We start from the raw sequence: 71111 nt of genomic DNA, 5'->3' as shown, positions 1-71111 counted from the left end.
ATTAAAAAGGTATGTTTAAGTCATTATCTCTTCTTGCCTTTCTGTAAAAGTCACTGATGTAAAGAAACATTCAATTTTTCTGTCAAACTTGTGAAAAAGGCGTTAAAATAAACAGCCTAACATTCAATGAGTTGTTTTTTTCCCTTAAATGTTAGCCTATTAACTAAAACAATTAAGCTGGTGAGCTTAGCCTAACAAAAACACTAGAATCTATAAAATGGGGAAACAGCTAACCTTGCTCTGTCCACAGCCCAGTGGTAAAAATGTACCTACAAGTACATTTCAAACTAGCTACTTAGCATGTTTACGTAGCAAATTGTTCATGTGGTCACTTACTCTCATTGTTTGGCCATGCAAGCATGACTGACATGTAGATGTACACTATAAAGACTCATATACAGCATTTTCATGTAACTTGGAGCTGATTAAAACAATTCGATTGGTTGCTAAAATTATTGTGCATTAACTGTTGATAACACAAAAAGGTAATTACACCAGGGCAATATTCTCTCTTCAGATTCTGCCAAATATGGCAAAACGGATTAAACAGCGCTTCACAGTCCAAACGGATACCGCGAAAGCAACCCGAGTGTTTCTGAAGGCAAGTCAGTCACCTGATACCAAACAGAGCAGCTTTTCAGTTATTAAATACAAAACGGAAGGCAGAGAGCTCCACAAACAACAAATACTCTGACAGAGCATCTCATGGGAGGAAACACAGTTTGTTGTGACGACCATGAGTTCTAGCGTTTAGGCATTCATTGGCTGCAAAGGATCCATGTATTAAAAATATGGAAACTCAATAGATTTATACTTAAAATGATTAAAGTCTGCATTTCTGTCACATCTTTGATTTTTGGTAAAAATCCTTGATTATAAAAAGTGTGTGTGTACTTGCAGGATGTACTTAAAGGATATGATGAAATTATAGCTGCAGGTGGCAACTGGCACATTTTTGCATGCAATGTCTACACCATGTAACTTCGTTATTGTCATTTCATTGAAGTAAAAGAAACACAAAAACGGTTGGGATCAGTAATTTGTTTGTGATGCAGAAATTCACATAAACAAAGAGGAAAAAATATATATATTAAAAGAATATTTTGAGATAAACACAGAAAATTAATGATGAAAATTGGTGTGGCATTTACATGCATTTTCATGACCCTGCAAACTAATTATTTTAGTTTTCACTGTGGCGTAAAAAAAAATGGATTAGAGGGATTCTGATTTCATTCTGGGACCTTCAGCACCAACCACTGAGAGCTAAAACCAAGTCGAAGGCTCAAAAGCATCTACATGTTAAACAGCGATTAAAATTGCATAGATTTCATACTTTAAGGTGGAAAATGTTCAAATGGGACGCGCTGTGATTGAAAGAAGTTGTGATTGTAGTTGTTTGGCCCTCCACTGCAAACACTTTGTGCTGTACTTAGCCCTCCTCCTCTCACATTAACATGCTTCTATCATTAACCCCCACGCCCCACCTACTGCATAATAGCTAGAGCTGCATGCAGGAGGGAGGAAATAAGAATGTTTCCTTTCTTTTTTTTTCCTGCGGAGCATCTTGAATGAATGATTGATGTGAGGGGAACGAGATCAGAAAGATATAATCACGGTCTAACGAACGCAGAGCCTTAAGAAATGTATACCACAGGAATGCCATGAATTTATAAACAGACCATATATTAATATATAAGTAGGTGTTTGAAATAACAGAATCTGTTGTGTCTATCTATCTATGTGCAGTTCATGCTTTATAATCATTATTTGTGGAATACTCTGGTACAGAGCTTTGAAAGTTTAATTCAGGCTCTGCAGAGTCTCTTCATTCAAATAAACGTACAAGTTATTTCCTCGTGTACCATCCCAAACAAACATTAAACACACCCGTGTTCATTGTCAGCGGATAAACAAATTGCCATTTTCCTTGAGTGACGTATGTTTTGTGTGAAGACGTGCAACGCCAGAGCAGGGAGATAACTTCATTTCCGAGCTTTGAGCATAGATGAGGGCGAGACAGTTAGTCCGTGTTCAGTATATGAGCACCTTTCATGGGACAAATGGAATGTCAATCAAGAGCCGGTACACAGATGCTTTCTCCCTTGTGGGGACTGAGATGCTTTCTGGTGATGCAGCTCTGTTGTTCCAGCCTTACTCTGGGTGCACTGGGAATATTTTGTCCTTTTACCCCTCCACATCCCCTCACTCCATTTCAGATCCCCTGACTATTAACGATTTCTTTAGCTCTCCAAGTTTGCCTCCTCTGGCTTTTCCTCTTCTCCACATCCATTTTTTCAAGTTGGATTTTTGCACGGAAAGTTTTTGTTTTTTTAAAACCTCTCCTTTCTCCCAGTGTTAGAGACTGTGGGAAAAGAAACAAAAAAGGTGAAAAACCTGAGATCGGCACTGAAGATCTTGACATTCAGAAAATATGTTCATATACAACCAATATGCACAACAAATATGTTTTAAAGGGAATCCAATTTCTTCTTCTTCTTAGATTTAGGCTGACATTTCTTGCAATCTGTATCTGAATCTGTGACCCTCATGATGCAACATTTTTCACCCTGATTTGCTAAGATATAATTTTCAGCATGCATAGAACAAATCTTCAAAGTAGCTCCAAGCAAACCATAAAGCTGCATGTGTACGTCCACAAGGAAGTAAAAATGAGACATAACTTTGTATGAAAAGCTACTTCTGTTATTGTTGCTATGAACTCTAGACCCAGTTTAAGCAAGGTGATATTCTGAATCATTTTTTTTTTAGAGAATGTCAATCTCCTAGCTTGAAAATGTCGCTATAAATTTTCAGTCTGGCTAAAAGCAATTAATGTGGGTAGAAGTAAAAATCTGTATTCAAAAAGTGGACATAAGTTCTGTGTCTGAAAACCAATGCAGTTGCTTTTACGTTGTACTCTTTCTGATGGCCAGAAGGGGGCGACACCTGTCACCACAAAATTCATCTATGTGAAAGCGACACCTAGCTATCTTGTTATGTAGCCTTCACAAACACTTTCCTGACCAGTTTGTGGACTCGTTCAATGCTAATTTGTACATTACAGTGAAAATCTTGAGCGTTCATGTGATGATAAATGGATTAGCACAGTTGTCTAACACAGCGGTCTCCAACCTTTTTTGCGCCACGGACCGGTTTATGCCCGACAATATTTTCACGGACCGGCCTTTAAGGTGTCGCGGATAAATACAACAAAATAAAACTAGTACCGGTACCGAAAAAAAGAAGATTTATTCATAACACACGTGAAAAGACCCAGGAAAACTGAGTTAACGATAAAAACGATAACAAAATAACACTGAAAACCCTGAAAACCATACATTTCACACCTGAGCCTCAACTCGCGCGGCCCGGTACCAAACGACTCACGGACCGGTACTGGTCCGAGGCCCGGGGGTTGGGGACCACTGGTCTAACACACCAGAGATCACTGGTTCAAGAATGGGAGGGGACACAAATCCCTGGAAAGGTTGTGTAAAGATTATCCTCTTATATAGGACTATGTGAGGAGGGTAGAGTGATATTTTTTCAGGCTGGTACTGATACTATTATTTGGTGATTTTAAAATTGAGTGTTCCGATATGTCAGCAAATATATTTATATTTTGTTGATGATGTTGCTGATGATCCTATATAAGCACCATTATATTTTTCTTTTCTTTCAGACACACAAAACATAAACCTAATAAACCCTAATATTTGTTATGTGTAGTTATCCATTTACTCACTCACCAGGTCAGATGGTTGTTGTGATTAAGGCGTTCCAAATACGTGTTGCTAACAGGGAAGATGAAGAGGTCATCTGGTGGCTGGAATATTCAACATCATCATTCCTAACACGGCTGAAGGGTGTTTCTTCCATCTCTTCTTTATGTTTTTAATTTTAATTTATCGGCTGACACAAATGCAGATACCAGTCGATTGGCAAATGTCCAATAATATCTGCTTGCCTATAAATTAGTCAGGTTCTGCAATTTTTAAAATAAAAATGTATTTATCAATTACATAAGAAGATATTATATGTGTGATGTCTGTAAAGTCCTAAAGTTGCAGAGATGGTTATACTGGTTGCATTTATTAAAGGTAGATTCAACATCAAATGTAAACCTGTCTCATATCACTGCATGATCATTTGCAACATTTTTTTTTAGAGAAACAAAAGAAGAAAACAGAAAACAAAGTCACCACTCTTTCTGCCCCTTCTCCTATCCTAATAATTTGCATACAGTCCCTAATATCTGTCCTCCTTTTCTTTCTTGTACATCAAAAACTTCTGTTCTGCCGGTGTGCCACAAATGTGTACCCAAATATTTTGGTACAATAAGCCTCTCTGTTATCCTCACAGCCCTTTCACACCTGCCCTTTTCCTCCTCCTCTATGATGAAAACCTTAAAGTGGGTTGAGAGAAAGAGAGAGGAAGGGGAAAAAACGTTTCCACTTCGTCGGGGCAGCTTAAGAGTTTGTTATTAAAAACATGACAACCCATTCAGCCACTAAAGGTGCTTACTCAAGGGAATGCATGGAATGTTTATTCTTTGATTAATTTGCTTGGAGGAGACCTGAAATTCCCCCACTCATGAATATATGGGTGACAGCGAGATTTCTCCGTGGTGACAAGTTATCTAAACAACAGGGCAAAACGATTATGCTAATATCAGGTTGTAGTCATCAATCATCGCGTGTCAATGTGGTGTCAACGCATCACGTTCCCGATCCCACCCCCTCTGGCCATGTGTGCCAGTGTAAATGCGTGCGTGGACGTGTGCAGCTGTGCGCCTGTGTTTATTGAGAGAGAGGAGAATTGATCACAACTCTCTTTACGCCTGGGGACTCTCGGGAGCATCGCTGCGCAGAGCTGTTCTCTTGGATAAGAGGCGAAAGGAAACTGGGAGGGAATTAATTAGGAGTGAGTTTCTTCATCTTGATATGAACACACACACACACACACACACACACACACACACACACACACACACACACACACACACTCGCGCGGAGTCCAGGCTGACGTCAGACAGACGCGCCTTAAAAACCAAAGAGCGCATCACGGAGAGATGCGTGGTTTGATCACACACACAAACTGGCGTTGGATTGTAAGAGAGCAGGGACACTTTAAAGAGCAGGAGCAGTCTGGTGGATGAGGTGGAAACTGCGGGTGAAGCCGAGAAGTTACTTCGAAAGTCCGTCAGCGCTTGTGCGTAAAATGAAAGCGCTGCGTAAATGTCCGCGTGTCCACTTTTGGACGAGATGGTAGATGAAATTCTAATTAAAAACAAAAAAAGCTGCAAAGTTGACCGGAAAGTATCTCTGAACTAGTGTCAGGGCAAAATAATTTAAAATAATTTTTAAAAATCTGCGTTTGGTACGGATGCTGCTGGAAGTCGCTCCACATCTGCACTCCACTTATTTCCTCTTTGGTCACATTTGAACCATGGCTTACTCTCAGCTGGGATACTCCTACTCCACCACGCCACAGGTACGGGTAGTATATTGTTTTGTCTTTGATGTTATTGATGAGGGCCTGAGCTAAATAAGGAGGATAAATAGATTTTAACTGGTCAAAAAATAGTCCATCAACAAGTCCACAATGGAGAAAATGTGACAAAATCAGCACATCGGTGCTGTTTTATTCCAGCTTTTGTTTTGCTTTTGAGAAAATAACTGAGATTAAACATTTGCTCCTTTGTGAAAGTTAGGAGACATTTAAAGCGCCAGTGTACGTAAGAGAGTTTCTATACACACCAGATTCCCTTTCCTTTATGGATATCAGTGAGTTCGTTTCATACATTTTTCCTTAGTTTCTGATGACTTCAGGCTCCCTGGCCGGTTGCTTGGAGCCGGGAACCCCCCCGTCCCACCCGGTGCTGCGCTCACCGGGCCACCAGCTCACCCCAGGAGCAGGCATCGGAGTCTACAGCGGCCCTTATCCCAAGAGCCAGAGCTATTACAACACCTGCGCTACGGACGCCGCTCTCTATTCCAGAGTGAGTGTCACACTTCACTTCTAACTCTTTAATTCTCGGATTTCAAAGTGTTCACTTCCGGATTTTTTTTCTTATTCGTTTTGCCCTTACAGTAAAAACGTGTAAAGATTGTCTCTTGTGCAGGAACATTTCTGAAAACACATAAATAAATAAAAGTTTGTTTAACCTTGATTAGGCATTAATTTCTTCAATATTTTCAGGGGCCACTAGATCACAAAGAAGGAGCTGCATCTGTGCATGTGGGGACATCTCAGACTCCTGCCTATTATCCTTATGAATACACATTTGGACAATATCCTTATGACAGATATGGGTAAGTGAACAAGAATGTTTTCACTGCTCTTAAATTAAAACATATTTTTAACATGATAACTGTAAAATATCTGTGTCAGCATTATCATTTACTTCAGAATGATGGGAAAAACCTGTCTGTAGCAGGTTTATGGAGTCAGTGTTATACTATAATAAGATTTATTATATTTATAGTGTTTTATTGTAATTTACTCAAATTTAATTGTAATTTATAATACCACATTCTTACGAATATCGAGTTTTCTTTCCCTCTGTTTTTCACTTACTTTTGGTATGAGCTAACTGTTTATTTGATTCTCATCATCTGGCTCAGTTATTCCTGCTCAGACGGCGCTTCGCGTCGTAAAAACGCCACCCGAGAGACCACCAGCACCCTTAAGGCTTGGCTGCAGGAGCACCAGAAGAACCCCTACCCCACTAAGGGGGAGAAAATAATGCTTGCCATCATCACCAGAATGACGCTTACGCAAGTGGGTTCTTGTAAAATATTTGATGTTTATCGGGAAATTTTTGGGTTCTGTTGCATGATAATGTGTCTGATTTTCACCTTTTCCTAATTCCATACAAATAGTACATTTTCCCACATTTCGACTTTCCTTCTCCTCCTTTTCTAACTTTAAGTTCGCTTCTGATTTCTCCTTCCTTCCCTCAGGTGTCTACGTGGTTTGCAAATGCACGCAGGAGATTGAAAAAGGAGAACAAGGTGACGTGGTCACCGCGGGCTTGTAAAAGCTCAGATGACCGAGGCTGTGAAGATGACAGTGATGAAGCTGAGAAGCCACTTAAAAGTGACAAGGAGCTTCCTGGTATGCAAGTCCTAAATCAGTCTGCCAGCAAAGTTTGCTTTGTTTCATGGTTTTCCGAGCTTTGACTGTTATGCACAGACTCTTTACTGTCGGTGTCGTTTGTTTTTTTCTCAGAGCAACAGTGCGCAGACCTGCAGAGTGATCTTGAGGACTTCGATCTGCTGGAGTCTGATGCTTCTGATTGTGATCCAAAGCCACAGTTTCTACCTGAGGACAATGAAGTGAACCCAAACACAGAGCTACCCCACGTGCATCTCGCACACAACCCAGATACACTGCACAGAAAAGAGAGACTGTCCCCTGACTGCCCCAAACTCACACCGGTCCAGCACCAAAGCAGCTCCTTCTATCTTAATGCAGACCTTCGAAGCACAGATGCCAAACCCAAAATCTGGTCCATCGCTCACACTGCTGTGTCTTTGGATGCCAGCTTGCAGTCTGAGTACCCGCCATGTATGCTGTCATCAACCGGTACTTCCTCGTCACCCGGGTATCCGACCAACATGGCACTCACCAAGACAGAAAGGCAACAGGAATCTCCAGTCGCCACACTCAGAGAATGGGTGGATGGCGTTTTCCACGGCCCTCCTTTCCAACAGCCCAAACCGGCTGAGGTATGGAAAGGCCTAAACGAAGCTACGATAGAGAGCAGAACACCTGGACAGTCCTTTGAAATTGGGCGGTCTGCTTCAGCTTTGTAGTTCATCAACAAGCCATCGTTGGGAGAGACTGACTTAAACTCGACTTAATGTGAAAGTCGATATTTTGACTGTGTGACTTGATCAGCTGACCGTTCACTAAGAGCCACTCCCTGTTTGCCTGTTGAAGTTTCCATTTTGTTTTAAGGCAGGACCGCCAGTTCTAGTTCAACAACTGTTTTTGCGGGCTTGAAGACAGTGGGTAAAAATGTCATGCTTAGAGTAAAATCTTAGTATCTTTACCAGCTCACAATCCAGACTGAGCCATGCTAACAAGCTTAAGTGAAGGCAGTGTCATCCCCCGTTGCACTGTTTTTCCTCGTTCAGAGAATGGTTTAAAAAAGACATTCCTTTTACTAAAGGCCCATGCACACTGCTTCAGGAAATCCAAAGCCCGGCAGACCCGCTCTGCATAGTCACAGTTGCTAAGCTATGATTGGAAAATAGTTTATTTTATTGAAGGAATTTAGTGAACGGTCAGTTATTGGTGTATGATCCTAATGTGGCAATTTGATATCCCCAATGCTCTCTTACAAGTTACAGACTGTTGCAAACTACATCAACGATCAACTGTCACGGCACACTTCTCTGCTCCAAGGCTGTATGATGCACACACATGAAAAAATACAGTGTTGTACACTTGCACGATAGCCTGCACATGCACTGAGTCACAGAAATAAAAGGCGTGTTACTTAGCATGGCAAAGTTCTCCGACTGTGCCCTTACATTAGCTGCCCACTGTCTGGAACCAATAGTAGAATCACGTTAGCTGATATAAATCCAGTTCAGGGGAAAGGGAATATACCTCGGCAGTTTTGGATGCGTGTGTGAGTGTGCCACAGACAGGGTATTTGTGTGTGTTTTGAAGGAAAGAAAGGGGGAATGTGAGTGGTATTCAGCCGTGACTAATGGAAACACACAGAGGAGGGTGCTGCTAAATTGTTAAATCGATGCCACTTCCACCTCGGCTCCAGATATAGCTGCAATCAGCGATGCGTCCCTTTTCATTAGACGGCTTTTGACTTTGTCAACCTGGGACTGCAAGAAAATCCACCACAAGCAAAATGCTTCATAAAAGCTCTTAAGTAATTTTAACTAAGTGTCACGTCTTTATCCCCTCTGGTGATTTCTTTTTCATGCAGGCAATAAATAGAAAAGATTGCTATAATAAACAGAAATCAGGCAGTTATCATTAGCCTAAATAACTTTTTTTTTAAGAAAAAATGCGTTTTCATCAACTTTAATTATTAAAGGAACCTCCACAAATTTCACAAATAAAGCACAACAAGAAACAGTGAAGAGCTGTTGTCTTTTTCCTTCACCCCCCCAACAATATTTCTGCTCATCCTGTTTTCGATTTAGTAGCAGTGATAAAGTATTTATCAGAACAGAGGAGGGATCTGCCTGGGCTTTGTATGGAATTAACCATTTCAAATTAAATAATTCAGGATGAATTCAACCGAGAATTTCATTCTGTTTCTGCTTCATAAATAAGTAAGATCTAAGATGATAAATAATGACATCTGACGTTTTATTTCTGGAAAGTTTTCTTTCTCCTGCTTGCTGGCGACTGGGATCTTATTTTGGTAGGCTGCAGATATATCTTTCATATTTTCGCTCAAATTTTTACATTTTTCAGTCCAAATTTAATGAACCAGAACAGGTACAATTTTGTTTCTGGTTTAAAAACAATCTTGAGGCAGATTTGACTTCAAAAGAAGAAGTACTAGTGTTGTGAAGGACGCTGAATGACAGCCAGATAAGAGGTTGGCTTTGTGCTAAGTGGGGAAAGAGATATAAGGGTATACTTGCTCTCACCCTTAGCCGTTTGAGAAAAAACGTTTTTCCTCTGGTAGAGAGAACAGGGAGTACGGGGAGAGGAATATGCATTTTATCAAGTTGTGTCAATGTGACTTAGCTTTGGTTAGGAAAAGGTCCAGCTTCCCTTTATATGTTAATTGGCAATTGTTTTCAATACAGTGTTTGTGCCTGTGTTTTCATTATATAATTTCATGAATAATATGCAAACTTATTGTAAAATTCAGACAAGCAACAACACATTTATTGTCAACTAAGGGTCAGCAGCATGAAGCTGTGACCACAGTACTGACATGTACACTTAAAACTGACATGGCTAAAGGTTGCTTACTTACACATTCAATCACTGTGCAACATTAGCACTCAGTGGAAATTTACGGCCACCAGAAACTGAGCGCATTACTCATTTCCTATTGTGGTCTAAAATAACTGCTAAGAAAATGATTCATATTTTGCTGATAAACACTCCACTGTACTCGCTAGCTGGTTGCAAGTCTGCCTCACTAAAATTGGCTCATTTTTTTTCTTTGTTACTCAAAGTAGAACCAAAATAGTAGGTTAGAGCTATAATCTTAAAAACCAAAATCAAAGAGCTGGAAAACATTTCAAATAGTCCAGCTCTTGGAAAGTGAACAATCTATTGATTACATTAGCATAGCCTTAGTACAAAAAAAAAAGACTTGAAGCCATCATACTTTGGTTTCTGGACTGCCTTTTTTAAGCCTTTGGTAATTTTGGTGTTACAATCCAGATTATTTCTTTTTCTAATTGTTTGGGGGGGGGGGGGGGGGGGGGGGGGTCTTTTAATTTAAATACATTTTAACCCACATTTGGATGATAGAGTAGCTCTGGAGAGCTATTAGCTAACATTAGCTTGGTTAGCAAGGTACTACGGTAATTCAGTGCTAGCATATTGGATGGCAGTCTGATTTTGGCTAGCAGAAAACAGCTTTCAAACTGAATGAGGAACTGGAGAGACTGAACAACAAACCTAGTGTGTCTTACGATGACTAAATGCTGAAGAAAAAACAACTGTCACTCAGATGCAGTTACAACTGATAAGATATAACTTTAAGCATAAAACAGGTTAGAGCAGGGGTGTCATACTCCAGTTCTCAAGGGCCAACATCCTGCTTGTTTTTGAGATATCCCTGCCCTACCAGCTGCTGAATATGTAGATCAGGTGTGCTTTGCCAATAAGAAGCTACAAGGGCAGTACAGTGGACCTCAAGGCCTGGAGTTCGACACCTGTGGGTTAGAGGACTGAACTGTGTAAATTCATCCCCCATACAATGGCCAGAAAGAACAAATTAGCTATTAGAAAAAGAATTAGCTATAGAGAACAAACTGTTTTTTGTACATGTAAGAAAAGTTTTAATGCGGTATATCTGAACATTTTAAAAAAGGAGTCTATGAGGACTGACTACAGACACCATAAAACACTGATGTATCTTCCAAGTTAGGAAAACGAAGCCAATGCAGAAGTACCTTAAACTGCATTCTCTCTTATAGCAATGGTCCTACAGAATCTATGGGGGAAAAAGCTTTCAGCCTTGACCTCGGTAAACACTTTCCTGCTGAGCTTATGGGCTCACTCTTTTTTGGTCAGATTTAATAATAGTAAAAATTAAAAATTAACATTCTGCAAATGGTAAATGGAATGGTACTTACCACCATATAGCACTCACCACTTATAGCACCTTTCTACTCAGTAGAACAGTCAGGCTTTCTAGGGCAACTCTCATTCACACAGTGACAAACATACTCATACTGTGCTTTTATATATTCCAAAGCACTTTCTAACATTTACTCCCGAAAAATGCATCAGGATCCAAACTAGAGGATTCGGGGATTCAGCCAACGACCTTCTGATTAGCAGACAAACAGCTCTGTTGATGTGTTCCAGATTGAGTTCCATGTGCCAAGTAAAAATTTTCATCTGGAACATTCAATGATATGGGATTTCCAGTTTGGAAAGGTGGAGCAGCCCCACCAACCTAAAGTTTACATTCCTAAACGGAGGCAGCGGATGCAAACAGTAGTAAAACTGTTGAACCTTTAATCTGTTGTGGATCTGTGACTTGTGCCACAGGCAGAGCATTGACTTGGCTCTATCCATGGATGTGCTGCAGCAGTCTTTTTAACCCCCACCCTCAAAAACATATTATTGTCTTTGCTAGTGATGCTTGAATTGGTCTACCTTGCTAAGAAGTAAAAAAGGTTTTTGTGCCTGCTCTGACACACTAACTCAGGAATGATGTCACTCCCGAGTCACCCGAGTAACAATCAGACAACATCTTACTCATACTATGTTTAAAAAAAATGGAGGATTATTTGTGATATGAAACTGAAACTTCTTTGGCTAACAACTTGTCAATGAGGGGGCTTCAGTCAGAAAAAGAGAAAAAAGAAAAAAACGCACTTTTTGAGGTTCCAAAAGGAAAGCAAGGTAGCTACATCAATCTTTTATGCTGTCTATTGGACTAATTTAATTTTTTAAGCCAGCCTCAAGTGGCTTTCCAAGGAACTGCAGTTATTTACACTTCCATGTTAGCTTCATTTAAATAAAAAAGAGGAAAAAAACTTCACTTATAGAATATGAACAAACAATACATGTCAATGAAATTTGGGCAAAACATTTGTATTGTTGTTAGCTAAAGCTACACTCAAAAAAATCAACTAGGGCATGTGTTTGATTAACAAAGTAGTAATATGTTTACATCACATGAAGAAATCATTTTTATGCTCATTAAATGATTCATTCTTTTTTGTTGAATATAAATCAAAGAAAACTTTGATGAGTTAAATTCGTTCATGGCAATCCAATGAGAATGAGGTCCATCAAACCAAAGGCTCTGATAGCGTCATGTATTGCGCATGCTCCACGCCCACCGGATGCGGAAAGGTCCGTTGAGAAGTTAACGAGCGCACGTGGAGTTACTTCTTTGGCATACCTGATAGTGAGGTAAGTAATATTTCTTGATATATTTATTTAGGTTAGTGGAGTGAGAGATAAATACTATTAGTTAAAATTTTTTACCTGTGTAGTGTGGAGATATAGAGGAGTTTTATATATAGCAGGCAGGTTGTAGACCCAAACATTTTTCAAATGTAAGTCGGTGAATTTAATGTTTTTTTTTTAAAACTTAACCGGAGTCGCTAATTGTTGCAACAGAGCAAAAACTGATGAGGTTATTTTGGTAAGTTCGTTTTTTTGTTTTTGTTTCTGTCGACTTTGAATGAGGTGTGTTTCATGGTTATCTGTGTTGGTAGGACTGTTTTTCTTCTCTGGAGTTAGCTAACTTTGAAGAGCGGGAAAGCCGCGTAGAGCCGTAATGTCTTCGCATATAGCTCCATGAATGAAGGGTTACTTTCTGCTTAACCGGAGTTGGTGATTGTTGGTAGTAGTGGTAAGACTGACCGACATGGTTTTGGTGATTTTATGAGTGTTTTATGATGCTCTATCTAAAATTCCTGTTTTTGTCAGTGGAGTTTAGTCGCGGCAACCGCATTAACTGGATTGATGAAAGGTTTAATTCAACTAAACCAGCGTTTAGGGGAGTTAATAACAAGGAGTAAGATAAAATCTGTCACAATAATTGCATGTGCATTTTCTTTTTTTGTAATATATTCACTTAGTTTTCGAATTCAGAATGATTTAGGTGGATAATTGTTCGGGTTATAGTTTCTCTGGTGCTCTGCATTAGGCTGACTAACGGTGCGTTCACACCGAACGCGATAGACGCCCCTAGCTGATCGCGTGCACATTTGCACCTCGAAGCGCGTCCAGCATGAACTGGTCGAGCTTTATATGCAATTTTCACGCGTAAGAAGAAGAGATCTGGGAGGAAGTAGTGCCAGACGGTATGTTATTAAAATGGCAGCTGTCAATCTAGCGTTTGAAGAAAGAGTCTCCCTTCTCTATTTGCTGTGGAGAGCAGAGCAGTGCCTAAAGGACGTCCTCACTGTACCTGGGTCCATCAGGTCTTCCACAAGCGTGAGCAGTTTGGTGAGTTTCACCACTTGCTCCAGAAGCTCCGTCTGGATGACGGCCGCTTTCAGCAGTACCACCTTCTGTCCCTTGCCGAGTTTGAGAAGCTGCTGTCCCGCAGATTTTACCAACTCGAGCGGTAGACGTGATAAGCGCGAATGCACAAAATGCACCACACAAACTGCAGTGCGTATTTTACTTCGCGCTTCAAAGGCGTCAGTCATGTGAAGTAGGCAGAAAAGCGTTTTCTCAATGCAAATCTGCTTCCGAAGTTTAGCTGGACCCCCAGTCGCGCTTCATCGTGCTCCTCCATTGACTTTACATGTAAACCTGAAGCTCTGGTCGCGTCTATCGCGTTCGGTGTGTACGCACCGTAACAGTCTTCACATTTCACAGTATGTAGATATTAACACAAATTTGTCAGAGTAATAACTTTGTTTTAATTAATTTCTCTCCCCAGAAATACATCACAAAATAAAGCCACATTCCCATGCTCTGAGATTCTTATGCACCTCCTCAACAATACATGGTAAGTTCATGTTTGCCTTATTATTATTATTATTATGTTATTTATTTTTTTTGGATGATGCAGAAGTTTAATCTCCTTGACGTTTTCTAATGCATATTTCATTTTTTATCAGTGACGTGTATGTGGCAGTGCAAGCATTGTGTTACCAGAGAGAGCAGCAGGTACAAATTACTTCAACATTATAAACTACATCATCATTACGGAATAGGTCAACATTATCTGTGCATATATGTTAATTGTCCGTGCACATTTAAGACTTGGAGTGGACTGAACACTCATGTCTATAAAGCTCATTCATCTCAGTTTACACAGACAGCTTCAAGTTCAGTAACTTTTAAATGTGAGTTATGTGACTGCAGTGACGTCTTCTCTGAGAGAGATTTTTTTGTCCATATTGGAACACATCTGCGAAGTAACGAGACAGGTAGTTGTGTGTTTCTTGGTTGCCCTTTCAAGACAAATATTTACAATACATTTTATACACACAAAAAGAGGAAGCATCATCCACACACACTTAAAGATTTTAAAGCCAGTGTAGTTACACGTGTGGACCCAGTTCAAGTGATAGAGTCCTCTGATAATGTAAGGGCTAGCTGTTCTGAAGATGTATCCTATGGTGAATTTGAAAGTGAGTCAGTGACAGAATGTGATAATAGTGCTGTTGAAAATCAGCCCGAACTAATTGAACGGAAATTAGCAGTAATATTGTTGAAATTGGAACACACATTTCATGTTCCAGCAAAAGGATTAGATGAGTTCTTAGAGGAGTTAGTTTTTCTGTTGAGTTCAGCTAGTGTACCTCTGACAAAACGTACAATTACAGAAATTTTTAAGAGCCATAACCTCCATATTAGTCAGGCTGTTATTGAAGAGCTTGCAAATTCTGTATGTGTTTCTAACCCTGTGGCTAAAATATTGGGAAAGTGTGGCCCTCTTGCCACTCCTTATAAAAGAAAACTATACTACATACAAAATTTTAGGGTTGTAGAGCCTGTTGAGTATTTTTTATCGATAGACCAAAGGAAGTCATTTCAGTACATCCCTTTATTACAGTTATTGCAGGAAATATTGAGTCACAATAAATTGCTGGATAGAGTGATTGAAGAACAAATAGCTCAAGAAAATAGAGAGAATCTGAATGGTGATCAGAGGGTTTACAGATCTTTTCGAGATGGGGAGCATTATAAAAGAAATAGCTTTCTAGATGGTGAGAAGTTGAGAATTTCTATTAACCTTTATATTGATGATTTTGAGGTTTGTAATCCTCTTGGGACCTCACGGAAAAAGCACAAGCTTTGTGGTGTATATTGGGTCTTGGGCAATTTACCACCTGGTTCTCATTCAGCCCTTTCATCCATTTATTTGGCAATCCTTTGCAAGAGTGAAGATTTGAGGACATTTGGGTTTGAAAAAGTCTTTGATCCACTTTTGAGAGATCTGGTAACTTTGGAGCAACATGGTGTGTTCATCAGTCAGTTGAACGAGTGTATTAAAGGAACTGTGAGCTGCGTCATAGCTGACAACCTAGGAGCCCATGGGCTGGCAGGTTTTGTGGAAAGTTTTTCTGCTGAATACATATGCAGATTCTGTACAGCTAAAAAATCTGAAATAAAGTCAGTGACTGCTGGTGATTTTGAGCATAGAACACCGGAACTTCATGAATTCCATTTGAAGCGTGCACAAGAAACAGCAAGTGCTTGTTGTGGAGTTAAGCGAGATTGTATTTTGAGTAAGAATCTGAGCCATTTTCATGTCACTGCAGGCTACCCTCCAGATGTAGCACATGATCTGCTAGAGGGCATAATACCAGTGGAGCTTGCGCATTGTTTTTCTTTTTTAATCTCTAAAAAGTATTTCACCTTAGAAAAACTTAACAACTTGATCCAAAATTTTGAGTATAAATGGGCAGATAAAACCAACCGGCCTCATGCAATTCCCCAGACTTTCTCATTAAAAAAAAATATTGGTGGAAATGCACATGAAAATTGGTCTCTGCTTCGTTTGTTGCCTCTAATTATTGGTCCACTTGTTCCAGAGGATGAACCTGCATGGCATATTGTTTTGGATCTGAAGGACATTGTGGAGCTTGTTGTAGCCCCTGTCCAGTCTGATGAGTCGATTTCCTACCTTGAGTGTAAAATCAGTGAACATCGCCAGAGATACCAAGAACTTTTTCCAAACAACAGTCTTCTCCCTAAACATCATTATTTGGAGCACTACCCTGCTCTGATTCGGCATTTTGGGCCTCTTGTCCACAAATGGACAATGAGATTTGAGGCAAAAAATAGTTTTTTTAAACAAATTGCTCGCCATACAAACTGTTTTAAGAACATACCTGTTACACTTGCCAAAAAACATCAGCTCGTGATTGCCTCTGACTTGCACTCTTCTGACCATAAGACACCTTTAATGGTAAATGTTGGCTCATCAGTACCAATTGATGTTCTGAAAAGTGATATCGCAGTAGCTATAAAGCAAAGATTACCAGATGAAACTGATGTCCATATTACAAAAAGCGTGTCATACAATGGCATGAACTACAGCACAGGAATGATAGTTGTTCATGGGCAAATATTTGGTTTGCCAGAGTTTGCAGAAATTCTGCAGATTTTTATTTTGCATGGCAGAATATACTTTTTTGTAAAAAAGTTCTCTGCTTGGTATCGAGAGCACTTCAGAGCTTTTGAGCTTGACATGTCACATGCGAGAGAGGTGTCTCTGATTGAGCATGGGGAACTACTCGATGACTACCCGTTAGCTGCCTATTCAGTGGGAGGCCTGCGTCTGGTTACTCTGAAGAGACACACTAACTTGCAGGGTAAACAGGAGTGATGTTTGTAAGTATTTTCCCCCTATATCACCTGGCACAGTAAATAATACATCATACTTTGCAGACCAATTGCTACTTAATTTAGTGAGAGTAGATTTCTTTTAAGCATCTTATGCAAGAATTGTCATTAATTAGAAGAATGCAAGACAAATCTGGAAAATGCACTATTCACTTCTCCAGTAAAAAAATTCCTCGAGGCCAAGGTGACATCATCAAATTATCGTTGACATTAGAATTTGTTACACACACTCGCACAATAGTCAATGAGTACATCTTTATTTATTTTTTAAATATTTGATATTTGTCCAGGTCAGCATGATGCCCCAGCCCATAAGACTGAGGATCATTCTCGGAGAAGATGATGCCAGGAAACTAATTTTACCAGCTGGGATATCAGACTCCATTGAGGAATTGTGTCAGGAAATAAAGACAAATTTTGGAGTGCAACAGGATTTTCGTCTTCAATATCAAGATCCTGATTTCGGAAATGATTTTGTAAATCTGACTGCGATCTCTGAAATTAATGATAAAGCAACTTTAAAGGTTGTATACTTGGATAGTGTGCAGTTGCAAAGTTTTACAGAAGATGGAGTGACATGTCAACCAGTGCGAAGTCCAACACATTCCTTTTCAAGCTCTTCAGACACAGACAATACAAGGCCCGTTTCATCGTCAGGTTCATCACCGTCTACAAGACTGTCAGTGTGGCCAAGTGTCTTCACAGTCCCTCGTTTCAGCTATGAGGCTGAACTGCAACTTGAAAAGGCCAATGCTGAGTTCATTGCTGGTGGAACTCATTTGACCCCCTCACCAAAACTGAAATCCCACCTTTTAGAAAGGCTGGCTGAAGAAATAATAAAATTTAAAGTCTATCCAACTGACAATGACCTGAATGAAGTTGCAGAAGCCCTTGTCAAACAGCATCCTTGTCTGAGGGAGCAGGGATCCTTTAATGGCTGTTATGGTTGGAAAATTAGCCTCAAGTATAAAATGGCCAATGTCCGGACCAAACTGAGAGGCCTGGGCTGTGCTGAGGTGTTGGTAAATTCACTAAAGAACAAGGCCCAAGACAAAAGTAAGGCAGCATTGAATGTGAAAAAGCCTAGAAGAGCAGAAGTCAATTACTGTCCGCAGTATCCAAAAGGAGAAACCACTGACAGCCTGGAAAAAGAGAGAATTGCACTGCTTTCAGAGGTTCAGAAGAGAAACAATGACAATATAGTGACAATGAAAATGCAGAAGACTTTTTCGTACAGAAGGCAAGAAGTTATTCAAGGACAGCCCTTTATTGCAGATTTTAAAAGCAGATGGCCAGCTCTGTTCACCGAGAAAGAGGTGCATGTCCTATATGTCTAACTTTTAGAGTGTGTTTATGGTTGACCAGTTATTTCTTGCTTCACTAATATTGACATAACATAGTGATAAAACAGCTAATAATTCCTGGTATGTCCTTCCTCTGGTGCATATTATAAGTGCATTGTTCATGTTTTTCAGATTGACAAGGAATTCCTGCGCATATCGACAGTACCGCTGCTATCTAGATTCTTTTATGAGCTAGACTTGTACACTCCACGCATGATGGAGCTCTTTCGAGGCAAAGGTGGGGTGGCTGGCAGAAAAATGAGACACATCATGGTGGCCATCTCTAAGGTGGGTTAGATCTGTGCTTAAGAACTTTTTATGCCCATAATCTGGCAATTTTATGAGCAAAGATATCTATACATATGGTAGGCAAAAGTCCTAAGAGGTTTTCATATCTTATACAAATTATATAAGCATCAGTCTTATATTAATAAGTAATTGATAAAATCGTATGGTTAATTTTGATCAAAATGGGGGAAAAAAACCCCAAAAAAACATTAGTGTTGCCTCATTTTGTGTCTGATTTGGTTTAGACAGATGTTTTGAGGTGGCTGTAGCTCAGGTGGTAGAGCAGGTCAGCTACTAATCAGAAGCTTGGCGGGTTGGTCCCAAGCTCCTCCAGTGTGCATGCCAAATATCCTTGGGTAAGATACTAACCCCAAGTTGCTCACCGATGCATTCATCGGAGTGTGAATGTGTATGAATGTTAGACAGTAAGCACTAAACCCGGTGGCGCCAGTGTTCGACAGCCTCGACCTCTGTCAGTGCGCCCCAGGGTGGCTGTGGCTACAATGTAGCTTACCATCACCAGTGTGTGAATGTGTGTGTGAATGGGTGGATGACTGGATATGTAAAGCGCTTTGGGGTCCTTAGGGACTAGTAAAGTGCTATATAAATACAGGCCATTTAAACAGTTTAGAAAAAGTGATTGGGTGAATGAATTGTTGTATAAAGGCAGCTTTGAGTGCTCTGAGTAGAAAAACGCTATATAAGAACCAGTCTATTTACCATGTGGCCTTTTGGACTCTTCCAAACTAAGTATTCCTTTTTCAAACTGCTGCCTAAAAGTTAAATATTGTCATTATGGATTCCCTTTTTTCTTAGGATGACACAATACATGCAAGACGAGCATGCATCCTGAAGTCCTTGTGTGTCTACCTGAATGAAGACCATGAGAAACTTGTGAAGGAATATACGGTCAGTTATATTCACAAGTTGTTCTGTGTTATGTAATTTGCTCCAGGAGTTATGGGTAATTTCGATATATGAAATGGTAAAATGTGACACCACGTGTGAATAAAAGATATTGCAATTGGTCCTTGTTTTGTTTCATGTCAAATTTCTGAGGTGTGAAACCAGAGACATAGAATTTAGTAAATATATCAGCATATTCACGCTGATTGCTGAATTCCTTTATTTTTTTCATATGTAGACTCAAACAAATGTATTATTATATTTTACGTCACAGAACACTGAGGCCAACACTGAAGCCATGGAACAAACTGTGATGGGAGTGTATGTCATACATCAGGAGGGTGCGGAGCCTGGAGATGACCCAGAGAACATCGGTGTCCTGATTGAAGGCGTGGAGGTTCTCACTGGTTTGAGGGGCATTGCAATTGCTTGTGCTCTGTTATTTGGACTGATATACTGTCTGAACCTAAGCTACCCACCGGAGCTCAAATGCACTTTTGAAGTCTTGCAAAAGATTATCATGAAGCTGGATGGACAGAGGTTGTCATCCAAGGCACAGTTCCTAAAAAACAAGCTAATGGGGTGAATGAGCTTGAAACGGACTCATGCAAGCCAGATATTTTTTTTTCAAGGTTTCTGCAATGCAAATATGTGTTTACTGTTTTAAAGTTTAAAATTGTAAGTTATAAAATGTTCATATAAACTATGTGGTTTGCTCTGCGGCTATTATACAAAGATTGTTTGTTCATAACTTAAAGTCTTATACAGTTTAAGTGTAAACACTGATTTTTGCCAGATGGCAATTGTTACAAAGGCAAATGCACACTGGTTTTCACAAATTGTTTGAGTGGAGCAGTTATGCTCAAAATTGAATGTTTTCTCCACACGTTAAATAGCATAAAGTCACTATTAATGGATACAGCCTGATTAAATGGAGGACTAATGTATGCAAGCAACATAGTAATGTTGTAATATTATAGTAATGTTGAATGTTATGTCTGAGCTTTAAATTGTGTTAAAATTCATATTGTTGTTTGCAATGCATATTTTACTACATTTTACGAAAGTTGCTTTGGGGATAATATTTTTTGTCTGCAAACTATTCAACAGACTTATTTCATTTTTATTATTAGGGTTATTGTATTGTATTTTTTCTTTCAGTCAGCATGTCTTGATCTGGAAGTTCTGTGGTCTTGGTATGAGATGGTTAAAGGGGAGAAAGCTAGGCTGAACTGGGATCCTGCCAACTGTTTTAAGAATGTTCAAGCAAAATAAAAGATGGTTTTGCAAGTTATCATTTATGTATGTTTCATTAATTTAATTAAAAGTAATGTTTACATAAGCAATACAAACACTAACTGAAACATGATTGGTGTAAGTACTACAGACATAAATTACATTTGTTCATTCAACAAGATTAACATTGGTGTAACAAACAAATATTTTACTAGTTCATGTAACAAGACTGACTTTTGATGTGCCAAAGTGTTTAAACAATATAACATGAATTTAAATTAATTTAATTAGACTAACTTGGTACAAACATGTTAACTGAATAAAAATCAAATTAACTGAATGTTAATGTTTAAATTATGTTACACTTACAAACATATTTAGTGTTGAAACAACACAATCAAGATGGATTGATTTAACATGATTTGTTTAGGTGGAATATAGGTGGCAAGATGAAATTAAGTTCATCCAATGAATTATTTTTTTGAGTGTAACTAAAGGTTATCAATGAATGCGAAGTTGACATTTTAAAAATCTCAGCTAGGTCAGCATGAACTTCAATAAGTTTGCTGTTAACCAGTGCTCATTTTGTTGACCAATATTTTTAAGTCACAGTTTTCATCAACAACCTTTTTTTCTGATAAAAGCAATTTTATAACTAACTAAAAACTAAGGTACAAGGCCAAAAACTATGATTTAAAGATGTTGAAACTTGCAACAGCGATTAAAAATTAAATGAAGATATTCTGGAGAAATGAGATCCAATGAAGTTGTGTAGAAAAGTGGGACTAGTTTGTAAGTGATCCAGTCAGAAGGGGATAACGGGATCACTTTTTTGCAAAACGGTACAACCAGCTCCCTGTTTTGTAACCCACGTGGCACAACTCTCACCAGCAAAACCACATAAATCAGCTTTAGATTTAATCTTCTTTAATTTTATGGTAATGAAAAGAATTTAAACACCTAAATTATTACAAAAATGAAATGACATTTCAGTCAGAAGAATGACTGAAGATGAAGACTTCTTTTAATGGTTAAAGTATCAAATCAGACCAAAAGTTTTTTCAAATAAATGCTTTTGGGGAGGATATCGTGTGTAAACTTAACACTGAGTGAAATCCCAGTCAAAAATGTTAAAACTAGAAATGCAGCTAAAGTTTTGAGCATGAATCTTTTCCTCGTGACATTTCTCTTGTATCCCTTTTTTAACAGCCTGTTTTTTTCACGTTTCTCTTTTAACTACTCCAGCTATGTCGTGTCTCCTCTTACCTCCTTCCCCAACTTATTCCACCATTGTCCATATTCCCTCCTCCGTCTTCTCCCTCCCTCTGTCCCTCCACTTGTCTCACCTCTCCTATGTCTGCTGTCGACACAGTCGAACGACTCAACAGCCAGTCTGACACGCAGGCCTGCTCCCTGGGCCATATAATGTGATTAAGACTCAGTGTGTTGCTGCACAGGTCGGGGAATGTTAGACTCTCTGTTTACCTTTCTGTCTCACAGCACCGGGAGTTTTTTGGGCTCTTTGTGTCTCGAGGGATAGTTGACACAGAGACATGTGCGAAGGGCTTTTTTTGTGACCTTGGAAAGTAAGCTGCAAATGTTTTGCCCGAATTTCATCAACATGTATTGTTTGTTCGGATTCTGTTTCTTTTCTTCTTCCCTTCACAATCAGACCCTTTTTTCACAATCACTTTTATTTTTAAAATTTCAGGTGGAATGTCTGCACAGGAAGTATTGACAACTTTAAATTACTCCTCTCTGCACCTCTTGTCTGACACCTATTTCCTTTCAACACTATGTCTCTGGTGCGCACTCAAACACACACACGCAGGCATAGATATACACACACTTCTAAGTCGCTTGTGTCTTGTCACACACACTTTGGTTTTCCGGGGCTATCAAAGTGCTGAGTGCAAACTCTCTCCTCCAAAAACTGTCACATGTCGCCAGAGGTGTCTCGCTCCCTGCGGTAACCCTCTGAGCTCCTGGCACAAGAACAAGTCATTATTTCCATGGTAAAGGTCAGACGCTCTGTCACCTGACTCTAAAGTGGAGCTGAGTGGAGTCGCCCCGAGACAATGACCAAAGGTCAGTTTTCTGTTTTGACTCTCATACAGTAGGTGTAGATTTGAGGAGGACAGGCTGCTCCCAGATCTGCCTCTGAGCCCCTTTTGGTTACACTGGCTTCCAGACATGGAGGCTCAGATAATTGGCTGCAGGGAGCTCCTTAATGAGCCGCGGGGTCTGTAATGTGACACATCTTCAAGGAGAAATATTTTAATAGGGCAATTACAGCGATGAGGAGGATGTTTTGTGTGGAGTGAGTGATTGTTGTGGAAGGACGCCGTGCTAAGGAATTTTGTGGCATTTAACTCCATTATCTACTGTGAGGCTCGGTGGTGGGGACATTTTCACTGTGATTACAGTCTCATTTGAGCTTATCTTTGTCTGCATGGTCTGACCCGACACTGTAGGTCATAATATGCTTAAGGGTTTTATTTCCAATTACGATCTAATATTATGGAGAAGGAAAATAGGTAAGTGGATGTAGCGTTCAATCCCGCGCTGATTTGACAGTTGGAAACGGCACCCATGAATGAGCCAGTCTGCAAATTGGTTAAATCCACCTTTGCAATCTGGAGTTCCTTGATATATATATATATGTATGATGCTGAAGAATATTACATTATGCTGGAGCAGCACATTTAAAGGCGCTGAATAATGAAGCAGTGCAGTCAAACCCAGGACTAAAACACTGTGCGATTCACACGCTCAGTTTCATCTGAAGATTTTGCCCCCGGCAATGCCTCCAACCCATCCAAGCACCGCCTCTGAACCACTCAGACTTACCAACCGCAAGACCAACCAGTCAGCTCTCTGACACTGACCCGGCTCGCCTGCCTCATTTTAACAGTGCACCTCTCTCCCCTTCAATCATCCACTGTGGTCTTGACTATAGATGAGGTTAACTACAGCGTAAGCCTCACTTCCAGGAGTCACCAGGGCCAATTATATCAGCCTGAGAACTCTTCCCAACCTGAGCTCCGTGGTGTGGAAAATGCAGTTCCACTGCCTGCATCACTGGGGACAGAACAGGGTAGTGCTGTCTGGAGCCCGAGCCAAGCGCAGGCCAATTTGGCATGCAGAGGTCTATGGAGAATAAGCCTGATGAAATATATATATGATCTTCTTCAAACATGTATTGTTCCGCGCTGCTGTGTCCTATCAGACTGCCCCTCCACCCCCACCCAACAGTATCCTGGCAGAGCAAGACCTTCCAGCTTGGATCGTCGGGAGCCGACGGAGGAATGTTAAGGTCCTTTCAGCGCTCTTCATTGTAAACAACTGACAAAAGTCCTCTATCTATCATCTCTTTCATGTACTAAAGAAATAATCATAACTTTAAAGCAGATAACACTTTGGTGCACTACTTGTATTTTCATTGATTTTAATTACAAGTTTGCATCACCTTTCAATGCATTATATTAGAAAAAAATGAACTTTGCTGTGTCCAAAGAAGAAAATGTAAAACTTGTCTTATTTCCTGAAAGAAAGCCCTTCAGCCTGTCTCCAGCCTCAGAATAAACACATATGCAGGACTCTGCTGACCTCTGGCTGTCACAGGGTGGAACTGCACCCTATTAACCAAACGTACAGCAGCATCGGGGAATCTACAGTAAGAGCAGCAACTTATTCAGAGCTTCGCCTTCAAATCTACAAGAGCAATAATTAGAAACTGCCTGTACACATTTGACTGTCTACAAAACTTTGTGTAGTGCAGTCTTTGTCTTTATTCCAGGATGCTTAATTACAAAGAATGAACTCTCAGACAAGATATAATTTATTGAGCAATATGGCGATTTACACAGAGAAGCAAAGAGGAAATGTTTCAGTGATGATGCTTCTGCTTGAACTGCAGTCCACAGTAGCCGCACGTTCCCACTTTTGTGTCTTTATCCTGAAGACAAAAAACAAGAGCGTTTACAGTTTGGGAACATTACATCAAATAATCTTAGATTAAAACAACACTAAATAAAATTTTACAGATTATATGTGCAGAGTCAGGCTATAATCTCTCCTACTGTTCTACTCCAACCTACTGTTTGCCTAATGAAATCATAGAATTCGCTGAGTTTATCCATTTTAACAATGATGCCACACTGTTGGTAAAAGGTGGGGACATTATAAATCATTTGTATATTCTGCAAAGCAAAAAAAAAAAAAAAAAAAAAAAAAAAAAAAAAAAAAAAAAAAAAAGGATCTTCATATTTTTCAAACCCTATTTAATATTTAACACACTACTGTACACATTCGGGAAGTGAAGAGAGCAGCTGTTCTAGTTTTGAAATCCTTGCTTGAAACAAGATTTCAGCTAAAGAGCCCTACTTTGTTTTTTTTTTTCGTTCAATCCATGCAGCATGTTAGTGGGGTTAGGTTAACTGGTGATTTTAAATTGGCCATAGGTGTGTGTGTGAGCACTAATGGTTGTCAGCCTCTTTGTGTGACCCCTGCAACAGACTGGTAACCTGTTCAGGGCGTACCCGCCGCTCTACTTGTAGCAGCTGGGATAGGATTCAGCCCCCCCAACCAGGAAATGGGTAAGTGGAAGAAAGACTCAGAAAGCCATGCTGCTAGAATACATGTACACTTTGTCCTGCTTACAAGTCTGGATAGCATCAGTAGCTTATTTTTGTTTCCAGAGACGGAGCCATCTTTACTATTAGTTTATGGCCTCGTCCTGTGCCTACAGAAATGGCCAATCAGGTAAAAGCCATTGTGAGATAATGGTTTCTGGTTCTTACGCAACTTTCAAGTCTTTTGTTTGGCCTGTTTCAACTTTGTTCCAAAAAAAAAGAAAGAAAGAAAGAAAGAAAGAAAGAAAGAAAGAAAGAAAGAAAGAAAGAAAGAAAGAACATGAAAAATGAAATTGATCAATTTTATTTTCAGATAAAATCATATTTTTCCCAGGTTTGTATACCATCATGAATCAAATATTAAACCAAATATTAAACTGAATTTCATTTACATTTTATACAGCGTCCCAACATTTTGGGAAACGGGGTTTGACAGTCTTTTGGAGTCATCACTCAACCTCAGTGCTAAATAAACTTCATCGTTCCATCTGTCTATTTTCTTTTTCTTATCTAGTTCATGGTTTTGGTTGGCCTGGAGGCTGTCTTAGCTGTCCGAGGGTGAGAGGCGGCACAGAGGCATCAGGCAAACTCTACACAGAAAGGAGGATTCAGAGCTAGGAGCTTCTTGCTGTGAGGCGATGGTGCTAACCATCATGCTGCCAGCTTCATCAGTGCAACAGCACCTTTGTGTTTTCTGAGATCCCTCACTGCACAAAGCTGCTAGGTTTAGGAGATTCATGCCTATCCCAGCAATATGAATACCAAGCACTTGAAATAGTTTTATCTTAATGGTGTCTGCAGGGTCTTACCAAGTTGATGTAGACTTTGGGGTGTCCCAGCGCTCCTCCGCCCCCATCGCAAGATACCACTCTGACTTCGATGTCAGACACTGGCTCCTCTGCCACCAGGTTGATGGCAAAGTTCTTATTCACCTTTAAACAACAATACAAAGCAATTGTGTAAGTACTTTCCAAAACTCGGCGAGGAAGTCGCTAGGTGTGGTATGGGGACTCTGCACTGATGTGCATGTTTTCGTTGTTTTTTTTTAAAGTATTTTCCAAGTGCTACTTAAAACAGCTTTTCCAAACATCGTAGTTTTAGTTTGGATGCTTACATTAATTTACTTTGCACACAGAAACAATTATTTCGCAAAAAACAAAAACTGGCATTGACCTCTGTCTTCAGTGGGATTCAAATCAGGGCTTTGTGCAGGCCAGTCAATAACGTTCACTTTGGTATTTTGGGGGCAGTTCTTCACCAGGAGCAACATATGTTCTGACTCGTTGTCATGTTTGAAGACAAAGCGATGACCCACATCTGACCTAAGGACGTGCTTCCAGTAAGCATTAATCTTTCTCCAGGTTGTCTTTAGCATACTTCAGTCTGGTTTAAAGTTGTATCTTCTGAAAAACTGAAGTTTTTCTTGGTCTGCAACCTCACAGTCTATTCAGGATTCCAGTGCTTGTCTTCTTTGAGACTACAATTCTCAATTCTTGATTTGTTATTCACACAGTTTTGGCCTTGGATCTGAAAGACCTAGGCCCTAAACCCAGTTAGCAGGGGTTACACTAAGCTTAGCCAAATGAATAAATTGTTAAGTGCTTATTTCTTACCTCTTTCTGTTTGCCAACAAATCTGGCTTTCCTGTAATCATGCTCATCATACACCTAGGAGAAAAACACAAGTTACACGCAGCAGTTTACAGGCATCCTGTTATTTTGTTTATCTGTGATTTAACATTGTGGTCCTAATATGAGAACTGTTTTAAGAGCGGAACTAAATGAAACTTTTAGATTTATTGCATTATATTGCATATTGTGTATGCAATATAATCAGTGACCAGCATTCAAACATCAAACATCTTATAAGCAGAGTAATTTGGAGCTGCAGGCGTCAGTAACACTATGCTAAGGTTAGCTAACGTTGCTCCATGGGGTAAAATAACAGTAACAGAGAGGTAGTTTTCAGCTCACCTGTCCGGTGTGAGTGATGGGCTCGCCGGTAGTGGAAACATCTACACTATAACGGTGAGCAGGTACTGCAGAAAGCTTCAAAGGCGAAACGAGCAGCTTAACATTTTTACTGAAGGACAGAACTCTGCCCACTGTGGCCGCCATGTTTACAACAATCTGCTTTCCCAGACTGCCTCGCAAAGGACGCTAATACCGAGGTTAATTTCGCCCCGAGTCTGGCTTTTCAGGCTCAAACAAACTTTACCGGCGGCAAGCCTCAGCAAGGTGCCTTTCTTTATTTTGACATATATTATAAAATGTAAAATAGTTCAAATTTAAAAAAGACGGAATCCGAGACTGTTAGTATGGAGAAAGGGAAGTGTTCTCCCACAAAACTAGCGAGAGGAAACTGCCTGAAAGGCAAAAATAAGGGCCTCACTATCCTCCTATACACCGGAAGCTGTTGTATGTACTTGAAGCAAGAAAGCAGTGTGGTTCTTGTTGTGGCGATTAACACGTACTTACAGGGGCATAAATGAATTCATGAATTCAACTTTCTAGTGATTTCTGAAAGGTTTGTTTGTGTTGTTTGACTTTGTAATGTTTTCTGCGCAAGCATTCACACAGTGTGAATGCTTATTCGGTCTAGTGCTAGCAGGTCAGCTCTGACATGCTCGTCTCCTTGGCCGTTACATAGTTCTGCTGTGTGGACACCGGGTGGTAATTTTTACATGTACAGAGTTTTTTTGTACAAGGAAGGTAGTAGCCTATAAATATATCATTTTTTAAAGGCCCATGGAAGATTTTATTAAATTGGTGTGTAGCTGGTTAATGTGTTACGTACTAGGCCTCATGAGTAGTGCTTATTCTGCAATATGTTGCTGACTGTATTTTAAAAAACATGTTAATATGATTACCTTTGTTAGCCCAGGCTAGTTTGTTCATCTCAAATAGTATTAGAACGTTATTTAAGGCGGTGTATTGTGCTTTTTGTTATTTCCTCTCATTTGTGTCATGTTGCAATGGGTGATGCTTGTGTTATAAAGGCCGAGGTTTCAAGTAAAGAAGTCGGCATATGTGCAAGAATTTACTCTGACCAAAAAACTCAAATTTGATACTTTTTTTTTCTACTCTAAACATTGTATGATGTCAGTTAGGACAGGTATTCCAAATGTGGTCATGTCAGGCACGCAGCTCCACCTCATGTTTAAACTTTAGGTTTGTGAGGGGCAGCCAATTAGATGAGTGCGGGCTCAAAGGGAGGGGCGAGGGAGCCAAAACAGGATGTTTTAGACAGATGAGAAACTAAGGACCCCAGGATAGGTCCGTATGAATGAATGAATGTTTTGTGATTTTGTGTGACCGTTTGATTCCCAATGAAATGTCACCTTCCCAGACTAAGATGACCTCTCTGGATGCCCTGTTTCACCTGACCAAAAGATTTTGTTGCACTTATTTTAAACAGATGGTGAATCCACCCAATTAAGAACGTGGAGTTTCAGTAACTGTCACATTTTCAATAGTTTTTGCTTGAGGAATGGCTAATACTTGCCTAGTGAAAAAATTAAGTAATCTTTTCAGCTCTGCATCACAACGTAAGGAACTAAAAAATATCCTTTTTTGGAATTCTCTTTGCAGCTTTTCCGCCATGGCCCCCCTTCTGCTAAAGCATCTGGCTACCTCCTTAGCTAGGCAAGTGGCCCAGATGAGCCACTGGCGTCTGACCTTGTCCTCACCGGCAGCCTTTGTTCACAGATCTCTCTTTATGCTCACCGGCGGTTCTCGTGCATTTCTCCCATCATCGGCCAGCATCAGCTCCATCCAGCGCCCTTCTTCTGGCTTCCCGGCTCGTCGTGAAACCTCTCTGTTGGGACAGTGTTGGCATGTTCCCTGCGTTCAGCCCTCTGCAGGAATGAAAACCAAAACTGCCCTGAAGAGGCGCTGCAAGGACTGCTTCTTTGTTATAAGGAGGGGACGTTTGTTTGTGTTCTGCAAGACAAATCCAAGACACAAGCAGAGGCAGGGCTGAAGTGTTGTACGAGCGTGGGGGTGACTGCACCCAAGGCGTGGATATTTACGAAAACTGTGCTGAAGTAATAAATTGTTTGGGTGAAAAATACGTTGAAGTCTTCTCACCTCTCTACAGTTCCTCTCCTAACAACAAAAAAGACAAATTTTTTACGCATACTGAGCAAAACTCGTGAGCCGCCCTGTGTTTCTGCATGTTTTGATTCTAAAGCCAGGTGGGTTTTTTGGGGGGGTTGTTTTTTTTTGTTTGGGTTTTTTTTTGTCATTTACAAAGAAAATGTGATCTTGAGCGATCGTTATCAGACTTTCTGAAGGTCTTTCAAAAGTTTTTCTTTAGACAGTGGCCTTGTTTTTCACTTATTTTCAGTCCAGTTCTTGTACCTGACCATTTTCAGGTGAATTATTATTTTATTTGTTTAAACACTTAACACCGACCTATCAATCATTCAACCATTAAAAATGCACAAGTGTTGCTTCTATAGCAGACAACTTAGCAAATAAACTGTAAACTGTGTCTTTAGGCACTTTGTTACTAGCAGCCTGTCTCAAAAGACATAATTACTTCTCACTTCTTTAGGGTAAGTGACTCAACTAAAGAAATGAGAAGTAATTATGTCTCAACTTGACTCAACTCATCTTGAGTCTATTAAAAAATGCCAACGATAACAAAGTTTTACAGGAGCAGAAAAGTATTTTTGCATCAACAAGGTCTGAAGCAGTGTGGGATCATCCTGATGGATGAACAGAACGAAACGTAGCCAACATCCAGAGCTTTAAATGTCCTTCAAGAACCCTGGAGAAATATTCCTAATGACTAAATAAAGGCATGACAAGAAAGCTGACCTAAAAGAGTTCAGGCTGTGTTGAAGAATAAACGTGGTCATGCCAAGTATTGATTTTAAAGCTTGTGAGAATTGAACAATGATATTGCCTTATATACTGTATTTACATTTATTTTTGAACCTATTTCCCATTTTTTTCCAAAGAAAATATAAATCAATGAGGGTTTGCTCAAGACATTTGCGCAGTACTATGGATAGATACATACATACTCAATGGCCACTTTATTAGGTAGAGTGATTCAGCTGTATGGTCAGAAAATCAGATAGCGGCAAGTAGTGATGTAGAGATTGTCAAGATGACCTGGTTGTTGGTCCCAGGCGGGTATTTCAGAAACTGCGGTCCACTAGCAATTTCCCTTACTAGGGTTCACAGAGAATGAAAAAAGACAAAATATCCAGTGAGCAGCAGGGTGAAAATGCTTTGCTGATGCCAGAGGTCAACAGAGAGGGTCAGACCTCTAATAGTAGGATAAAACACCCGTACAGGAGAGCATTTTTAAATACACAGTAAAGTCTGACCTTGAGCTAGATGGGCTACAGCAGCAGAAGCCCACATCAAGTGCCATTCCTCATCTAAGAACAGAAAACTGAGACTACAGTTCACATAGAATCATGAAAATGAGACAACAGAAGATTGTGTTGAAATGTTGCCAAGTCTGGTTAGTCTCCATTTCTTCTGCAACATTTGGATAGTGGGGTCAGAATTCAACATAAACAAAATAAAACTATGGCTCCACCCTGGTTCTGGCTGGCAGTGACGGTGTAAAGAGATGTTTTCTTGGACTCTTAAGTATAAATACCACAACCCACCTAGTGCAGTGCATTATGTAAAAATCATTAAAAATACAAACAAAAAGAAAAAAAAAAACGGGAAGATCTGTGTACTAGGTTTTTCTATGCTCTTTAAAATCAGGACCCAAATGAACTGACCAAAACTTCCACCACCGTCTTCTTTTAAAAAATATCTAAAACAAAAACACAAAATGAACACTGCACAGCATACACTTACTGATAACATGGTTTATTTTTATGAATACAATTTAAAATCATTTATTTTTTAAATGCAATAGAATTAACCAGTTAACACCTACAGGGGCATTGAAAACCCATTTATGGTTACACTTACTGACATTTAGCACCCCCCAAAAGACAAATACAAATGTTTCAAAGGACTAAAATCCGTTACACACATCCCAGCCTTTACACATAAAATATAAAACAGTGCATCCGACAAACTGCAAGTGTTCAAAATCTCTGCCAAACAATGCTGGTTATTCAGCTGCGAGGGCTGTCCAGAGGTCGGAGCGCTGTGTGTGAGCAAGATGTAGATATTTCATGTATTTGTTTGGACAAATATGCAATATTTAAGGCACTTTTTTTTTTTATGGCGGCCAATAACAGGAAGAAGATGGAGACTTTGATTTTCAATCAAAACTGTTTGTCTTGTTTTTAAATGGAAAAGTGTTTTTGTTTTTTTTAAATCTGTCATTATGCAAATGTTCATGCCTTTTTTTCAAGCATTTTGATCAATCCTGTTAGATTATGACCAATCTACTGCAATGTCGCTCCTCTTATGACCTTTATGGTTGCTTCCAGCAGCATAACACACCATGTTACAAAGCTCAAATCATGTCAAACTGGTTTCTAGAACAGTGAGTTCAATGTACTCAAACAGCTTCGACAGTCACCAGATCTCAACCAACAGAGCACCTTTGGTGGAACTGAAGTTTCTAACAACATCAGGCTGAGTTCCATCATTCTTCCACAAGAGGGAGCCAAAGTGTGCATCATGGACGGTCGCTTTTCAAACTCCCTGTCACTTTTAAAACCAGTCACATTCAAAACTTTGGGCAAATTCTCAGCCACTGTATGTTTACTAAAGGTCAGAAAAAGGGCCATGAAACGCTCTGACTGACTGCAATACTCAGTCCCAAGTGCCGAAGAAACCAAACTGGTTGAAAGATGTTTGGCAACAAACACTGAGTGTACGCTGGCTTTGCTCGAATAAACTAAAGGTTAATATTTGCTGATGGAGGATCAGGGATTCGGAAAACGTGTGTACATGCACATATATTATTTGAACACTTCTAATTTCGCAAAAGCACGGCAGGAAGATTTGATCCAGTGTTTGGGACCGTCCAATTGCTTTCCACTGAAGCATTTGGTCAAAGAAACACAGATTAAATGTTTCCTTTGTTTCTGTGTGAGCTGTGGAAGGTTGTCAAATAGGTAAGTCTGAGTTCACCTGGCAGACTCAGCTAGTGATTTCTGTGGGTCAATAAACGAGTCTTAATGCAAAGCGTCAGCCACAGGATACAATGTAAATCAGCCATCTGTGGCTTTGAAGATCAACAGAGTCTGTTTACACGGGCATTTACTGGCATGTAGAAAATAAATGACAGCAGAAATGGATGGGTGGATCAAATAGAGACAGAGGAAACAGGACTTCAAACGCCTACTGGACTTCATTGAAGGCAAATCACCCGAAGCATCTCAGAGGCGCCTTCCACAGCTAGTGAGACCGTGCGGTGTGCGAGCATCAGCAAGTGACGGTTTCAAACGTCCCCACAGCAGGTTCAGGTTCTTAGAAAAGGATGATCTTGGATTTCTTTCGCTACTGTGATTATGATTATCAATTTGATTTTGATAACTGACCAAATAAATTAATATGCTACAATCACTTGCACATCACTTCATCTAGATCATACTACTCATTTCTTAGTTCTTTATTGAAGTAACAGCCGCTCGATTGCTGTAATCTGGCGAACATGTTGGTGGGCCTCAAAGAAGCAGTGGCTTTGATTCTTAATACTCCTCTAATCAAAATCATGTTGGTGTATTAGTTTTAGTAGAGGTAACGTGCAATATCTCTCGTTATATTGGTAAGGAGCCTTATGAAAGTGTTATATATGAAATAAAGAAATTACATGTTTTTGCAAGTATATTTATGACTCTTTGTGTTTGTTTCTACGATATAATCAATTCAGTCCTTTAAGTTAAATATCTTTATAGAACTATTTCGTCATATTTGTTGCAATTTATGCTGTCCTCTTAACGAGATCTCACGGTTTTTTTTTAAATGTGAGACTGGTTTAAAGAAAAATACTGTTTTCATTCACGTGAGATATGCTTGGCAGATTATAGGCCTATTTACAACAGTTTAAATATTTATATATTATTTTTGCAATCACCGGAGGTTTTTTGGCCCAACTCAGTCTTCTGTTATAGATGACCGATTATAAGAAGGCAGATGTGTCAAATTTGATTGCCCTGCACTGTCGTTGCTTTCAAAGTAAAAGCTTCAACACGATGGTTTAAATAACAAGCTCGATGTGAGCTTCCAGCTTAAAAGACTAAAAAAAAAAGCAATGATTTTTTTTCATGTGCGGTAAATAGCATGGTGTTCACCTCAGTTCGGTTTTATGAATTTTTTTTGTTCACTTTAGCGTCATTACAATGAGGAGGAATTGCGTTCGTTTTATTTTGAAACCCACAACGGGAACACAAACACAGTCGCTTCTTCCGGTTTCATCTAGCTGGCTTGATCTGAAGCATGAGGTGAGCGGCACACCTCTCCACCCAGTCAGCATCATCGGTGTCCGTGACAGAGTGACAGACTGAGGGGGAAGACTTCTCCAGCAGAATAAAATCAGCGAAAGAGTAACAGGACACACTGAGGCACCATTTTTCTTTTATTATTTGCGGGTTAGGTCGTTCACCATGAAGCCTTCAAACAGTCGCCCTTCAGGAGGGGGTAAAAACCCCTTCGTGCACGAGCTCAAATTGACCATGACAGAAAAAATAAAGGTAAGACAGTAAAGATAATAACAAGTTATAAACTGTGTTTGTCTAAGATGATGTTAGATAGACATATTCCTCCGTCCTCCGACCACAATGTGCTGCTTGTTTAGTGACTTTCCTACTTTCCTAAACTTTACCGACGCTTTAATGACGCTGTTTTTTCATGACTCTTATTCGTTAATGTTGACTGGAATAAAAACGGACGAGGAAAACACAGAACACGGATAGGGTTTCAATAACCGACAGCAGTGTGATAATGCTGTGTGGCTGTCTAGGAAAAAAGTTGGTCCGACACTCAGCTGAAATGACGACAAACAGGTTAAAAGGACAAAAACCGTGCGGTGACAAATCTAGTTTCTGTGCCCCTTTTTAAAAAGCAAAAGTTGTGTCATACCGGATTTAAAAACATGCTGTGAATTCATTCAGTGTTGAGGAAAATCATGCAAGAGTAAGAGCTCCTTTTTTGTCTTTTTTAAAAAAAAAACGTTTGAATGAACTCTATTTTCTCAGAGATAAACAGCAGCACCTGTTCAGTCTTACCCACACAGCAGCACCTGCCATGCAGACCCATTTCCTGCATTGTTGGTGTTATCTGAAGCTTTGTGGGTTCATTGTGGAGTCAGCCACTTTCCTCACATTTTCCTGGATGGGTGTGTAAAGCCAGTCTTGAATCTTAATTGACCGTCTTTTGCATATCAGACATTTGCATTGTTTGTTTATTTAATGTTTTGTTTAATGACAGGCCTATTGTGGATGGGAAGACCTTGCAAGACCGAAACCCTGTGCACTATCATATTGACCTGATTAGCTGGCACAGTGACACATGCTAATCAGCCCAACATACACTTCACTTCTGTTAGGCCACAGTTCTGCATTTCCAGCTGCTTCCTTTCACTGAGTGCACACACAGTTGGGCTGTGTTTACGCTTGAGTTTTAGCCGACGGCTAAACAAGCTGACAGCTAAGCAAGTTTAATGTGTACTCAGATAGTCCTCATTAGGCTGCCGGAGTGGTGAAAGCCTGCACAGCAGTAAGAAAAGCAAAGATGGGAAAAGTACAGTTTAAATAAGGCATGTGCTCTAAAGCATGGAAATGTAGAAAAGACAGGACAGCTGTGGCTTCATTCCTGCATCAGTTGGCTCGCTGCTGGAGGAGAGCAGTATGGCTGAAATGATTCCTCATTAATCAAGCGGTTCAGCAGATTTTCTGACTTAAGTGATTTAGGGTCTGCTGACAGCATGCCATTGTCCTAAACACAAGTTACTGATCAACTGAAAATCATCTTATCTAGTTAAAGGTTTATGTGAAAACATGAAGAGAGCCCTGATCGACCCCCTCAGGTTACCTCTCCCATAGCTCCAGGGCCCAGAGGTGTCTGCTTTCATGCTCAACGAAACATACAACGGTCTGAAAATTGGTTCACTGCTGCCTAACCATTAACAAATCCACCGAGATAAGATGACTGAAAAAAAAAAGGCCCGTGTGTGTTTATTATCAACCACTTGACATTGGCTTGCTGAAAGCTTTTAACTCCACCGGCCCCTCTTATTAGTGCCTGAGTGTGTCAGTTTTTCAGTCGGCGTGTGCTTTAAGTTGGAAGCGTGTCTGTGCCATATGACCGCAGCAGGTCATCGAAGGTAAACTTGACCATGTGTGTGTCTGTGTCTGGTTCACACCTCCTGCTGCTCTGCTTCCAGAGGGACGCTTTTCCACTTGCAGAACCTGTGAAGGGTTTATACGCTCGTGTAAACAAATACACGTTTTGCCTGAAGGAAAACGAGGAAAGCGACAAAATGCAACTTCCTCAGTGCTTTTGTTTCTAGAGATATGGCTGCATGGTTGCTTAATGCTTATGAATCTGTTTGCTATAGGCAGTAGATTGGTGCTGCTCTTCCTGGAATGTCTTTTCTAACTTCCCAGCAAACATGATCACAGCACCGTAAACCAACCAGGTCAGCAAATGAAGCTCATTCCAGCTGAGTCACGCATTACTGAATGGCCAACAGCTGCCAGCTCTCAAGCTCACAAACAAAATGCCTGTGACATTAAACAGAGCTGCGATGTCCGGCGAATGGATGGGGATTAATACCAGACACGGCTTTAACAGTGCGTGTGTGTATAAAGTTGTGTTTCTTTTGGCTTTGATCTGCTACTGCCTGGCTTCAGTTCCTGCTGCACAGGCAGCCGAAATATGACAAATGGTAGGACAGGTTAAGTGCTTCCTGGGTACGCATTCACTGCCTCAATGAAAACAATTAGCCAAGAGCAATTACCTTCCTAACGGGTTAAAACTGTAGTGAGCCACAATACACAGGGGAGCAATGTATCTTGGGAAAATGGTTTGTCAGCGGAAGTGTTAAAATATTTTAGTGGATTTAGATCCGTTGTAATCGTCATCAAGTTTACCATTTATATGAGGATTATTTTTTCTGAAATAGGTGGTTTGTTGAACCTCTAAAAATTGAAACACCCATCATGATATCCCAGTATCAGTCACTCTTATGGCCTCAATCACACAGGCCCAGAGGCCGAGCCCTGAGACTGCATATTCCCCTCAAGTGGTGTCTTGGGGTTTCTGGCTATTGTGTGAAGTTGGTCACAAAGAGGGTGCTAGACCAAAAACTTGCTTGTGATTGATTTAGGGACTATCAGATTGCTGCAGATGCCACTAGTCTGCAGATACTTGCTAACAACCACTAGTAGTGAAACTTTTAAAAGTGTGACGCTGTGAGGTGCAGACAAAATGTGCACATCTGCAGCTCTGCATGTCAATTCGTGCAGCACAACCTGTAGAACATGGTCTCAAAATAATTTTTAATATTTCTTTGTACAAAGGGGAGCCAATAACTACAAATTCTGTGTTTTCACCTACAAATGACACGTTTTGCCACATGTCAAGCAGAAATAAATATTGTAGCTGTGCATCTATAGAGCCAGAAGTCGAGGGACTTTAGGTCAGAAATAATAAAACAGTTCAATCTTGATGGCAGTGGTCTCTACCGGGATGACATTTCCCCGATCTATAGGGCATAAGAGGTCACTGACTGGTTCAATGAATATGGAAATGACATGAATCATGTGCTATAGCCTTCACATTCACCAGATCTTAACCTAAGTGAACACCTATGGGAGAATACTGTTCCATCACATCGAGCTAACTTTCTGCTGCCTGGCCAGACCCCTGTGTGTTTTTTGTTTTTTTTTTTGTCACATTTAAGGTACGTGCCAGATGTTTTGCTTTGTCTTTATATGTGTAGAAAGTGAAAGTAGTGAGAAGTAAGAGACTGAGTCACTACATTCCTTAAATGTCTCCTGAAAGTGTTAACGCAACTATACATAGCGCCTTGAGGCGACTTTTGTTGTGATTTGGCGCTATATAAATAAAATTGAATTGAATTGAATGTACACGTATGCGTGTCAAGACTGTAGATTCCTAGAATCTCTTTAGCATTAGGTACAACAGAGCAACCTCATCAGTTACTATGACATGACAAAGAAATTCAGTGACTGCTTTAATCTGAGTTGTTTATACATTTTTTAGTGGGTGAAGGATTAAAACGTTCAATATTGAACAAATTGTGCGTCAATGTACAATAAGAAAAAAAATCTACATCTGTTGATCTGTAGTCACTTTTATTCTGTGTGCTGTAAGTGAGCTCAGTGCTCTTGAAGTGCATTTCTACTGCAAATTTCAAATCTTTAGTCAAGGATCAGCCGGCGTTCTCCTAAAACACTGGAAATTGCACCCCTCTGCCCCGCCCCTGCGTTTTCTTATGCCACCTCTTGAGAAAATGTCAGCAGATCCTCCCAGATGGACTTGTTAAGCTCTGATGGTGACGCACAAGCTCGGATGGGTGGAGAGAGGCGTTCGAGCATTATAAATCACCCCCATTGCTGTTTATTTATTAATGCAGCCCTGAAGAGTGCACCTGGGTTCCTGCAGATAGACAACTACACAGGGAAGAAGAGAAAGATGGAGCAGGAGGGGAGGGGGAGGTTACATATGACTCCCTTGAGGGGTGACAAAAAACGCACCAGTGCAAAGTAGGAGGAAAACTATAAAAGGAAGAACAGCAAGATAAATGAAGGTACAGCTGAGCGACTTGGAATAGAGAGTGAGAGACTGATGGATGGATACGCGAGAAGCATGATTGTAGATCACTGTAAGGCAGGCTTGGAGCTCAATGAGAGGGGGAGCGCAATAAATGTGTAGAATGAAGGGATCAAATAGAGGTCATACGAGCAAAACGAAGGAGCTTTTAAATGTTACACAGTTTGAATTTGCCCTTGAGGCCGTGACTTTGCCAAATCTTTGTCATTACACAGTAAGAGAAGTCATGACAGGTCAGTCAACTCAATTTATATCCTTATCATCCTGTAGTTTTATCCTTTTTACCTTCGTATTTATGTAAAATTATTGCGAACTAAACCCAACACATGTGAACTTTTGTTGGCTAAACCCAATGAGAGTCATCCATTCACCACGAGTGACCTTTACTAAACAGAAACACTAACAGAATCCTTTATGGTCATAACATTAGGCAATAGAAGTAGCAACTGTCAGATCTGAGGCTTATTTAAGGTAATTCATGAGTAATCCCAGAGATTTGATGTGTAGTCATGAACTCTGGTGAACAAACAGAATTTTCACGGGTTTTGTCAGAAAAAGGATGTGCGGCACAACCTTTCCAGGAGTGGACATCCCACCGCATTCAAAGACCAGACTGTTGAGTGCTCAGGCTACAGGCCTCAGTTAGCATGTTAAAAAACAAACATGTCAGCACATCTCAGGTTTGTAAAGATGCAACTGGACAAACCACAAGACTTCTGGAACCTTGTCCTTGTACAGATGAGACCAACTGGTTTAGATCAAACACAGCATATCAGCACACCTAATACCTCACACCAGCTGAGAGGGGTGATTTAAAGCACACGATCTAGACACATTGTCATCATTGAGTCGACCATGAAGTCTCCTGTATACCGAATGATTCTTCAGTCTTCACTGCAAGTAGAAGATGGCTTTAGTCAGCATGGTTCAATCGGTTGATTTGGGGACTGCTGTTCTTTAAAGCTTTGATATTAGCGATGTTGGAGTTGAGGTTTTTTGTAGGAACAAAGATGTAATAAGCAAACGCTGGATCTGACTGAGAACCTGAGGATGCCGTGTATACTCATTCAGTAGCAAATTGCGAGTCACGGGCTTGCCACACCCAAAAACACACAAATAATGGGATCTTTTACATAGAGTCTGGTTTCAAACGACACCAGCACTAGAAAGGGCTGTGTGTGAATAAGAGTATATTTTAGGATGATTTGCTGTTAATATATTGAAATAAACGTTGTTTAGATGCAAACACAATTAAGCCTATATCCTCCCTTTATTCTTGCTTTAGGTAATCGGCGTTGATAGTGCAAACCGCTGATGTGTGTTGGGCCTTTAAAGCGCGATTAGACAAGCACAGTTAGTGTTAATTATGTGGTTTTGTGTTCTGCTAAAGGCACAGATGGAGTGTTGACACTGTAAAATGTAATAGCATGTTTCTCAGCTGTATAGGAATGTATGCTATGCTAATTATTGTTTTTTTGACAGTTGGCTAAAACACAGCAGGGATGTTACAGTAAACAGCAGGTTGTTGAAGTGCAGCAGAAGTGTGACTGTTTGTGTCTCTGTGTGTTTTGTCCCTGCAGATAGGACTCATGTCAGTTACAGTTTTTCCGGTGCGGCTGCTGCTGGTCTCTTTCCTCATGCTGCTGGCGTGGCCCTTCGCCTTCACGGCTTCTCTGGGACGTTCGGAGTTTGCGATCGAGCCTCAGTCGTGGTGGAGGAGGTGGGTTTGTGTGAAAGCACCCATGTGCTACTAAGACTTATGGGATTAGACAGAAATGTGTGAAAATCTCAGCATCCTGTAAATTGTATTGCAATATATAATTATAAATTGAGATGCTGACTGTTGCCCACTGTCTGCTCAGTATAACATCAGCATGCTGGTATGCTTTTATACAAATGTTAGTTGTGTGAATAATTAGAGTGCAGCACTCTGTCATTTTTACAGGTTCTTCGTTACTGACAACCTCTAAAAAATAAAATATTGAGCCCATTGTTGTATTTAAAACACAGAAAACACAACATTAGTGAAAAAGACTGCGGATTAATAAAAATTGTTGCTAAAAACATGAACAGATTTAGCCACTCACTCACATTCTGAAGATAAATATGTCTGTAGCAGGGGTCTGATGATGAGTTTCATATCAACCATTGCATTAGCAATAAATTTAATAACGCTCTATATCAACAGTTACACACTATACAGAACAACTTTATAGAATTATATTTGTTCGCAGGTGTTGGCAAATCAGCTATTTTGAAAAAAAAACCCAAACAAACACTTTTTATCAATAACAAGAACACCAACAGCAAAGGAACTATACAACAGAAAACGCAATGCTATTTATGGTCTCCTCACAACACTGATAAGAAAAATAAACTGGGCCAACACGGCATGTTTGTTAATACAGAGACACACATGTTAATGTGATCTCTGGTCTCCCACTCAGAGACACAGGTCTCCGAGTGTCCAGCATTCAGAGGCTACCTGAGGACACTCGTGTGGAGCCAAATACTGTCAATAAGGCCTCTGCAGTGTTCTTAAGACAGTAAAACTTGTCAGGTAGTGACGTCCAGCAGGTGAGAATGAAAGCTCTGTGAACACGCACAGCTGTGGATTTCTGGTTTGATCAGAAAAGAAAACATTGGTCCAAACACCTGAAAGTCTTCGAATGTATCCATGTATTTCCGTGGTGTAGGGCTGTTCGATATAACGATATATATCGGATGAGGATATAAAAACATCTATCGTTTCGTTTTACGCTATCGTTTGTTTCGTGGTGTCGCAAAATAAACTGTTTACGGCAATATTTTTTTTTCATCGTTTTGATGGTCACTGTAGTGGCTATATTCATTTCTTAAAGTTCTCTCTTTCTCTTATATTTTTTAATATAACCACACTATGGACGGACAAGCGACTGTTTTTATGCGTTGTGGTTAGCAACAACGACGGTAACAGCATCGCGTGTCCGCTTGTTTATGTTCCACATAGACCTTTCACAATAAAACTCAAGATCATGTGAATCACGTGAAAGAGCAGATTATTTACGGATGAGAAGTAAAAAAAAAGAGCTGCCAGGTGCTAAAACATAAACCTTAGAGTCAAACGTTAGAACAGGCTTTTCACGTCGTGTAATAAATGCTCACAAAGAAAACGGCGGCCGTTACAACTTATGTCTAAAAATGTATAGTTTCATGCATTGGGTGAAGTGTCGGGAAGTGTAAATTTCAACATCGCTTGAAAACTCTGCCAGCTAGCAACGTCCCTCTGCAGCTGTCTGTGTGTCCTTCGTCAGGTTTATAGACCTGTGTCTAAGAGCGATCATGCGAGCCATGTGGTTTTGCGGAGGTTTCCACTGGATCAAAGTGAAGGGACAACGGGTAGAACCCTCTGAAGCGCCCATCCTCACTGTGGCACCACATTCTTCTTACTTTGATGCCATCCCAGTCACTATGACCATGTGCTCCATAGTCACCAAACTGGAAAGCAGGAGCATCCCAGTCTGGGGCAGTAAGTGCACATTTACTGAAATTCCTATAATAATGTACAGCATATGCACAATGTAACAGAATGCATTCAGACAGGTAACTAAATAGATTTAGCTGAGCTATAGATGCCTCCAGATTTTCTTTCTTTCTTTCTTTCTTTCTTTCTGTGTGACAAAGACTGTGCATTCTGTTAAGTCAACTCTCCATCAGTTTTCTTTTATTCAGTGTTTTGAACATTAATTCACTTGTTGTGGCTTACTTCCAAAATCCACTTCTTCATCATCCTCTCCCAGCTTTGATCAGCTACATCAGGCCAGTGTTCGTGTTTCGGTCAGACCAAGACTCGAGACGAAAAACTGTCGAGGAAATCAGGCGGAGAGCGTGCTCTGGAGGGAAGTGGCCTCAGGTAAACTACATGCATATACGCATAAGGGCACAGAGATCTGATCTCAGCTGACACCCGGGAATTTAAAGGTGATAAATTAAAAGCGAGAGCAAATTCAAACAAGAAATGAAGAGCGATTTGTGTCTGTTGCAGATCATGATATTCCCGGAGGGGACCTGCACCAACAGGTCGGGTCTAATCTTATTCAAGGCTGGTATGTATTCAGTCCACTTCCTGCTTTGGCCTGACTGTAAAGATAGTCTTTTGTGTGTTTATTCTTACTGGTTCTCAATAAAACTGCTCTGAACTCGTCATGCATGCAAACTACCTTGATAAAATCTCATTCATTTCCATCTAGACCCACCATCAAGTCAGAAATTTTCACTCGATGGTAAAAGGCTCACTATTGCACTGTAAATGAACCACGGCAGACCCGTTCATGTTTGCTTGCATTTTAGCATCTATGTTTATTTCCACAGTTGTTGGTGCTGTAACACTGCAGTGTTAGGCTGCGGCTTTCCAGCCACCAGCCTAACACACACCAGCAACAACAACCAGACTTTTAAGCCAGTGAGGCGTGATTGCGGATGCCGCTCAGGTGTGTCCGCCTTCCCTGTAGCAGCACTGCAGACCACGCCCCGCTACATACCCGCATCGCCCAACTGAGGCCGGGGAGCCATCTGGTCGAATCAGCCCTGACCGTCGGCACCCCTGGTCCAGCTACCGGGAGGTGTCCATTCAGGTGACCACCCACATATCCAGTGGGGCTGGTGACGAGGTGGGTCTGGGGACCAGCAGCTTGGCGGGCGGCTGCTGCACAGGATCACACAATGCGCCAGCCTCTGGTGGAAGTGAGGCCGGTCCGGACAGCATGTGGACCTCTGGTTTGGCAGGAGCCTCGCGCGCCTCAATCTCCATCTCCAGCTTGGCAGGCGCCTCAACCTCCATCTCTGGCTGCGCCGATCTCTCACACACCTCGTCCTCCACCTATGGCTGGGCAGGTGCGTGGGCCCGGCGGTTGCTCAGAGGCCCTCCTCTGGGGAGCAGGAACGGGTGTAGGCCCCTGCCTGGCAGCAGCCACTCCCACCCATGGAGTGGGTATGGGCGCGGTGGCTGGCTGCATCCTGCCTGGCCTCACCCTGGTGGTCAGGATGGGCGCCAGAACAGTCTGGACCTCCTCCACTCCCTCGCTATCGGGGAATGCCGGTGGGGGTGGCAGCGGTGCTGGCCAGAACCCGATCAGAGCTGCCAGATTTTCAATCCTCTGCCTCCCACGTTCGATCCGGTCCGGGAGTTCTTCCTGCTGGCAGCGTGACACCGCCGGCTGCAGTTCCGCCATGCCGCCTGCTGGGTTTCGGCACTACTTTAAATGAATCATGGCGGGCATGGCACCACAGACCATACCCCGCCACATACACCATCTTCCCCTTTTGCACAACTTCCAAACAACAGACTAACCGACTAGTTGCAAGCAGCGTAGTCGAGTAAACTCATTTTACCTACAGCCGACTTTGAGCGTAAGTGGGACCGACCGGTGAGACTACATGATTTAATGTGTAAAATTTCAGAAAAGGTTCAGGTAGTTCACTGCGCAGACTATCGTGTAATCACAAAATAGAAAGTTGTCGTTAATTCACAGAAAAATATCTTTTCTTTCTTTTTTTTTTTTTTAAAGTAAACATTAAAATGCAGCACGGTGGCACGGTGGTTAGCACTGTTGCCGCACAGCAAGAAGGTCCTGAGTTCAATTCCAACATCAGGCCGGGGTCTTTCTGTGTGGAGTTTGCATGTTCTCCCCGTGTTTGCGTGGGTTACCTCCGGGTACTCCGGCTTCCTCCCACTGTCCAAAGACATGCAGTTTGTGGGGATAGGTTAATTGGAAACTCTAAATTGCCACTAGGTGTGAATGTGCGAGTGAATGTGAGTGCGAATGGTTGTCTGTCCCTGTGTGTTGGCCCTGCGACAGACTGGCGACCTGTCCAGGGTGTACCCCGCCTCTCGCCCTATGACAGCTGGGATAGGCTCCAGCGCCCCCCGCGACCCTGAAAAGGATAAGCGGAAGCGAATGGATGGATGGATGGACTTTAGTAGATAAAAAAAACAAAAACAAAACACCCCAAATAGTTGCTAAAATCCAATGTTTGGTTGTTTTTTTTTTTGTTTTTTTTTAACATGTAATTGTTTATCTATTAGTTCATTGCTCATGTTGTAGTACGGATGGCACTGGGGGGTGGAGGTGATAATACAGCTAAGTTCAAAACCTATGTGCTCCTTCACATTTTCTAAAGCTGTCTAGTGGACTAGATTGGATTCTGGCCCCCGCACCTTATGTTTTACTTTTCTAAAAGGATCAAACAAATACATGAATAACTTCATTTATCCCATTAAAACATTTGTGACAATTAGGTTCATTGTTGCCTTTGTTGCCTGACGACTGTTTGGTTATAGTTCTTAGTAGTGGGTGTGTCTGTTAATGGAGACACTTGGTCTGTTTGCTTTGTTCAGTATACATTTCACGTAGTGTGCGTGGACTTGTAAACGATTATGTATGAATGAGGCTGACTCCATAGCTGCCAACTGGAGGTGTAGATGTCTGGTTAAATGAATTTCTGTTTTGACACAGTGAGTCTGGAGGTTCGGTGACTTGCTTCAGGACACAGAACTCATCTCTTTATATTTCTGCTCACATCGTGTGTGTGTGTGTGTGTGTGTGTGTGTGTGTGTGTGTGTGTGTGTGTGTGTGTGTGTGTGACGTTGTCAGCCATTGTTCCCTGCCTGCTCTGTCTAATCCCCTTGCTTCCAGTCCATAATTCGGCCATTCGCAGTGAGCCTTGTGGGTCACACTCTGTCCTGCTTTCACTCACTGTGTGAGTGTCTGGTTAGATCATTGTGCGATGTGTTACCGGTCCTCTCTGGATGTGTCTCCTCTTGTTACATCTCATCACTGGCTCCCAGCTCAACAGATAAACTGTGTGTGTGTGTTAATGTGCTTAAGCCACCTGTGTGTGTGAATGCACACTGCAGTTATGTCCTTTTCTCGTTTCAGTCTTTTAATAGAGCGTTTCTTTCCTCATCTGTCTGCCTGTCCTCTTACTATAGTCTCGTCATTATCATTCAGATGCTGCAGATCTCTTTCACTCCTCTTCACGTTCTCACAGTCTCACGAGAAAACCGATTAATTATAACTTTATTCATTTTAAATGCAGGTCTCAGCCACTCATCAGTGTTTGTTGGCGGAGACTCTTTGTTGATTTACACTCTAGTTAATATGCCCGCTCTCCATCAGCCTTTCCATCACTGATATTAAACAACTATTAAAATCCTCCTCGCCCTGCCTCCAGGGCTTGTTATTCAAATACACACTGAGCTAGGTGATTCATGATGCATGCGTCTGGTTTTCTTTTACTTACTGACTGTAATTTTTTCAGGTTGTTGTGTAGTTAGCTTTATGTGTTTCATTTACAGGGTACAAGGAACTTGTTATATATTAGATATCTCATTTCTATTTCTTTTTTTCTAGCAACATTTTCTTGAATCTTGGAAAAAGAAAACCCGGTTTTAAATCTACACCAGCTGATTATAGGACAGTTTTGATGATTTGGTGACTTTCAGCTTGAGCTACATGTTCACTGTTTTGCTGTGATATAAGCAGCTTCATTCACAGCAGCATCAGGCAGATGTTTTATCCATCAAAACTCTAAAAACCTATTGTATGGTCTGTGGCCAGCATTAAACAGCAGACACACAAAGTTGGTAAACTGAGCCTGATGCTCATGTGTAATATTTGTAACCCTTTGCAATCCATTCATAAGTTACTGAATAGCTTGAGTAGGTCTTTGTCCAGTGATAAATATTGTATGTAGCTTTTATCAGCCTGCCCATCATCAGCAAGATATAATAGAATTCAATGGAAACGCTCTGTCCCTGTTCCCGATGTTATTTTGAGGTTATGATCTTATCACTCACTAAACCAGTTGATGCAGTCCAACTCTATTCTTTTTCTGTACTCATAAAATCTATTTGGAAACCCCCTCCCCATCATTTTCCATCAAATACTGCTAATTTCTCAGTTACTTTGACTCTATAAAAACAAATAAATTTGACGTGTGACATGCCTGACACAAGATAAAGAAGTAGGATTCAAATAAAAGCTTTGAGCTGGGTTTGGGGACAATCGATCACGTTTAGCAAAAATACCAGATTGTTCTCATCACCTTCCTCCTCCTCTTGTCTTCCTCAGGTGCTTTCATCCCAGGACTCCCAGTGCAGCCAGTGATACTACGCTACCCAAACAAACTGGTATACACCATAAATCTTGTCCTCTTCCTTTTGATCCTATTCTGTGGCTCCTCCCATACCTGCAGCTTTAGACGTAGGTCACGTCTATAGTGACTCCACGTACACTGTACACACCCACACTGACACGCCTGTGATGCAGTGAGTTCTTTCCTTCACATTAGTGTGTTCCTCTTGTGTTGAATGAGCTCATGTCGTAGTGGGATGATATTTCATCCTTTGTTTGTCTCTCACGCACACACGCATCGTACATACGTGCGCATGTACACATGCACACAGAGGTGTCATGTCTCTCTCTCAGCACCTCTCCCCGCTCTTTCATTAAACATGCAGCTCCTGTTACCTCGTTTTTCTTTTCATTCCCTCGAAAGCCTTTGTCACCGTTTCCCGTGGTGCTCGGTGTACTCACTGCGCTGACGTCTTTGACACCGTGGCACCGCAAGACGGTTAAGTGAGGCAGAGAAGGTGAAAATAAAGGACAGGGTGACTGCTTCTTAGTTTGTTTTTTCTCTGCGCACCACAAGATGTGCTTCCATTCAGTCTCTTTGCATTTGTTAATTTAGTGATGGCCGCCTTCTTCGATGCGAGGTCAAGTCAGGCCATGTTTGGCAGCTCTCACGTTATGAGACTGAGTGTGGAATAGCAGCACGCAGGAAGTGTTGTGGAATTAAGGGGGTTTTATGTTTTGTGTTTTTTTTTTTTTTTTTTTTTTTATTCTTCTCTCGGTTGGGGGTGAGGGGAGGGTCCACAGCTTTATTTCAGTCGTCCTTCCTTCAGGGGAGCGTCGCTATTGGTTAATGCAATTTTGAATCGCAGCCTACATTGTGTCTGACTTTTAAATGTGATGGCCATGACCCTTGCCTTGAACAATATATTAGACTATTTCCATCTTATAAAATAGAAAGTGAGGTGTTTTGCTTTCACAAAGCAAAGTTGAGGCTTCAAAAACAATATTCTGCAAACCAACAGGTGGTTTTTCTATACAGGCTAGGATCTCTGCTATGTTTCACTGTAATAAGTGTGCCTCACAGTGATTATGGATACATAAAGAGTTTGTGGATTTGTATAAAACTGCTTCATGGGGTGTTTGGTTCTCTCTCCACAGGATACCATTACATGGACGTGGAAAGGTCCCGGAGCGTGAGTGTTTCTTTCTCTCACACACCTTTACAGTCACTGTGGGAATACGCTGGGAATATGTCTGCGAGGCTGTGTGTCCAGGACACTTTTGTTCCATCAGGGAGCGTTAAAAAAAGCACAGCATGCAAAAAAAACACACCAAAAAAGGGACCAGGTGCTGTTTTTTTTTTTTTTGTTTTTTTTAGCCGACCAGAGCAGAGAGGTGCATGTGTAACGGGCTGGTTAAAAGCAAACATTGTCGTCTGGTGTGATCGACTCCAGCGCATTCCCAGGGTTACATAGAATATACACAAAACAACAACACACACAGTCTCCCACTCTGTGTTATTAAAGTTACAAGCTGTTTGTTTCCATCAGGGTGTAGATGAAGCTGTTTGTTCTGTCTTCCAGGTTTCACATTTTGTGGCTCACTCTGTGTCAGCCTCATAACTCCATTGAGATTGAGGTGAGCGGTTTCGTATGACAGAAGTCAGCAAACTGACTTATTGCAATTCATTATTATGTTGCCGAGCAGTATGATCAGTGTCACAACAACAAGACTGAGTTGAACTCTCTCTTTAGTACTTGCCTGTTTACAGTCCATCGAACGAGGAGAAAGAAAACCCCGCACTGTTCGCCAGCAACGTCAGAAAGCTCATGGCCAAGTAAGTGTCCGATGATCAACGCACGCTTGCTTTGGATGTTCTTGACTCAAAACTTTTTCTCTGTCCTCGTAGGGCGTTGGACCTGCCGCTCAAAGACCTGTCCTTTGATGACATTGAGATCAGCCTATCGCGCGGCCCTCTGGGCATATATGATTATCGCAGCCTCCTAGAGTTCAACCAGCTAACATGTCGTTTAGGGTAAGTGGTGGGAGACTGGAACGACTAGTTAAACTGCTTGGTTGATGGGTGCTGAGTCAACACTTTGGGAAAAGTGTGTAAACACTGCCACCTATTGGTGGCTGAGCAGAAACACACACCAAAACCAAAAGCCAAAATAAAAAACCCCAATGAACTTCAATTTACGAGTATAATTATAACCATGTTGGACCTCCTTTTTTGTTTTTTTGTTTTTTGTTTTTTTTTTCTTCCCCCTGGATTTGTTTTAAAAAAGGCTGAGGAAACTCCACACTTTGTACTGTCTTTTTTTTAGTGTTGTTTCCAGTATGACTTACTCTTATTTAATCTGGCTTCTTTGAGGTTTTTCCTTTTTTTGCTTCGTCCTAACAGACTGAGAGCAGCAACAACAGACAGGGTGCTTGAAGAGCAGGCCAGGAGAGCCAGGAAGCTCCAGGGAGACAAACTGGGTTTGGAGGACTTTGCCCAGTTCCTCAACCTCCCTGTTACAGACACACTTAAAGAAGTTCACAGCTTCTTTGATGAGGTAAACATGAAGGAAGCACAAGATATAGCAAAGGGAAATGTATAAACGTGGATTTAATGTTAAGAAAAGTTGATAAAAAAATGTTTTTTTAAAAAGATCCAGCAATGCTCAAATAATCACACAAAGTTATAAAATGAGCTTTACAGAAAAATACATAAAAATCTGTTCTTTTGTTTCTTTCTGCAAAATATAAAAACGATAAAATTCTTAAAATTTGTTTCAAATTCACGAAAATCACAATAAAATAAAATAAAGTTCTCATAGCAGAGAATAAAAAAAGGTAAAGTCAATGAATTTTACTTCAGAGTTAATGTGTTTGCAGGGTGAAGGGAAGCGGTGAGGCATTTTGGGCAGGACTGACGGGCCACAGAGGAATGTTTAGGATATGAGGAGAATGTTTGGAAGTTTGGAGGCTTTTGGAAGAAATTGCAAAGTTTTCTTCTCCTGCATTTTTGATAGAAACTAGTTGTAGAGTTTTAGATTTTTGTCATTGAATCTGTTTTTAGTGTTGTGACCATTTAAAATGAGCATAGTTTAAAACCAGATCTGCTGCCTTTAATATTCCACTTTATCGGTAACACAACACAAGCTTTGTGTGGTTTAACTCTGCCTGTATGTATCCTAAAAAGGTAAAAGATACATTTCTAATAGTGAGCCACAGTTGGAACAGTGCTTTTCTTTGTGGCATCCTGATACATAAATCTAATAATAAACAGAGGGTTTTACAAGGTGCTCAAAGGAGCGACAATTTTTCAGAAACTCCTTAAAAAACAAAAAACAAAAAACAAAAAACAAAAAAACAATTTCATGAGCTGAATCCTTAAATTAAGACTAGATGGTTTTCTCTGTACTGTGTGAACAATCACACAGTTACAGTCTGACGTTAATATGGAGGCATGAACATTAGGCATTGTGATGGTCCACAGGCATCAACAAATAGATGTTTTTCTTGCTAGTTGTGAGCTCAGCAGCTTCATCTGTTTGTAAGAAGCAGCCAACCATAAAGAAGCTAATTTAAAGGAAGGGGAAAGGCAACCGAAACAGTGTTATGTCACAGGCTCAGTATAAGCTAAATAAGGATTATTATGAGCTATGAGTCATCCAAAGCTTCTCTAGTAAAATTCTTCAGGAATAAAAATATGCAGCTGGAAAATTGTAATGAGTCCACTTTAAATTTAAAAATTGGGCGTCTTTGTATGTAGACTGAACTTTGTGTGGCTATCTAGTCCTAAATGCAGTCAAATACCATCATAGCCTCTTTAAAATAATAAAAATAATTTGATATTGATAAAATACTTTAATTGGTTGGGCTTGATAGTTAGCTGGGTAGATTCTGTCTATGCTGACCTCTCAACAAACGTCCATCCATCCATCCACCCATTTTCTTCTGCTTATCACAGGGTCACAGGGGCAGCAGCCCAAACAAAGAAGCCCAGACCCCTCTCTCCCCAGCCACCTCCTCCAGCTTGTCCGGGGGAATATCAAAGCGTTTCCAGGCCAGTTGCGAGATATAATCTCTCCAGCGTGTCCTGGGTCTGCCCCGGGGCCTCCTCGTGGTGGGACGTGCCCGGAACACCTCACCCAGGAGGCGCCCAGGAGGCATCCTTGTCAGATGTCTGAACCACCTCAACTGACTCCTGTCGATGTGGAGGAGCAGCGGCTGAATGGCTGAACTTCTCACCCTATCTCAAAGGGAGAGGCCAGCCAACCTTCGGAGGAAGCCCATTTCCGCCGCTTGTATTCGCGATCTCGTTCTTTCGGTCACTACCCGCAGCTCGTGACCATAGGTGAGGGTAGGGACGCAGATCGACTGGTAAATTGAGAGCTTCGCTTTTATACTCAGCTCTCTCATCACCACAACAGACCGGTGCAGCGTCCGCATCACTGCGGCCACCGCACCAATACGTCTGTCGATCTCCTGCTCCCTTCTCCCGTCACTCGTGAACAAGACCCCGAGATACTTAAACTCCTCCACTTGGGGCAGGAACTCATCCCCGACCCGGAGTGGGCACTTCACCCTTTTCCGGTTGAGGACCATGGCCTCACAACAAACATGTTATATTTAAATAAATTAAATAATTAAAGTGCTTGGGCTAAAAGTGGTCTATGTTTAGTTTGAAACCTTGTCTATATAGGAGCTATGACACTGCCACAAAGTTAAAATCAGGGTTAGTGCTTAGTAGGTGAATATACTAGAGACTTCATATGTACACCACAGTCCTCCATTTCAATCGATAACATGGTCAGATCAATGGATACTTGTGCTGTAAGTGTGGGGCTTATCCTGCTCCTTTTGTTCACCGAGGTGTTTTTGTTCCCAGCATGGAGATGGACAGATAGACGTCAGGCGCTACGTTATCGCTCTGTCGACCGTTCGTCGACCCACAAAGTCCATGGAAACCCTCAAACTGGCCTTTAAGGTAAGTTTTTATACTGCTTACTCCGGTTTAACATACACTGACCAACAGCTGAGCAAGTACACCTTGCTAGTATCAGCTTTCACCCTGAGAGATGCCTTATAGCATAGATTTAACAGGGTGCTGGAACCATTCCACAGACACTTTGGGCCATAGTGACATGATGATGCAGATTTGTGAGCTGAACATCCACAGTGTGACTCTCCTGTTCCACCACATTACAACATGTTTTCTATTGGATTGAGATCTGATGACTGTGGAGGCCATTTGAGTACAGAGAACTCATTGTCAAGTTCAAGAAACCAGTTTGAGATGGTTTGACTGGAAGCTAATCTGAAATTCTCAGATCAGCCTGACTGGACCAGCAGCCAGCAGCCACCCTTCTTCCTCATTCTCATGCTGGTTTGATTCCAGCCGGTCCCCTTGACTGTGTCTACAGGCTTAAATGCATGGAGTTGTTGCGCTATGATTAACCTGTGCTCATTAACCAGTTTAACAGGTGTACCAGCGTAGGTTTCCTAGCATTGTGCTAACGCTTCGTGCCGGGTTCGCAGATGTACGAGAGCGAGGAGAGCGGGGAAATCCTGGAGGAGGAGCTAGCCGGCATCTTGGAAATCATGTTAGGAGTGAAGGAAGTGCGACTTTCAAGTGTGTGCTTAACGCTCGGACCCGACACAGGAAAGATCACTTATGGTAAGACCCTGTTTCTGTTTGTAACATGTTTTAAGCATTTTAACACATTGACAGAGATGTCAAATTATTTATAGGACCATTGTACTAATGAGCCCACGTTAGAGATGATTGACAGCATCTGTCAGTGTGTCCCCCACTTCGTCTGTGCTGTCACCGTCACATTTGATTTCTTCTCGGCTTTACTGAAGAAAATAAATACCATCTGTTAGACGAGATTTTACATCCACCATCTGCCTTTTCTAGAAACTGTCAAAGCCTCTGTGAGCATTCTTTTCTTGTCCAATAAAAGAACCTTTTTATTTTTACCATAAAACAACCCATCTGCACAAAATAGCCACTTTCAGTCCGATCTCTAATGATCTAGAATGATCAGAGTAATTATGCTAATGCTGCTAAACAAAAGAGCTAATTACATATGCTGTTTAGATGCCACATATTACATGTTATATTTAAGTTTAGTGTTTTGATTATTAAGAATGTAAAGTTAACATTTGTTTTAATCTCACACTCCATCTCTGCCAGATGATCTTCTTCATTACATCCAGCAGTTTCCACACTTTGCTCTGGACTGCCTCCACTTTAAAGACCATCCACGGGATTTCTGCACAGGCCGATCTCCGAGCTGCAACGGCCAGAGCCGCAGCAAAGACGACTAACTCACAGACTCAAGCCACTTTTTTACCTTCTCTATCAGACCCCATCAATGCTGTCACAACGGTGCCTTCAAGTGCAGGTAGAGAAAGGGCAAAACTTTTAGGAAGAGTATGAATTCCTGATCCAGATAATGTTTTTATTTTTTTATTTCTTTCTTTGCCTTCCTTTATTTTTAATGCCCACTATAATATTAAGATACATTTTGTGTGCTCCACAAATATTTATATATATGTTTATAAAGAACAGATTGAAAAAGGAGGATTTTATGTATCCTTATGTATTGGAAGGTTAGCATTGTTGTTATCTCAGGCTAATGGACACTAGCACAATACCTGCTGTCGTGTTGACACTTTGCATCTCGGCCCATATTTATGTGTTTATATTCCCAGATTACTGCCATTAAAGTTTCACGCGTCACCAGCATATTGCAGTACATTTGCATAACCATTTGCATTACAATGTCCAGACTGTGTTGCTTACTGTACAAGTACCTTTGAGGGTGTTACTGCATCTCACCACACATTCAACAACAAGCTTGTTCATTTAGGTGTCTGCTTTATGCAAAGTCAGAGATAACAGCTGTGGTTTCTGAGCTGTAGCACCAGCATCGTTCTCCTCCTCCTCCTCCTCGTTGGGCCTCACCACTGGGGTTTTTGTGCTGTGTTTAGATTGCAGGGGCCTCTTCAGTGATTCTCTCCCCAGCAGAAATAACATGGAAACTTCCACAATGCATCGGCTCTTGCCTGCTCTCCTGACAGCAGGATTGGATGCGTTCTACTAGTAAATAGCAGGATTATCTGTTTTTCTTTTTTTCCTCCACAATAAAAAAGTTTTCAGAGTACTCTCGGGTTCAAAAACTGCTCTTAGAGATTAGAATCCAAAAGGTTCCTCATAAGAGAAAAACTATATACAAATTAGAGCATGATTGAAAATACTTACAATTCTCAGCTTTAAATGACATTTCAGATGATTTTTCATGTGGAGTTTTAGTTATTAGTGAAAATCTGGATGAAATGTCTGCATTTACCCAGACTGAAGTTAAAACACTCCCTCAGTGCTTTCACTCCTGATTTTCAAAAGCACGACTAAAGAGGTGCCAGCGTGACAGCTGTCTGATTTCCTGCTCCGAGAGTCTTAATGAATGTGGGCCCAGATGTTAGACTGCTGCCTGCAACTACCTTCATACTTTCGTTTGTGCATGAACCTACAGTTATATGATGAGCAAAACAATTTCTCCACCTCTGCGTTAAACAGTTCATAAAACACTGCAAAGGACGACTGCTCGGTATTTGGATGAACATATCTTTAAAAACTTGATAAATAACATGTCTTCGCTTTCACGCATCAATCTCTTTTTTTTTTTTGGTTTGTTTTTCTGCAGTTTGAAAGTTGATCTGTGATGGTCACATTTCATGCCTTATGCCTAGTTTCCATTATGTTTTAAAATTCAAAGCAGAAATCAAAGTTTTCTGCTTTTTATTTTACAAATACAACCTTCTGTTTTGTCATAGTCACTTACTGTGTGTACCCACTAGGGGGAGCTCTGCTTTTATAGTTGTATCTTAAGATGCTTTGAGTTCTCTAAAACTGCCTGACAGTGTTTGTATGAATCAATGCAGTGGGTCACACTTACCTTAAAGCTATCATCAGTGGATTTTTGTCCATCTTTATCTGTTGTCATGTTCTCTGTGTTTTTCTTTTGATCATTATTAGCGAGTTAATGAAAAGGCAGTTCTGTTCATGCTCATCCTATTGCTTTCGTAAGACCTCTTCTCATCTTGGTCCACGTGGTGGCACTAGCTCCGTATGCTATGTACACCAGAGAGCTCATGCACCACTGCCCACCTGATGGACAGCAAAAACATTACCTCATCCCTTGCTTTCATTCCTTGAGGTAAAAAATAGACAGATTAAGCCTGGGCTTTGATGAGAGAAACCTACAGAGGAGGTGTGGAAGCAGGGAGAGAGGGATAGAAACGGAGGAGAGAAACTAAATGGATCGTTCTGCTCCAAATCCAATTCCTAATAGCTGCAGGGAGGGAGGGTGGGTGGGAGGAGAGAGAAGAAAAAACAGTCAAAGAAAGCAGAGAGGGAGAGTGGAGATATCACGTCTAACAATTAAGACCTGCCTTCGGGGTCTAAAGAAGAAGCTTTGTTGAGGACATATAAATTGCTCATTGAGCAGCGCCTCACTGCAGACTCCTTCAGATACTCCTGCCTCAAAGGAATATGCCATGAAAGACAACAGCAGCAGCAGCCGACCACATAGCAGGGCTGGAATCTGTTCACCGTATTTGGGGATCCATCACCAGCCCTCATCCTGGCCAAGCAAAAATCCCCCCTACAGTAAACACAACCCTGGATTTAATCCAGGTGACTAAGGAAACATCACCGCGCATCCACTGGAGATCCTTTGTAGTACCTCTGCTTTGCAGGGCCAAAGAAGCAGCTCACATAACGTTTACTTATTTTTGTCGTAGAGACAAAGTGGATGATCCTCGTGGTCCTCTGACTCAGGTTGTGGATGGCGCTACTGCCAGCTATAATGTTTAGAGTCAAAGGTTTATAAATAAAATAAAAGTCCACAGTTCATCTTGAAAGTATTGACAATTTGAAAAACATTTGCTTGAAATTGTTGCAAATGTATTTAAAAATTAAAAACAAAAATATATCATGTTTGTAGGTACAGTCTGAGTGCTCTGGAGCAGGATGTCTCTGTACATTCCTGCATTCATCTTTCCCTTGATCCCAGCTAGTGTCCCACTGCCAAAAACATCCCCCAGCACGATGCTGCCACCACCATGCTTCACTGTAGGGACAGTATTGGCCAGGTGATGAGCGGTACCTGGTTTCCTCCAGACGTGACACTTTGCATTCAGGCCAAGGAGCTCAATCATTGTTTAATCAGATTGGTGATTTTTTTTTTTTCCTCATGGTCTGAGAGTCCCTCAGGTGCCTTTTGACAAACTCCAGCTGGGCTGTCATGTGCCTTTTACTGAGGAGTGGCTTCAGTCTGGCCACTACCATGCAACCCTGATTGTTGGAGAGCTGCAGAAGTGCTTTTCCTTCTGGAAGGTTCTCCTCTCTCCCCAGAGCAACACTGTAGTTCTGTCAGACTGAAAACTGGGTGGTTGGTCACTTGCTTCAATAAGAAGGTAGACATTCCAAACTTCTTCCATTTACGGATGATGTGCTTCGATACAATCCTGTCTCGGAGGTCTACAGACCAGAGTTCTTTGGACTTCACGGTTTGGTGCTCTGACATACACTGTCAACTACAGCTGATGTAGGCAGGTGGCCTTTCCAAATCATGCCCAATAGACTGATTTACCACAGATGGGCTCCACTCAAGTTGTAGAAGCAGATGACGGATGATCACTGGAAACAAGATATACCCGAGTTAAATTTTAGTGTCATGGAAAAGGCTGTGAATACTTTTGTACATGTTTTTGTTTTATTTTTAATAAAGTTGATGAATTTCAAGAAAAGTTTTTCCACTTTGTCATTGTGGGATATTGTGTTTAGAACTTTGAAGTGAAAAATGAATGCAGTTTTGGAAGGATGCTGTACCTTATTCTGGCGATACGTACAGCTAATGGAGCAGAGGTTAAAAATTCCTCCACACAAACCGTGGATGAACTGGGCTCCTGGATAAAGGAAGATATTTAGATTCAGATTCATTTCTGACATTTTCTTGAACTTGACTTTTTTATTTAATTTAATTTTTTTTAATTGCTTGATTTTGTGATGCAAAATGCCCAGTTTACTCCTATATCCCAGATATCTTTTGATTCTGGGATCTGTATCTGAATAAACAAGCATTTATCTGCTCCTCTATTCAAACCAAACCAATCACAGGCCACGATTTATCCACTTGCGTAAAGTGATGGATAAATGTGAGATAAATTAAGTTTCTCTTTACATTTTATCTGAAACATAAAGGCAACCTGAGCGAATACAAAATACAAATTTTAAATCGTATTTGCATTTAAAGAAGCTACGCGGTTATCCAATACGAGAATCATCAATCAAACCTGGCTGTGCTACCCACACCTCTGAAAACATCTGCAAACAGTGCCACGTCCAATATCTTGATGTGGTTCAGACGTCGCTGTGATGAAATTTTATCCAATTCTTCTTTCAGAAGTTCTTTACTGCAGCCTCATCAGAGGGTGAACTCCTCTTCTCAGGCACTTCCCCAGCATCTTAACAGGGTTCTGGTCCAGACTTTGAATATTTTTTTTTTATTCTCTGCCAGTTTCCATTTTTATTTTTCATTCCGTTCACAGGTGGACTCACTCATATGCTTGAGAATGATTGTCATGCTGCAGTGGCACTTGAGCTTCAATTGACATACTGATGCTTTCCTCTCCAGACCTCTCTGTTAGAGAGTGGGATTCCTTCAATTATTGCCTGAACCCTGGAGCGGGAAAGCATCCCCACAACATTGTGCTGCTGCTTTTTGTGGAATATAACAGGACCCCGATGCCTGATATATATGATTTGGATTTTTTCTTTACATTTAACAGATTTTTTTTTTTTACCTTACATGTGTGTTCTGTGCCTCTCAGAGGACATAAAAATAGTAAAACTGTAACTTTTGCCCTTAATGGTTTGTTAGCCTCCAGTGTCTTTCACACAGTGGAGTTGTGACTGCAAATATTTGAAAAGAGGTTAGATTTTTGTGACTTCCTGCATTCATTCTTAAATCCAGTTATTTTATACGAGTCATAGAAATGGTTATCTCAAAATAGAGACAGAAACCCACTGTTCCAACAATCATCTGTGAGAATAAACTGTGTGGGTGGGGAGGAAAATCTCCCTTTTGGCAAACCAAGTGCAACGAGGGCAGCCCAGTGCCACCACTGGATGGGAGAATGGGAAAAGAGAAGAAGGAAAAAAAGTATACAGAGATAACAAATGGAGCAAAAGGCAAATTATAGAGAGGAAACACAAAGTTAATGACGTCCAATAGTGTATAAATACATGGTTAGGGAAAGAGGGGAAAGACAGTTGCTCATTGCACGATCAGAGGTCCCAGGCCAATGTGAAAGCTGGGAAATGCTTCAGGACATAGCCTGTACAGATGTAAAATTGCATGTTAATTTTTAAACATCAGTGTTAGCATTTTTTGTTTTGTTTGTTTGTTTTTCTTTTTTTTAAAGGCAGAAGTGATGATTGTCAGTAGTTCTAAGCCAGGGGTGTCAAACTCAAATACACAGTGGGCCAAAATTTAAAACTGGAACAAGGTCGCGGGCTAACGTTAATATTTATTGAAAAAAAGATCTTCCTCCAGATTTAAGAATGAATCTCTTCTTATGGACTCAAACAAGTTTTGCTGAAAAACTGAACATGGAACAAGCAAAGCTTAATACTAAACAATATATATATTAGCTGTATAATACCGGTAGGCCAGCTCTAATGATAATTTGGTATGGCTTCGCAGGCCAAATGTAATTAGGCTGCGGGCCAAATTTGGCCCGCGGGCCAGAGTTTGACACCTATGTTCTAAGCTATGGTCTAATGCTAGCAAGCTTGGTTAGGGCTTTTACAGGGCCAATGTGCAGACATGGACACCTGCTAAATAAGAGTAATGAATTACTGCACTTTCAGCCAATAACACATAATATACATCATATTTCTTAGATACTAAAAGCCATCAACATTTCAAACACAGGTTTAGCAGATGTCAAGCTTAGGAAATGGCACACCTGGCATTGAATGCGATCATGACCCAATTTCTAAGCTTTAACAACATTCAAATGAGTGAGTTAATTAGGGGGAGGGAAAAAATCACCCGCTATACATTGCCTATGAAGGCGGAAACATATATTTTTTTGGTATCAAGCTAAAAACCTGCTTTGTACTGAGTTGGCCCTCTTAACATAGGGGTTCTTTTTTGGTCCAGGTTAAAGTGGCTGTTAGATGAGATGGAGTCTAATCACTCAGCATTTGTACACGAGAGGAAGGTATATAAAGATTTTAAATGTAATTCTGGATTTCAAAGGAAGACAGTGAAGAGAAGCTAATATGGGAGAAACTCCCTGTTAGTGCTCTCAAGAGCAGGCTTTCATGGAGTAATGAGTTTTTCAGCATCACCAGCTTTGCTAACATTACACAGATATAAAGGACAGCCGTGCTGTGCGATCAGCCTGGTTCTGCAGGAGTTTTTTTTTTTTTCCTGTTAAAAAGGAGTTTGTCCTTCCCACTGTCGCCAAGTGATTTCTCTGATATTGTCAACGCGTTAGCACGTTTAGCTGGTTAATGTGCTAGCGCCGTGCAGCCCCACGCACAGGGCGATCCGTGCCAACTCGCTAACGGAGATTTGCCACGTTAATGCGGTTGTGGTGTTAACGTCATTTTAACGAGATTAACGCTGACAGCACTACTTACAATATAAAGCACCTCGAGGCAACGGTCGTTGTGATTTCGAGCTATATAAATGAAACTGAATTAATCGAAATGAAGGGAAAGGTTGGCTGAGGTTCAAAGTACTTCATAGATTTTCTGTCTTTCTCTGGATTTTTGGACAGTAGACCCTTGAAAATGTAGTTTGGAGGGAAAAAAAGAATCAGGAGGCACTTGAATACTTTTTCATTGCGCAAAAACAATTGGACAAATCCAGTTGAACTAAAGTCTCTTACTCGAAATGGCAGCTAAAAGGATTGAGTACATGCTAAATGTACTCGATAAATACTTGATGAGCTGTGGGGGTGCATCAAACAGAATTGTTTGGAACCACTGATGTGCCACATCTGAAGGCCATTGAAAAATAGTTATCTCTGTCTTAAGGTCCAAGTAGAAGTAGCATAATCTCTGTTGCTGTCAGTCAGTCTTTCCCACTCTCATAATCGAAGCTGCATTTGTAGCTACGTGTTGGCTTTGATTTCACTGTTGAGCTCCTCTTCAGTTGGCATTATTTAAATACCCTGCATTTCAGCTGGGTTTAGTTGTGACCTCATTCTGCTTAACTATTCACTGCTAAAGTGAAATGTGTTTTTTGGGGCAGTGACACATCTGAGCAAACATGTCAGCTGCTTCTGCCACTCAGCTTCGTGTGCTGGTTTCATCATGCTTATCTGCCCACGGAGTTCACTGACAAAAATAATAAATGAAATCATCACCAGTGAAATTTTCTTTCTGCCGAGGCGTCACCAGCTTACAGTTTGGCTCCTCTGCTCAAGAAAGAAGTCGTAAGTATACAAAGTAAACATAGAGTATGTCACAAGTAATTACACAATTGTTTGCCCATTTTCAATTGTTCGCACAGAGTTCAGTCCGTAGCCTTAGCTGGCAGCGACAGAAAGAAACACAATGGCCTGTCAGGGAAAAAAGCATTATAGTGTTGACTCATTTTTAAATATATCTAAGTTGTTAAAAACTGAGATGAAAGGATTATATTTTTTTTTAGCAAGACTAGTTCCTCTTAATTGTTTCTGAATGTCTGTCTCACCTCCTAACATCCCGGGAAGTTTTGGTTCATGTACAGTTGTCAGTACTGCCTCCCAGACCTGCTGTTTTGAGGTCTACTGCTGCCCACCCTCATAGTTTCTGTTTTAGGGAGTCTCCACGGGTTCTCATAGGTTTAAGGTCAGAGTATAGTGGCAGCCACACCATGACATTTTTTTTCTTTTTATTCCCATAGCAACCTATGAGTCAGTGGCTTTCTGTGTAACATGGGATGGTGCTTTGCCCGGAATGGAAATGATTTCCTTCCACATGGCTCATTTCTCAGGAAATGGTCAGTTAAGAACTCCACATACCTCGTAGAGGTCATTTTGAGACCCTTGAGGATCCTAAAGGGACTGACCATCTTGGTCCCCATTATTTCTGCACACATCCCCACTCTGCCTCTCCACCTGACCTTGGTAGAGCAAGGTACACTAAGTGGAAACCTCAAGGGCTGAAAATTGAAGCCAGTGCAGAAGAGTCAATAACTGCAGTTCATCTGATGACCATTTGGGGCAGTATAAAAGATGGGCCTCGCCCACTGGTTTCTGAAGACCTACAACACAAATTTTTGGATGCACCTTCTCATTTAATGGTTTTTCTTTATTTTTACTACTATTTTTACTGAAGACATCAACTATCAAATGTTCATGGGCAATGACTCACGATTCCCACCCCCTCCGTAACACACTCGACAATCTGAAGAGCAGATTCAGCAACAGATTTCTTCAACCTCACTGTCTGATGGAATTCATCCACTTGGGTCAGATCCACACATGCAGAACAGGATTAAACACACCTCGCTGCACTCTGTTACTTTTATATGCCATGACATATAGTTGTCTCCTTTTATATTTATGTTTATATTTATACCTATATCTTTATATTAGCTATATATTTATCTTTATTTATCTATTAATATCTCTGTTCCTACACTTCATTTTATATGAGTGCTTGACGTCTATTGTATGAATAACTAACTTCATAAATAAATATAAATATGTGTTGCAAACCCTTGGCCTTCAAGATGTAGTCTGTATGTCAACTGTTCAGAGGAGACTGTGCGAATCAGGCCTTTATGGTCAAATAGCTGCTAAGAAACCACGACTAAGGAAAAGAAGCAGAAGAGTTTGTTTGAGTCAAGAAACACATTAGACCAGTGGAAATCTGTGTTTTGGTCTGATGAGTCCAACTTTGAGATCTTTGGTTCCAACTGCAGTGTCTTTGTGCGATGCAGAAAAGGTGAATGGATGGTCTCTACATGAAAGGTTCCCACCATGAAGCATGGAGGAGGAGGTGTGATGGTGTGGGGGTGCTTTGCTGCTGACAGTGTTGTGGGATTTATTCAAAATTGAAGGCTCACTGAAGCAGCATGGCTACCACAGCATCCATGCCATCCCATCCAGTTTGCGCTGAGTTGGACCACCACTTATCTTTCAACAGGAGAATGATCCCAAACACACCTCCAGGCTGAGTAAGGTCTATTTAACCAAGAAGGAGAGTGATGGAGTGCTGCACCAGATGGCCTCCACAGTCACCTGACCTAAACCCAGTCGAGATGGTTTGGAATGAGATGGAGCGCAGAGTGATGGCAAAGGGGCCAACAAGTGCTCAGCATCTCTGGGAAATCCTTCAAGAAAACCATTTCAGATGACTCCCTCATGAAGCTCATGGAGAGAACGTCAAGAGTGTGCAAAGCAGTAATCAAAGCGAAGGGGCTATTTTGAGGAATCTAAAATATTAAACATGTTTTGAGTTATTTCACACTTTGTTTACAAAATAATTCCATATGTGTTCATTCATAGTTTTGATGCCTTCAGTGAGCGTCTACAATGTAAATAGTCATGAAAATAAAGAAAAGCCATTAAATGAAAAGGTGTGTCCAGACTTTTGACTGGTAGAGTATTTTGAAGCCTTAACTGCAGAAAAAAAAGGCAACATATTGAGGCAATTACTGTGACAGTAGTTGCCTCAATGTGCTTTATGTTGTAAAGTAAAGATGCTACAATAATAAAAAGCAAACTGAGAAAACCCCAATAACAATAATGCAAGCCCCTATGACCAAACGATTTGGCGACAGTCGGAAGGAAAAACTCCCTTTAAACAGGAAGAAACCTCCAGCAGAACCAGGCTCAGTCCATCTGCCACGACCAGTTGGGAGGAGTGGGGAGGAAGACAGGACAAAAACATCCTGTGGAAGAGAGCCAGAGATTAATAATAATTATTAATTAATTAAATGCAGAGAGTGAAAAAGAGCGTGAAGAAGAGGAAATACTCAATCCATCATTGGAATCTCCCAGGATCCCTCACCTACTGCAGCGTAACTAAGGGAAGATTCAGGCTCACCTGATCACAAAGAAAAGTTTTGAGCCTAATCTTAAAAGTAGAGGTAGTGTCTGTCTCCTGAATCCAAACTGGAAGCTGGTTCTAAAAGAGGGACCTGAAACCTGAAGACTCTGCTTCTTGTTCTGCTTTTAAATTCCTTTGGAGCCATACGTCAGCCTGCAGTCTGAGAGCTGAATGCTGTATTGGGGCGATATGGTACTTTAAGGTCATTAAGATATGATGAGGCCTGATTATTCAAGACCTTGTGGTTTCATACCACAGATAATCTTCTATTCTGAAATATGGCATAACCAAGATTTACAAAACAGACTCAAGTTTTTTAATCACTATGACGTAAAATGAGCACAAAACCTCACCTGGAAGGTGTTTAAAGAGGTCAAAACGGAAGCCATCTTCCTTCTACTGGACTAATAGAAGTTAACTGTAACTATCGCCATCTGGTGACCTTCACATAGAATGCAGATTCCAGGTACTTCTGGATTGGCTTCATGTTTCCATCCCTGAGGTTGCATCCATGTTTTATTCTGTCTTTGTTCCAAAAACTAAAGTTTATTTGTTTAATGACACAGGTGACAGTAGCCTCACCATCTGCTCAGCTTTCCCACTGCTCAAGATTCTCAACACTAGGAATAAGTCGTTGGTATCTTTTAGAGCATCTCTGTGAATGTACCTGACAAATATTGTGACTTACAGCCCATGTTTGTGAAGTCTGTGCTCAAGTTTTGGTGATCACACCTGCTAATTAGCACAAATGAGCAAGTTTATGCCTGTAAATGAATGCTAGTGCATGACCAAACTTGTTAGCATTATTAGCTGATAGCACGTCACCCTCTTCTTCCAATTACAGCTTTAAAAAGCCAACATTGTGAGATTAGCATTAAGGCTTTAAAATTAGGAGTCAAAATAGCATGTATGAGGTTGGCTGCATACATATACAGTCTATGCTCACTTACCAAGTCAAAGTCCATTCACCTGGAACACCAAGCACAGCATCACAATACTGAAAACATCTTTGTAAGCTTTGGTTAGCAGTGGCTACCAGGCTTTAGAGGATTGTGCATGAAGAGGTTGTTGAGATTGAGACCAGCAGTCTCAAACAACAAGTTGCTGCTTTTCTTTTCTCTTCTTTTCTTAAAGCTGTCGATTAATTTGCTTGATGGAAACTTTCTTTAGTAGGTCAGAGACAGAGGCGTTCAACAGAAATCCAAGGTGGCTTTCATTTATTAAAAGTCATACATGGTTACAAATCTGTGAGCGAACCAGTCTCATGGTGCAACATTTGTGTAATGAGTGAACCTCGTGAAGCTGCATTATTCCTGCTTTATCTTGGCACCCGGGATGATAAATGAACTCACATCTGTGCACAGGACTATCATCTGTTGATTTTCCTTAATTAGCCTTTATCTCACCAAATTTATCTCGCAAATGTTTTCACGGCCCCGTTATCTTCTCTTCAGCTTTCATGCCTCTTGTGAGACACTGATCTTTTCCACGCTTTTCATCTTCTGAAGATCTTTCTCTCTCTATTGCACAAGAAGTGGGTGTGCTTAATAATATGGAGAAACCTCTTTGCATAGGTTTCCCTTAAGTAAAGCATACACTGCAAGCTAATTGGGAGTGTCTTTCTGAGACAGACAGCAGCTGTTGAAATACATAGAAGATATCAAACAATTACTTGTACAATATAGAGCGCACAGTGTCTTCTGGGGACTATGAATGTAATAAAACTATCACTCGATAGTTACTGCTGATTGAAAATAGTGAATCAGCATCTCCAGTGTAAACACCTTATGCCTGCTGCAGAGCTGGGATGCCTCCGCTCCTTGTGTCATATTTCTCTTTATCTATTGTTTTGTCAATGGTGCACTGTGGATTTAATAAAAGTAGGCAGCATTGCAGCTTTATTTGATTGGCTGCCAGTTCGATCCACTCACGCCGGTTGGGTGTAAGGAGCGGCACGATATCTGTGGGCTGCCTGTGGAGGTTTAACACTCCTCTCCTCGTTTGGCCTGTTTGGCATCCACAGTTCGTACTCTCCTCTTCTGCCTCGTGAGGGCTTCATGCAGTGGCTGCTCCCAAAAAAACAAAGTGATGTAGGTGTTGAAGTAGTGATGCATGCAGCAAATTCTTCTGAGTCACTTTTCATGTTTTCATGGTCCAAATTTCTCACTTTTGAACATCCATTCTCTATGTTATATCCAAAGGTGTGTGAGAGTGTATGTGTTTAACACGTCAAATGTCAGAAGCAAACTGCTAAAAAAAGAATAAAATGTATTTCTTAGAAAAAGGAACAGGCACCCTGCTGTTTGAGTCACAGTGATTCTGTTACATTCACATCATGCCAAGAAGCGAGCACCACAGGCAGTGCTGCTTTTTAAAGAACTTTGCGTTGCTTTTTCATTTTCGGTTTACATTACATTACAGTGATTAGATCTATTTTCGATTCCAGACCGCTAAGCTAGCTGTATTGACAAGCTTTTGCAATTTGGAGGGAAAAAAGCCTTTTATATATCTGCCATTTAAAGAAGTGTGGAAGTAAAAAGCTGTAGAAAATGGATAATGTGCCTGTGCTACTCTGAGTGCTACATATTGATGGCCGATGGGTTGCATCCATAGAATATTGCCACATCCTTTATGTTTCCCCCTCTTTGTTGCATATACAGTGGGGCAAAAAAGTATTTAGTCAGCCACCGATTGTGCAAGTTCCCCCACCTAAAATGATGACAGAGGTCAGTAATTTGCACCAGAGGTACACTTCAACTGTGAGAGACAGAATGTGAAAAAAAAATCCATGAATCCACATGGTAGGATTTGTAAAGAATTTATTCGTAAATCAGGGTGGAAAATAAGTATTTGGTCAATAACAAAAATACAACTCAATACTTTGTAACATAACCTTTGTTGGCAATAACAGAGGTCAAACGTTTACTATAGGTCTTTACCAGGTTTGCACACACAGTAGCTGGTATTTTGGCCCATTCCTCCATGCAGATCTTCTCGAGAGCAGTGATGTTTTGGGGCTGTCGCCGAGCAACACGGACTTTCAACTCCCGCCACAGATTTTCTATGGGGTTGAGGTCTGGAGACTGGCTAGGCCACTCCGGGACTTTCAAATGCTTCTTACGGAGCCACTCCTTTGTTGCCCGGGCGGTGTGTTTTGGATCATTGTCATGTTGGAAGACCCAGCCTCGTTTCATCTTCAAAGTTCTCACTGATGGAAGGAGGTTTTGGCTCAAAATCTCACGATACATGGCCCCATTCATTCTGTCCTTAACACGGATCAGTCGTCCTGTCCCCTTGGCAGAAAAACAGCCCCATAGCATGATGTTTCCACCCCCATGCTTCACAGTAGGTATGGTGTTCTTGGGATGCAACTCAGTATTCTTCTTCCTCCAAACACGACGAGTTGAGTTTATACCAAAAAGTTCTACTTTGGTTTCATCTGACCACATGACATTCTCCCAATCCTCTGCTGTATCATCCATGTGCTCTCTGGCAAACTTCAGACGGGCCTGGACATGCACTGGCTTCAGCAGCGGAACACGTCTGGCACTGCGGGATTTGATTCCCTGCCGTTGTAGTGTGTTACTGATGGTGACCTTTGTTACTTTGGTCCCAGCTCTCTGCAGGTCATTCACCAGGTCCCCCCGTGTGGTTCTGGGATCTTTGCTCACTGTTCTCATGATCATTTTGACCCCACGGGATGAGATCTTGCGTGGAGCCCCAGATCGAGGGAGATTATCAGTGGTCTTGTATGTCTTCCATTTTCTGATGATTGCTCCCACAGTTGATTTTTTCACACCAAGCTGCTTGCCTATTGTAGATTCACTCTTCCCAGTCTGGTGCAGGTCTACAATACTTTTCCTGGTGTCCTTCGAAAGCTCTTTGGTCTTGGCCATGGCGGAGTTTGGAGTCTGACTGTTTGAGGCTGTGGACAGGTGTCTTTTATACAGATGATGAGTTCAAACAGGTGCCATTCATACAGATAACGAGTGGGGGACAGAAAAGCTTCTTACAGAAGACGTTACAGGTCTGTGAGAGCCAGAGATTTTCCTTGTTTGAGGTGACCAAATACTTATTTTCCACCCTGATTTACGAATAAATTCTTTACAAATCCTACCATGTGGATTCATGGATTTTTTTTTCACATTCTGTCTCTCACAGTTGAAGTGTACCTCTGGTGCAAATTACTGACCTCTGTCATCATTTTAGGTGGGGGAACTTGCACAATCGGTGGCTTACTAAATACTTTTTTGCCCCACTGTATGAGCCATGGAAACGTGCACTTGATCGAGGGACCCTCGCCATAAAAGACACCGCATGTCTGTATGGAGCCCATTAGGCATTTAGACAAGCGGGGACAAAACACAAGCATTACGAGATGGAGAGATGCAACGAGAGCGAGACTGTGGCTGAAAGGTTCAAGGCAAGTACCAAGAGAATAAATCAGGGCTCGCCTAGCGTGATTGTCAATGTGTAAACAGGATGTAGCACCTATCAGGTAGAACAGCCTGTCAGCAGCATCGGAGCACGGAGCCGGGGCTCTATGGAGGAGAAAGAGAAGGACAAGGACATTTACAGTGATGACAAATGTTACAAATGGAAGATGGGACATTGTGGAGCTTTGAGTGAGGCTGTTTGAGAAGCACGCCTTTTTCTCTATAGTGTTACCATCAATCATGAGTTCTTTCCATTACTGCTGACTGCACTGAAAAGTGTTTTCAGGTTTATTTCCTATAAGCTTTGATGACCCATCACATTTAATCTCCAATTGTTGATTTCATTATTAAAAATGTATCCAGTAAATAATCATTTTGCTTTAACTGGGATTTTATCTGCACAGCATAAACAGTTATAATAGAAAGGCAAATTTACTTTTAACCATGGCGTCAGGGAAAGACCCCCCCCCCCCCCCATCTCTGCCTCTCCCACACAAAGACCAGGGGCATATGCATTTTGAATGGCCACAGCTGCAGTCATTAACAGATCTGAGCATCAGCAATATTCAACATCTGCTCTATCACGTCTGTGCGGTTAGGAGAAGAATGCTGGCTGTGTAAAATATACCCATATACTACATGTGTACTCCTTTACCTAAAGGAGGTTGCAGTATGTAATGTCTGTTAGAGCTGTTCATGCTCTTTTAACTCCTTTTTGTGCTGTTTGTTAGTTAAGTTTTAACAACTTTTTAATATATATATATATATATATATATATATATATATATATATATATATCTTTTGTTTTGGATTTCCTTTGCAGTGTTACAGCACAACACAGAAACCTTTCCTGTGGTTTTTATGACACTGGATGGATGTGCATCTATATTTGTAGAACAGCAAGATCTTTCTTTGTGAAAAGACCAGTGATTGATAGTTTTATGTTACAAAGTGAGTTATGGAGTTTTTGCTGAAAGTTTTTACAGCATAATGCTGTTGTGAGAACTGGAAAAAAAGCTCTTTCAGTCAGGCCCACTGTGGTCAAAAGAAGATGTAGTTTATATCTAGCAGCATGATTCCATGTGGGACTGCCTGCTCCTTCCATGTGCATGCAGGAAAGAAGCAGGGAGCCCACCATGAAAACACCCAAGACAGAGCAGAGCAAAGCAGGCATCAACAACAGTTGATCAGACTTTAAGTCAGCAGTTTGCAGATGTGCAGCAACTGCAAGCATGCTAAAGCAGCTTAAATGGCATACCCTATATGACATTTACCAATTGAATGTGTGAAAGGACATCAGCTGAGCCATGTGCATGAGCTGATGTGATCTGGTATAAAGATCAGCTGATCTGCAAGAATTGCTGCTGAGCTTGGCTTTCTAGCTTGCCTGCATTAATGCTATCCTGAATTAAATAAACCTTTAGTTAAGAATTAGGTTTTTACTGGAGTTCTTTTTTTTAGAAGCTGGACAAATCATAAATCTGAACAGTGTGTTGATGATTGTTGGCAGTAGTATATAGCATAGGGGATATATATAGCCTGTAAATTGCCTTTAAAAACGATAGTCACCACCCAAGTTAATTCCCATCTGAACTATCTAATTCTAAAGTGTTCCCAAACCAGTCAAATTCTAAAATGGAAAGCATGAAACTATATGTGGTGATGGTCTACCTGATATCCTTGTTTTGTTGTTGTTTTTGGATCAACATAGTAATATTTTTCCATGATCACCATTGCAGTCGACCAGGGTGTGATGGTGCTTCCATGTCACGAAACTATGACATCACTATATTGTGGTTGGTCACTTGCAGTGTTGAACCTGAACCAACATTCTTGGTGATCCAAGAACAACACCAACGCAATGATATCAATTTGTATTGTCTTGTTTGTATTGACAACATATAGATATAAGGGGATTCTAAATATCGCATTATTAAGGTCAAATAAGGTCAAATTTCATAAAATGTCTTTTACTTTAAAATTATGCTTACATTTATGTTGCCTTTGTTTATATCTGCAGCATTTAGGAAATGATTCTGGTATATGGGGATTCTAAATGCTGCATTATAGTTTGCAAATATCGTGTCACATTTGACCTCTGACCTCACTTTTCAAATCCGCCTTTCTTTCAAGTTGACCCCAAAACGTGTTTCATCTTTTAACAAAGTACTGTCAAGGGAAAGAGAATGAGCTGCTCAGTCAGTCAGAAATTTCCTCCAGTATGATATTAAATAATAAGCTCAAGTTATTCACGGCCATTTGTTTAGAAATCTACACATATTGTCCACGACGTACTTCTACATAATGTTTGTGTAATCAAAGTAAACGTCCGTCATGATGTGAAAGAAACCAACATGAATATATTCAAAATATAATGCTGTTCCCTTAAAAGTAAATGCTGCCCAGAGAGCTGCTTGGAGCAGGTTTGCGCTCTCTTGCTGTTATTATTTTTAACATTTTATTGTAGAGTATAATAGCTCCATGGAAACGATGATGTTTTTTGTGGAATGCTCCGTTCATTGTTTTACAAACCAGGTTTTCACCCATTACAACAAAGAATGCGCTTTTTTTGGCCCATTTCACCAAACCTATAGAGCACTTCACTCGCCGTTAGAAAGGTGTAATGTTCAATTTGGCGTTCCTGGACGCACTTTCAAACTGAACGAGTTCAGATGAAAGACAAATGCCTTTTCTCTTTTTTGTATTGCTTGTTTGTCTTTTATTGGCAGCTCTTTGCGTCACACTGTCTCCTCTTATCCACGCTTTACTGACACGACATGTCTGCGAATGTCCTCTGTCTCGCTGGAATTGAATATTCGACCAGGTATGGAGGTTTTGGAAAGCTGATTAGAAAGCGGACGCACGTCTAATTTATCATACGTGGTTAACCGAGTCATATTGCCATCCCGGTGCCAAACGGGACGGGTCGTCATTTTGCCTGGAGCCGGGCTGTCAGTGTGTGAACAGAGGCCCTGTGTGTGGTTCAATCTGTTAGTGTGTAAGCGACCATCCTGCCTTCAGCATCACTCCTTTTCACTGCAGCCATAATTACCACTGTCTGAGGGTAACCAACAGTGGCGGATCTCATTACGCCATGATATGGGTCGCCGCTGCACATACAGGCATGCATACACTGCCTATTTACATATGAATGGAGCTGCACACACACACACACACACACACACACACACAGAGTATTTACATATAAAAGCCTTAGTGTGGGATACACACGTTACACAAACGGGCACGCACGCACACAGCAGCCTATTCATACATGCACCTCACACATACGGGCTACTCATAAATTTAGACACTTCCGTCAGAAGGCCCTCGCCAGCCGACAGGGATATGAACCCAATATAGCATCCCAGAGATAAGCCAGTGACTCTGGAAGCAGAACTAATATTATTTGCATGGTGTCGAGCGTTTATCTGGCGCCGCCTGCAAAGTGATGGTTCGGTGTCACTTTTGTTTAATAATGATGTGCCAATAGTAATATGCCTGCAGGCTGGAAACCTATTACAGTTCAAAAGATTATCCAAATACAATCTAATTTGGAATATTGCATTTTGACAGCCTGTGACTGGAGGAGGTGGGATGGCAATGCGATATATTTATTTCTTTCTTTCCTTTTTTTTTTTCAAAATTCCAATTAACATTTTTAATGCTCAACAAACCAGTGGTGACTGCAAATACGCAGAGGTGTTTGACTGTGCCAAATCTCCTGATGGGTTTCAGACAAAGGCGGCTCTCTGTGTGTGTGTGTGTGTGTGTGTGTGTGTGTGTGTGTGTGTGTGTGTGTGTGTGTGTGTGTGTGTGGGGGGGGTCATTTTTTCACAATGCAAACTTTTGATTAGCTCGAGCGACGTGTTTGGACTCTCCTGTCAATTGCCTTTAAATTGACATTGTAGGGAAGGGAAAAAAGAGATAATCTTTAAGAAAACACTGTCCAACCACGATACCTTCTAAACACAAAAATCCTTATTTGCCATTCATCACTCTTATCAGCTATGACAGTTGCCTCACTAAGTCGGGTAATCTCATATGCTGCCCCCTCCTTTAAACATACACATTTACATTTAAACTCAGATTTAATTCTCATTGAGATGCGCTGTTATGACAGCGTGCACCACACATTCCCACTTATTTCACAGCACATTATTCTTAAGCTAGTATAATAATTCAACATGCTACTTACCTCTTTATTAAGATCCGCCTTTGCACACCTGCAGCTTTGAATTTAGCCACCTTATTGTCACCCTCCCCTCATAAATACTTAACCAAGGTGGATCA

The 71111-nt window shown here is 41.0% G+C and overlaps 5 protein-coding genes across 5 annotated transcripts; 4 read left to right on the top strand and 1 right to left on the bottom strand.

Annotated features, from left to right (window-relative positions):
- Window positions 1-5451: 5451 nt before the first annotated feature.
- irx4b (iroquois homeobox 4b) lies at window positions 5452-7823 on the top strand. Its single transcript, XM_085378464.1, has 6 exons — window positions 5452-5496; window positions 5819-6004; window positions 6205-6317; window positions 6630-6786; window positions 6969-7122; window positions 7237-7823. Exons 1-6 carry the CDS (start codon window positions 5452-5454, stop codon window positions 7821-7823), a joined length of 1242 nt encoding a protein of 413 aa, XP_085234590.1.
- Window positions 7824-13867: 6044 nt separating this feature from the next.
- Window positions 13868-20156, top strand: LOC146613987 (uncharacterized). The gene is made up of 6 exons (XM_085377722.1): window positions 13868-14158; window positions 14271-14319; window positions 17298-18323; window positions 18483-18638; window positions 19455-19547; window positions 19819-20156. Exons 1-6 carry the CDS (start codon window positions 14136-14138, stop codon window positions 20128-20130), a joined length of 1659 nt encoding a protein of 552 aa, XP_085233848.1. The 5' UTR covers window positions 13868-14135; the 3' UTR covers window positions 20131-20156.
- A 4385-nt stretch (window positions 20157-24541) lies between these two features.
- ndufs6 (NADH:ubiquinone oxidoreductase subunit S6) lies at window positions 24542-27537 on the bottom strand. Its single transcript, XM_085378187.1, has 4 exons — window positions 27388-27537; window positions 27028-27081; window positions 26224-26346; window positions 24542-24738 (listed from the first exon to the last, which is right to left on the bottom strand). Exons 1-4 carry the CDS (start codon window positions 27529-27531, stop codon window positions 24670-24672), a joined length of 390 nt encoding a protein of 129 aa, XP_085234313.1. The 5' UTR covers window positions 27532-27537; the 3' UTR covers window positions 24542-24669.
- Window positions 27538-27839: 302 nt separating this feature from the next.
- Window positions 27840-29471, top strand: mrpl36 (mitochondrial ribosomal protein L36). Its single transcript, XM_085378762.1, has 2 exons — window positions 27840-27940; window positions 29005-29471. The coding sequence occupies exon 2, from the start codon at window positions 29015-29017 to the stop codon at window positions 29393-29395; it is 381 nt and encodes a 126-aa protein (XP_085234888.1). The 5' UTR covers window positions 27840-27940; window positions 29005-29014; the 3' UTR covers window positions 29396-29471.
- Window positions 29472-33956: 4485 nt separating this feature from the next.
- Window positions 33957-52586, top strand: lpcat1 (lysophosphatidylcholine acyltransferase 1). The gene is made up of 14 exons (XM_085378034.1): window positions 33957-34043; window positions 39729-39868; window positions 41442-41656; window positions 41928-42040; window positions 42173-42233; window positions 46260-46318; window positions 47421-47455; window positions 47846-47900; window positions 48017-48099; window positions 48172-48297; window positions 48667-48820; window positions 51142-51240; window positions 51792-51930; window positions 52453-52586. The coding sequence occupies exons 1-14, from the start codon at window positions 33957-33959 to the stop codon at window positions 52584-52586; spliced, it is 1500 nt and encodes a 499-aa protein (XP_085234160.1).
- The last annotated feature ends 18525 nt before the right edge of the window (window positions 52587-71111 follow it).

Source organism: Diplotaxodon limnothrissa, linkage group LG18, assembly GCF_057381915.1.
Source record: "Diplotaxodon limnothrissa isolate DT_005_m linkage group LG18, D_limnothrissa_male_GT1.1, whole genome shotgun sequence".
Taxonomy (NCBI): domain Eukaryota; kingdom Metazoa; phylum Chordata; class Actinopteri; order Cichliformes; family Cichlidae; genus Diplotaxodon; species Diplotaxodon limnothrissa.
The sequence above is the reverse complement of the archived record's forward strand: the minus strand, read 5'-3'. Positions and strand labels throughout refer to the sequence as shown.

Coding starts and splice junctions, on each gene's coding strand:
- irx4b (XM_085378464.1), top strand. CDS start 5,452: ATGGCTTACTCTCAGCTGGGATACTCCTACTCCACCACGCCACAG. Junction 5,497..5,818: donor CCTACTCCACCACGCCACAG/GTACGGGTAGTA, acceptor ATTTTTCCTTAG/TTTCTGATGACTTCAGGCTC. Junction 7,123..7,236: donor AAGTGACAAGGAGCTTCCTG/GTATGCAAGTCC, acceptor TTTTTTTCTCAG/AGCAACAGTGCGCAGACCTG.
- LOC146613987 (XM_085377722.1), top strand. CDS start 14,136: ATGCACCTCCTCAACAATACATG. Junction 18,324..18,482: donor CTCTGTTCACCGAGAAAGAG/GTGCATGTCCTA, acceptor CATGTTTTTCAG/ATTGACAAGGAATTCCTGCG. Junction 19,548..19,818: donor AACTTGTGAAGGAATATACG/GTCAGTTATATT, acceptor TTTACGTCACAG/AACACTGAGGCCAACACTGA.
- ndufs6 (XM_085378187.1), bottom strand. CDS start 27,531: ATGGCGGCCACAGTGGGCAGAGTTCTGTCCTTCAGTAAAAATGTTAAG. Junction 26,347..27,027: donor TTGTTGGCAAACAGAAAGAG/GTAAGAAATAAG, acceptor TGTTGTTTAAAG/GTGAATAAGAACTTTGCCAT. Junction 24,739..26,223: donor CCAAAGTCTACATCAACTTG/GTAAGACCCTGC, acceptor TTTTGTCTTCAG/GATAAAGACACAAAAGTGGG.
- mrpl36 (XM_085378762.1), top strand. CDS start 29,015: ATGGCCCCCCTTCTGCTAAAGCATCTGGCTACCTCCTTAGCTAGGCAA.
- lpcat1 (XM_085378034.1), top strand. CDS start 33,957: ATGAAGCCTTCAAACAGTCGCCCTTCAGGAGGGGGTAAAAACCCCTTC. Junction 42,234..46,259: donor TCTAATCTTATTCAAGGCTG/GTATGTATTCAG, acceptor TGTCTTCCTCAG/GTGCTTTCATCCCAGGACTC. Junction 51,241..51,791: donor CCCTCAAACTGGCCTTTAAG/GTAAGTTTTTAT, acceptor CCGGGTTCGCAG/ATGTACGAGAGCGAGGAGAG.